Source organism: Phacochoerus africanus, chromosome 4 (assembly GCF_016906955.1).
Source record: "Phacochoerus africanus isolate WHEZ1 chromosome 4, ROS_Pafr_v1, whole genome shotgun sequence".
NCBI lineage: Eukaryota > Metazoa > Chordata > Mammalia > Artiodactyla > Suidae > Phacochoerus > Phacochoerus africanus.
This window is the reverse complement of record NC_062547.1, coordinates 71,300,322-71,371,073: the sequence shown is the minus strand read 5'-3', so window position 1 is coordinate 71,371,073 and position 70,752 is coordinate 71,300,322. Positions and strand designations below refer to the sequence as shown.

The 70,752-nt window shown below is 50.1% G+C and overlaps 2 protein-coding genes across 2 annotated transcripts; both read left to right on the top strand.

Annotated features, from left to right (window-relative positions):
- Window positions 1-6,848: 6,848 nt before the first annotated feature.
- LOC125125781 (cyclin-dependent kinases regulatory subunit 2-like) lies at window positions 6,849-7,088 on the top strand. Its single transcript, XM_047777279.1, has one exon. The coding sequence runs from the start codon at window positions 6,849-6,851 to the stop codon at window positions 7,086-7,088; it is 240 nt and encodes a 79-aa protein (XP_047633235.1).
- Window positions 7,089-17,317: 10,229 nt separating this feature from the next.
- Window positions 17,318-61,134, top strand: CERS4 (ceramide synthase 4). Its single transcript, XM_047777244.1, has 11 exons — window positions 17,318-17,598; window positions 51,323-51,496; window positions 54,741-54,858; window positions 55,755-55,873; window positions 55,975-56,032; window positions 56,424-56,474; window positions 56,799-56,891; window positions 57,121-57,249; window positions 57,604-57,710; window positions 59,905-60,061; window positions 60,639-61,134. Exons 2-11 carry the CDS (start codon window positions 51,324-51,326, stop codon window positions 60,813-60,815), a joined length of 1,182 nt encoding a protein of 393 aa, XP_047633200.1. The 5' UTR covers window positions 17,318-17,598; window position 51,323; the 3' UTR covers window positions 60,816-61,134.
- The last annotated feature ends 9,618 nt before the right edge of the window (window positions 61,135-70,752 follow it).

Genomic DNA, 70,752 nt, shown 5'->3' with positions numbered 1-70,752 from the left:
GGAATCTCCATATGCCGCAGGAACGGCCCAAGAAATGGCAAAAAGACAAAAAAAAAAAAAAAAGTTGTCTCCAGCCTAGATAAAATGTTTCTTATCAGGAATTTTTAAGTGCCATATACACAAATAAAGAAAATTAACTCTTAAATTTATATTTCTCACTTAAGAAGCGCCTCTACACTGGAATGGTCTATAGAGAGAATTACTGGCTGCAAACTCACCCTAAAACAAGGCTCTAATAAGAAAAATACCACTGCATGGACAAAAAGACAACATCAGAAGTAGACCACTATCCCAAGATTGTCACACCTGACTCATACGGTTATTTTACTTCTGATTTACCCTGGTGTGTTTCTCCTCTCCAAGGCTCTTATTGTTGATGTTACTAGGTGGGATCTCCTCACCTGGCCAGTTAATACCTGCTCTGACCCAGAACGTAAATATGTTTTTTTCTAATGTTACTCAAGCTCAATCAGCAACAAGTGAGACTTTAGCCAAGGGATATAACTTTGCCAGGCTATATTAATTTAAAGTTAAAGGCTCCTTTATGTTGGGAACATTTAAATCATCTAGGATAACCAGCCTAATAGGAAATTAGGCTGAATAGACAAAGCCAATATATAATGTCCTTTAAAGATAAGAAATGCAAAAAAAAAAAAAGGTGGGGAGTTCCCATCGTGGCGCAGTGGAAACCAATCTGACCAGGAACCATGAGGTTCCTGGTTCCATTCCTGGCCTCGCTCAGTGGGTTGACAATCCGACATGGCTGTGAGCTATGGTGTAGTTCGCAGATGCGGCTTGGATTCCGAGTTGCTACAGCTGTGGTGTAGACAGCAGCTGTAGCTCCAATTAGACCCCATAATTGGAGCTGGGCACCTCCATAAGCCAAGGGTGCAGCCCCAAAAAGACCAAAAAGATGAAAAGAGACTACTAAGCCAGCTGAACAGGGTGAAATCTCTTAAATGAAATTTTTGTTTATGACTTTACTAATACTGCTATCTTTTTTTTTTTTTTTTTGTCTTTTTAGGGCTGCACCTGAAGCATATGAAGGTTCCCAGGATAGGGGTCAAATCGGAGCTACAGCTGCTGGTCTACACCACAGCTACAGCAATTCAGGATCTGAGCCATGTCTGCGACCTACACCACAGCTCACGGCAACGCCAGCTCCTTAACCCACTGAGCGAGGCCAGGGATCAAACCTACAACCTCATGGTTCCTAGTCGGATTCATTTCCCCTGAGCCACTACAGGAACTCCTGTTTTTTTATTTTAAATGATTTTTATTTTTTTTCCATTATAGCTGGTGGTTTGCAGTGTTCTGTTAATTTTCTTCTGTACAGCAAGGTGACCCAGTCACACATACATATATACATTCTTTTTTCTCCCATTATCATGCTCCATCGTAAGTGACTAGATACAGTTCCCAGTGCTATACTGCAGGATCCCATTGCTTATCCATTCCAAAGGCAATAGTTTGCATCTATTAACCCCAAATTCCCAGTCCATCCCACTCCTTCTCCCTCCCCCTTGGCAACCACAAGTCTGTTCTCCAAGTCCATGCATTTCTTTTCTGTGGAAAGGTTCATTTGTGCTGTATATTAGATTCCAGATATAAGTGATATCCTATGGTATTTGTTGTTCTCTTTCTAACTTACTTCACTTAGTATGAGAGTCTCTAGTTCCATCCATGTTGTTGCAAATGGCATTATTTTGTTCTTTTTATGGCTGAAGAGTATTCCATTGTGTATATATACCACATCTTCTTAATCCATTCATCTGTCGATGGACATTTGGGTTGATTCGATGTCTTGGCTGTTGTGAACAATGCCGCAATGAACATACGGGTGCATGTGTCCTTTTCAAGGAAAGTTTTGTCTGGATATATGCCCAAGAGTAGGATTGCTGGGTCATATGTTCTATATTTAGTTTTCTGAGGTACCTCCCTACTGTTTTCCATAGTGGTTGTACCAATTTACATTCCCACCAGCAGTGTAGGATGCTTCCCTTTTCTCCACACCCTCTTCAGCATTCGTTATTTGTGGACTTTTTAATGATGGCCATTCTGACTGGTGCCAGGTGGTGTGTGCTCTATTCGAATTAAAGTTTCTTTTTTTTTTTTTTTTGATCTTTTTGCTATTTCTTTGGGCCGCTTCTGCGGCATATGGAGGTTCCCAGGCTAGGGGCTGAATCGGAGCTGCAGCCACCGGCCTACGCCAGAGCCACAGCAACTCGGGATCCGAGCCGCGTCTGCAACCTACACCACAGCTCACGGCAACGCCGGATCGTTAACCCACTGAGCAAGGGCAGGGACCGAACTCGCAACCTCATGGTTCCTAGTCGGATTCGTTAACCACTGCGCCACGACGGGAACTCCTCGAATTAAAGTTTCTATAAGTTAAAAACCCTCCCCCCCGGAATTCCCTCATGGCCTAGCAGTTAAAGATCTAGCATTGTCACTGCTGTGGCTTTGGTTATAGCTGTGGTATGGGTTCCAGCCCTGGTCTGGGAACTTCTACATGCCGCAGGCACAGCCTCAAAATTTTACAAAATAAAACTCCTCCCCCTTCCTTCCACCCCTCTACCATATTCAGGCCTTATTAGCTTTTTTTTTTTCTTTTTAGGGCTGCAACTGCGGCATAAGGAAATCCCCAGGCTAAGGGCTGAATCAGAGTCGTAAGCTGCTGGCCTACACCACAGCCACAGCAGGATCCGAATTGTATCTGAGACCTACACCACAGCTTCTGGAATGCCAAATCCTTAACCCACTGAGCAAGGCCAAGGATCAAACCCACATCCTCATAGATACTAGTCAGATTCTTAACCCACTGAGCCGCAATGGGAACTCCAGGCCTCATTAACTTTGCAGTGCTCAATTGCCCCTCCCTCTCCCCTCTCCCCAGCCTATCCTCCAGACAGCAGCCAGAGGAGCTCTAGGGCACTCTTATAAGACCCTGTCCCTGCCTGCTCTAAACCCTTCCATAGCTCCCTACTGCCCTCAAGATTCGATCCAAGACTTTATGTACTTTCTTGGCGTCAATCCTGCTTATTTTGCAGTCTCCTATCTAGCTACCCTCTCTGCATCTTGCACCATTAAATTAACCTGCAACTCAGAACATGCTGCTTCAAACCTCCAGGCTTTTGCACCTGCTGTCCTAACTGCTTGACTGCCCTGACACTCTTGTCCTTGGAGGTTCCGCTCCCATGCCCCTTCTGCAGAAGTCTCCCCCTCCCTCAAACCTTCCCTTCCCCCAGCTCAAATCTAGTCAACACACACAGTTTTGTAAAATACAAGACTGAGTACCATGCAACACTGAGGCAGGAGAGTTCGTGTTGTGGTGCAGTGGGTTACAGCCACAACATAGTATCCATGAGGATGAGGGTTCCATTCCTGGCCCTGATCAGTGGGTTAAGGATCTGGCCTTGCCACAAGCTGCAGGTAGGTTGCCGATGCAGCTCGGATCCAGTGTGGCTGTGGCTGTGGTGTAGGCCAGCAGCTGTACCTTTGATTTGACCCCTAGCCTGGGAACCTACATATACAGCATGTGAGGCTGTACGAAGAAAAAAAAATCCTGAGTCCGGGACCCCAAGCATCCAGAGCTTGAACCCTGCCCATCTTCTTTCTCCAGCAATCCCAGTCTCCTCCCGCAGCTCTGCCCATCCAGAACCCTGGGCTCCCTCCTCCCACTACCAATTTCTGGAGGATTTCCCCACCCCTGCTCTGTAGTGGTTGCGAAAAGGGAAGTGGCGGAGGTGGGGGCGGCTGCTGCGGGGAAGTTTTCAGGGAGGTAATTTTAGGTCATTTCCACCCTCAGATCACACCCCCACTACCCCTGCCTCCCAGCCCAAGGCCTTGCGGGAAATGACAACAAGCAGCTTCGTTCAGAGCCACTAGCTTTGCAGACACTGACTCACAGAGCAGAAACACATCACCCAGGATCCAGCCCCTGCTCAGCCACGCACAAGCTGTGTGACTTTGGGCCAGTGCCCTAACCTCTCTGTGTCTCAGTTTCCTCACTCGCAAAAGGATAAGAGTACCCACCTCACAGGGCTGTTGAGGGATCAAACGAGTTTGTTTAAAATAGTCTCTGGGGAGTTCTTTTGTGGCTCAGTAGGTTAAGGACCCGGTGTTATCACTGTAGCAGCTGGGGTCGCTGCTATGGCACAGGTGCAATCCCTGGCCCAGGAACTTCCGCTTGCCTCAGGAATGGCCAAAAAATAAAAAAATTAAAAAAAAATTAAAATAGGAGATCCCATCGTGTCTCAGCGGTTTATGAACCCGACTAGTACCCATGAGGACAAGGGTTCGATCCCTGGCGTTGTTCAGTGGCTTAAGAATCTGGCGTTGCTGTAAGCTGTGGTGTAGGTCGAAGATGTGGCTCAGATCCCACGTTGCTGTTGCTGTGGCTGTGGTGTAGGCCGGCAGCTGTAGCTGATTAGACCCCTTGCCTGGGAACCTCCATATGCTGCAGGTATGGCCCTAAAAAGACAAAAAAAAAATTTGGCACCTAACTGCCCCATGATGGTTTCTGGCTGATGTTATTTTTAATGGTAGAGAGTCGGAGGACAAGTTCTGCATTTGAGAAATGGTCAGTAAAAGCCATTTCCCCCTCCCCACTCTGCCTCTCTGTCCCCAGGCTACTTTGTCCCAGGAAAGTTTGGAGACCAAGTTCAGGGTCTGAATTGATCCTTCAACTGCTGACCTTCAGCCCCATCTGTCCAGCAAAATTGCTCCGTGGCCTCCCCTGCCTGGGTGCTGAGGGCTGCCCATCCCCTCTCCCCTTGCCCTCACCCACAGAGGCTGGCAGTCATGGGGCTTCCTGCTACCCCATGCCTCTCCCCCTGGGCCAACACCAGGGACACCGCACATCCAGCTCAGACAGACACACCTGATCTCCAGTGCCTGCCTCGCACATATATCCAGATGTCTCTTGTCCAATCCAGCCCCTTCATTCCAACCTGTTGTTACCCTGTGCCCCCACTCAGCAGGGCACAGAGAGGGACATCGTGCCGCATGCACAAAGCCTGCCCTGCAACCTCCCTCCCACCCCTTCTCCTTCTTTTCCTGGTCCCACCAGCCTCCAGACACCCTCAGAAAACAGGCCCCTTTCACTCAGTTAGCTCTATGCACTGCCCACGTGGAGCCCCGTGATTGCTAATCAGAGCGTGATGCTCTCCTATAAAAACCAATTGTGGCTCCAGGAAGTCTGAGCCATGGCCACCCAGGCCTGAGTGGATGGTCACCCTCCAGCTGCCCCCTCGGGGCACATTGGGCTTCTGTTTCAGTGGAACCCTCTCTTGCCCAGCCCACTGCCTCTCTGCCCACCTGCCCCTTCAGCTGAGGGACATCTAGTCCTTGGGAAGTTGACTCCGACCTCCTACCCACGTCCTGAACATCCTGTTCTCACCCATGCCTCCCCCCACCCCCATCACACTGACCTGGAATGACCAAGGTCATTCATTAGCTTCGGATCACGGGTCCCGAGAAAAGCCCCTCCAATTAACACGGGCACCAAAACCCCAGAGCAAGGAAATAATAAGGGTTGATGGGAAGGAACCGTAACTTTCCAAAACAGAGTCCAAATTATGACAAGGAATTCGTTCTCCTTTGCAGTGAACAAGATGTGGGTTACAGTGGAAACTACTGCTAATTACCTGAAACAAGTTCATTGGACTTTGGGGAAGGAGCATCCCCCCATGAATTTGTATTTAGTAATTCACATGTATGGAGTTCCCATCGTGGCTCAATGGTTAACGAATCCGACTAGGAACCATGAGGTTGCAGGTTCGATCCCTGGACTCACTCAGTGGGTTAAGGATCCCACGTTGCCATGAGCTGTGGTGTAGGTCACAGACTCGGCTCGGATCCCGCTGGCTCTGGCGTAGCCCTGGGGCTACAACTCTGATTTGACCCCTAGCCTGGGACCTTCCATGTGCTGTGGGAGCGGCCCAAGAAAATGGCAAAAAGACAAAAAAAAAAATTCACATGTAATATTTCAGTAGCATTCTGAAAAGAGTCATTGGAGTGGGGAGGGGGAGGACCAACACTCACACACAAGAAAATAAACAGAAGTTACTTGGAGGGTATTGTGAGTTGAACAGTGTGTTCCCCCGCCAAATGATAGGTTGAAATCCTAAACCCCAGTAGCTGGGTGTGTGACCTTATTTGGAAATAGGGTCTTTGCAGATGTAATCAAGGTAAGATGAGGTCATCCTGAAGTAGCGTGGGCCCTAAACCCAATGACCAGTGTCCTTCTAAGAGAAATTTGAAGGAATTCCCATTGTGGCTCAGCGGGTTAAGAACCCAGTTAGTATCCACAATGATGTGGGTTTGATCCTTGGCCTCACTCAGTGGGTTAAGGGTCCTGGGTTGCTGTGAGCTGTGGTGTAGATTGAAAATGTGCCTCAGATCCCACATTGCCATGGCTGTGCCATGGCTGGCAGCTGCAGCTCCAATTCAACCCCTGGCCTGGAAACCTCCATATGCCATGGGTGTGGCCCTAAAAAGCAAAAAAAGAGAGAGAAATTTGGGAGTTCCCACTGCGGCACAGTGGGTTTGGAGTCCACATACAGTGGCTTGGGTCACTGCTGAGGCATGTATTTGATGCATGACCTGGTATGGTGGGTTCGAGGATCCATTGTTGCCACAGCTGCATCTCAGCGTCAATCCCTGGCCCGGGGAACTTCCATGAGCCTCAGGTGCGGCCATAAAAATATATGAAATAAAAATTTTTTTAAAAGAGAAATTTGTGGTCTGAGTCTTCGCCTTGGTCCAACCTGGACACGTGGCCCTCTGTGCCCATTCTTCATGCCCTGTTCCTACGGTCCTGCTCTGCCTACCCGCCCAACCACAGGATGGCTCCTAAGCAGATCTATTACTTGGACAAATACTTCAATGAGCATTATGAGTATCAGCATGTCATGTTACCCAGAGAACTTTCCAAACAAATACCCCAAATCCATCTGATGTCTGAGGAGGAGTGGAGGAGGCTTGGTGTCCAGCAGGGTCTAGGCTGGGTTCATTACATGATTCATGAGCCAGAACCATACATTCTTCTCTTGAGACAAACTCTTCCAAAAGATCAACAAAAATGAAGTCTCTCTGGGGACCGTCAATTAAATCTTTGTCAAGCTTAATGTATATGTGCATATAAGGTATTCAGTGAATACTTGAAAAATATACGAGTTATTCATCCATACCTGTGCATGAGCTATATTCTTCACAGCAACCGAGCTCAGTTAAATGCAACTGCAAGCAGGTTGTCATAAGGTGTTTAAGATAAAATGTCTTCTAGTCAGTTTTTCTCTGTCTCTTTTTTTTTTTTTGTCTTTTTCTAGGGCCATACCCGTGGCATATGGAGGTTCCCAGGCTAGGGGGTCTAATCAGAGCTGTAACTGCCACCAGCCTACACCACAGTCACAGCAGTGCCAGATCCTTAACCCACTGAGCAAGGCCAGGGATCAAACTCACAAGCTCATGGTTCCTAGTCAGATTTGTTAACCACTGAGCCATAGACAGGAGCTGGTTTTTCCTCTTAATATAAGTGCCTGTTTGACTTGACTTGTTACTTTTGTTAAAGTTTTTATGTTGCATTTTTTTTAATGATTTTTGCTTTTTTTAGGGCTATACAGAGTTTCCCAGCTAGGGGTCTAATCGAAGCTGTAGCTGCTGGCCACAGCCACAGCCATGCCAGATCCGAGCAGCATCTGCAACCTACACCACAGCTCATGGCAACGCTGGATCCTTCATCCACTGAGCAGGCCAGGGACGGAACCCATAACCTCATGGTTCCTAGTCGGATTTATTTCTACTGCACTGCGACAGGAACTCTAATGATTTTTTTAAACACTAATTTTTATTTTTATTTTTTGGCTGCACCAGAGACATTCAGTAGTTTCCAGGCCAGGGATTGAACATGCACCCTCATGGGTACGTGGGGTTTGTTAGCATGGAACCACAATAGGAATTCCCTGTATGTTGCACTTTTGGGAAGAAAAAAAAAAAAATTGGGGCATAGAGAAGAAAATACACAGAGAAGTGAAGACAGGCAGAAACTGGAGACATGAAAATAGGAGTGCCAGAAACTGGGAAGAAGCAGGAAAGTTTCTTCCCTCAAGCCATTGCAGGTTGCATAGCCCTGCCAACACCTTGATTTTGGCCTTTGAACTTTCCGAAGTGTGAGAGAATACGCTTCTGCCCTTTAAACCACCCAGTTGTGATGCTTTGTTTCTGCAGCCCCAGGAAAACCGTATTCTGTATTCTGGTCTCCGAGTCTGATTCATTTGGTGTTTGCCTCCCCCTGGGAGCAGCCACTCCTGCCTTTTCCAATGGCCCCTCCCTCTGTGTTTAATTATTTTGGTCTGACCACCAAGTCTTTTTTTTTATCAATGACTTACCAGTGTTTTGGGTCCTCCTCCACAGTTCCTTCCATTGCAGGAAATCTCTACGAGGTCTCCAGATTTGTTGTATCATTTTGCAACCCACTTGCATTGTGTTCTCATTGACTCTGGAATGTTTACAACATCCCACAGCCAGGGAATGACTGATCTCTCCCTGCCTCCTCCTCCCAAAAAAAAAAAAAAGTCACATTCCACTGGTGCCACTTGGTTCTGGAAAAAAAAACAAAAACAAACCTGGAGATTTTGGTTGGGACTGATTTCTTAAATCACCAAACTGTTTAGTAGTAAACAATGTTTATGTTGTCACAACTCTTATTTATGTCTCTCCACACCTCAAAATTACCCTCCTTGCAGACATGACAGCTCTAGGAATCTTGTAAAACCGAATCTAAAAGATGGATAATGCAATGAGCACTCTTGGGACAATTGGGAAAACAAAGTTGGATCTCGATATCAATTCCTGATGCAACCAAGTTTTATATGGGAAAAGTAAAATCATAAAAGCACTAGGAAAAAAAACACATGGGGGCTTTTTTAAAACAGTAATTTGTGGAAAAAAGGAACCCTATTATACTGTTAGTGGGATTGTAAATTGGTGCAACCACTGTGGAAAACAGTATGGAGATTCCTCAGAAAACTAAAAATAGAACTACCGTTTAATCCAGCAATCCCACTCCTGGGCATCTACCCAGAGAAAACCATGACTCGAAAAGACACATGTACTTCAATGTGCATTGCAGCAATATTTGCAATAGCCAGGACGTGGAAACAACCTAAATGTCCATTGACAGAGGTGTGGATCAAGATGTGGTACAGAGTTCCTGTCGTGGCTCGGTGGTTAACGAATCTGACTAGGAACCATGAGGTTGTGGGTTCGATCCCTGGCCTTGCTCAGTGGGTTAAGGATCTGGCATTGCCGTGAGCTGTGGTGTAGGTCACAGACGAGGCTCAGATCTCAAGTGGCTGTGGCTGTGGCTGTGGCATAAGCTTACAGGTCTAAGCTTAGAGGTCTTATAGGTCTAAGCTCTGCTTAGACCCCTAGCCTGGGAACCTCCATGTGCCGAGGGATCAGCCCTAGAAAAAGCAAAAAGACCAAAAAAAAAAAAAAGATGTGGTACATATACACAATGGAATATTACTCAGCCATTAAAAGGAGTGAAATAATGGCATTTGCAGCAACATGGATGGACCTAGAAATTATCATGCTAAGTGAAGTCAGTGAGACAATGAGACACCAACGTGAAATGTTATCACTTACATGTGGAATCTGAAGAAAGGGCACAATGAACGTCTTTACAGAACAGATACCAACTCACAGACTTTGAAAAACTTATGGTTTCCAAGGAGAGAGTTTTGAGGGGTGGGGGGATGCTGGGAGCTTGGGATGGAAATGCTATATCATTGTACAACTATAAATGTAATAAATTCATTAAGTAATATAAAAAAATTTTTTTAAGTAATTTGTGGAGTTCCCTAGTGGTGCTGCAGCAGGTTAAGTGGCATTGTCACTGCTGTGGCTTGGGTTCGATCCCTGGCCAGAGAACTTCTGCATGCTATGCAGGCAGCCCAAAAGAAAAAAAAAAAAATTTTTTTCCAGGAAAAGAATATAGAGATCCACCTATTTAAAGCCTGAGAAGAGGGAGTTCCCGTTGTGGCTCAGTGGTTAACGAATCCAACTAGGAACAATGAGGTTGCGGGTTCTATCCCTGGCCTTGCTCAGTGGGTTAAGGATCTGGTCTTGCCTGAGCTGTGGTGTAGGTTGAAGACTCAGCTCAGATCTGGCATGGCTGTGGCTCTGGCATAGGCTGGCTGCTACAGCTCTGATTCGACCCCTAGCCTGGGAACCTCCATGTACCTCGGGTGTGGTCCTAGAAAAGACAAAAAAAAATAAAAAATAAAGGCTGAGAAGATGCTCAGCATCACCCAAAATAATGAAAATGCAAATTAGGGCTACAAGATTTTGTTTTGTTTTGTTTTTTAGGGCCACACCCTCGGTATATGGAAGTTCCCAGGCTAGGGGTTTAATCAGAGCTGTAGCTGCTGGCCACAGCCACAGCAACACCAGATCCGAGCGGCATCTGCGACCTATGCCACAGCTTATGGCAAAATCCAGGTTCTTAACCCACTCAGCGAGGCCCCAGAGGCCAGGGATCGAACCTAATACCTCACGGTTCCTAGTCGGATTCATGTCCACTGTTTAACAAAGGGAACTCCCCAGAGCTACAAGATTTTTAACCTCTCAGATCTGCAAAGTCTGATAGCACCAGTGTTGTTGAGGGTGGGGAACCTTTCGGCAACAACTATCAAACTTTTAGCCTCACACAGGCCCTGACTATCAATTCTGCTTCTAGGAATTTATGGTGATCTAATCACACTGGCTAGACATCATCTCTGCACCAAGTTACTCATGACACCTTTGCTTAGATTAGAAGCAAACTTCTTATCCATGGATAGGAAACTGGTCCCCTTAAAAGGAACACAGAGGTTCCCAGCTCTGTGGCTATATTAAAAACCCTTTACTTGGAGTTCCCATTGTGACTCAGTGGGTTAAGAACCTGACAGAGTGTCCCTAAGGATGCTGGTTTGATCCCTGGCCTTGCTCAGTGGGTTAAGGATCTGGCATTACTGCAAGCTGCAGCATTGGTGGCAGATGTGGCTCAGACCTTGCCTTGCTGTGGTGTAGGTCAGCAGCTGCAGCTCCAATTCAACCCCTACCCTGGGAATTTCCATATGCCGTGGGTGCAGCCCTAAAAGAGACAAAAAATAAAACTTTAAAAAAAAAACAAGGAAAGAAAAGCAGGCGTTCATTTACACACAAAGACTATTTTATTTCAGGAAGCTGAGCCAATAAGTTGAGCCTTGGTACAGAGCTGGGAGCCTGGGAGACAGACATGGTAGATGAAATTTTATTGTCATAGGAAAGCTTTGTGCAGTTTGTGGATGGTAGGTATTAACTGTTCTCCAAGGGAAAGCTTTTTTTTTTTTTCTTTTGTCTTTTTGCTATTTCTTGGGCCACTCCTAAGGCATATGGAGGTTCCCAGGCTAGGAGTTGAATCGGAGCTATAGCCACCAGCCTATGACAGAGCCACAGCAACGTGGGATCCGAGCCACGTCTGTGACCTACACCACAGCTCACGGCAACACCAGATCGTTAATCCACTGAGCAAGGCCAGGGATCGAACCCGCAACCTCATGGTTCCTAGTCGGATTTGTTAACCACTGCGCCACGACGGGAACTCCTGGAAGACATTTTAATCAGAGATTTCCATCTCCTATTTTTGAAATCTTTTAAAATAGGAGTCATGGAGTTTCCACCATGGCACCTTGGGTTAAGAATCTGACTGCAGCGGCTTGGTCACTGTGGAGGCTGGGATTTGATTAGCCTCCACAGTGGGTTAAAGGATCAGGTATTACCACAGCTGTGGCTTAGGTCACACTTGCTGTGGCTTGAATTCAGTCCCTAGCCTGGGAACTTCCAAATGCTGCAGGTGCAGCCCTAAGATTCAAAATAAAAATAAATAAAAATAAAATAGGACTCCCAAGTTCCTCCCAATAAAACTTAAGAGAGGGGATGGTGTCTTCGATCGGTGGTTATTGGCCTGGGGGCTCCTGTCTTGCTGTGTCATTGCTGCAAATTCACCTCCCCTCCCAGCGGGATGACCAACCATCACATTTTGCTTGGGACCCTCCCAGTGTGAGCCCTGGAAGTCCCGTGTACCAGGCACCAGATGGTGGGTTGCAGTACCTCGGCGTCCAGGGGTTTTATTTGCTGAATTGCACAGACCATGCGGGCGTGCAGGTGAGGATGAACAGAAATGGTAAGCTTCCCAGATGCTCTTGGGGTAGTGGGGTGCCAGGCAGGAGTTAATAACCAGGGCTTCCTGTGAGCGGGAAGGTAGAGGTGGGCAGCGATGGTGGGCATGCAACAGGTGCGGGGGCTCTTTTACTTGTCTAACCCCCCAGGGGACAGAGACAGTGGGGGAAGGAGAGACTCAGCCCTGGGGAATGTGTGACTGGGAGTGTAAGTGAAGGAATGGTGAGAGTCCTCTGTGTCCCCACCCACCCAGCAAAGGGAAAGAACGCTGATGGAGAATAACAGGTCAGGAGGAGCTGGGTTTCAAGACAACTCCTCCCCATGGCTGTGTGTTCTAGGGCAGCTTCCTGCACCCCTCTGGGCTTGAGTCACCATCTGTGAAATGGGAATTTTCAGTGCACTTGCATCACAGACAGGGCTGCATATGTTCATCTCTGTAAATCTCTCAGCACAGCGCTTGGCACCAACCTGGTCCAGCAGCTCAAACCGGTTAGCTGGCTAGCGCCGCCCCCCCCCAACCCCCGCAACTCAGAGAGCAGGGATGAGCCAGACTGGGGGCAGAGGGAAGCCCTGGGGCTCTGAGCACCTATTTGGGCAGGGGAGGACACAAGCATAGAACCAGGAGGAGGGCTCTGGGGTGGGAAGGGGGGAGGGAGGAAGCAGCAGGATTAGAGAGGAGGTGGATGCGGTTCTGGGGGAAAGAGTAGGAGATCCAGCATCTGCTGGACTGGGGAAGCTAAAGCTGCACTCTGTCCACGTTCAGATGTACACACACACACACACACACACACACACACATCCCCACAGACAGACACATAAAGAAACACAGGGAGGAGTCCCTGCTTGTGTAGTGGGTTAAGGATCAGGCATTGTCATTGCTGTGATGCCGGTTCAATTGCTGGCCCGCGAACCTCTGCACAGAGAAACACAGAAAGACTCAGATGGACAGAGAGACAGACACATCCAGCCAGCCTTCTTTCTAAGCCTTTCTCAGACAGACTCCATTTTTCACCTTGCCTCGCTCTACCCTCTCTGCCCTTAATGAACATTTATGAAGCACCCACTGTGTGTCCAGCACTGTTCTAAGTGGCACAGAATGATATGACTAAAGAACCAAGAGGGTGCGGGAAGGGGCCATATGGACAAGCAGGAAGAGTATTCCAGCAGAGAGCGCAGCCAGGGCAAAGGCCTCTCCTCCCCCGATTCCCCCCATCCCATCCCCTCCCCCAGCCCTAACTCAGGCCATTTGGATAGGGAGGGCAACATAGGGAGAGTGGTCCCTCTAGGATGCCCTGGCCCCAGCTGGCCTGGTTAGCTTCCATTCCACAGAATAGGATACTATGGGGCTCAGAGAGGCTGTGTCACACACCTAAGGACACACAGCACAATGTGGGCTCAGGAGTTCCTGATGTGCCTCAGTGGGTTAAAAACTCAACTAGTATCCATGAGGATTTGGGTTCGATCCCTGGTCTCCCTCAGTGGGTTAAAGGATCTGGCATTGCCCCAAGGTGTGGTGTAGGTCAGATCCTGAGTTGCTGTGGTAAAGGCCCGCAGCTGCAGCTCCAATTCAACCCCTAGTCTGGGAACCTCCATATGCCACAGATGCAGCTGTAAAAAGAAAAAAACAAAACAGTATAGCATCTTCCAATCTCTCTGACTGTCCTCCATCCCTCTTATGAGGACCCTTGTAATGACAACTGAACAATTCCCCCATCTCCAGATCCTTAATTTTTGTTTTTTTTGTTTGTTTGTTTTTTAGGGCCACACTTGTGGCATATGGAAGTTCCCAGGCCAGGGGTCGAATCGGAGCTGCAGGTGCCAGCCTACACCACAGCTGCAGCAATGCTGGCTCCTTAACCAGCTGAGTGAGGCCAGGGATTGAACTCAAATTCTCATGGATACTGGTAGTGTTCTTAACCCATTGAGCCACAACAGGAACTCCTCCTTAGTTAGATGCAAAGATCACATAGTCATAGGTTCCAGGGGTTAGAATGTGTGGACATCATTATTCTGCCTGGTACAGGGCCCACTGTCCAGGTTGCAGGGTCCAGCCGCCAGGCCTGGCCATGATGACCTCAGGGCCTAGAAAAGGTCAATATGCTTGGAACCATCCATCTGACTAGGGGAGCAGGAGGGACAAAGCAGCCCTCAGCTTATTACCTGGATCAGGGCTTATCAGCACCCCCAATCCCACCTTCCCATCTGGCACACAAAGGGTGTGAAGGCATGGAGGTGGGGAGGGGGCAAGGAGCTTCCCCTGCCTCCCTAGGGCTCCCCTTCCCACTGCCCAGACACCCTACATTGGACTCACCAGCTGAGAAATGGCTCCATCTCCCCATTCCCACCAACTAGGCCTCTTCTCATTCCCTAAACCCTGGCAATTTTACCTCTGAATCTTTCTGGAGTTCCTTCACTCCTATCTGCCAACCCAGATGAGACCCCAGCCGCTCCAACTTCTATCTCACTATGTTAACATTTTATTTATTTTTATGGCCACAGCTGCAGCATATGTAAGTTCCCAGGTTAGGGGTCAAATCAGAGCTGCAGCTGCCAGCCCACACCACAGCCATGGCAACACCAGATCTGAGCCGAATCTGACCTACATTTCAGCTTTGCAATGCCGGCTCCTTAACCAGCTGACTCAGGGCAAGGATCAAACCCACATCCTCACAGAGACAACATCAGGTCCTTAACCCAGTGAGCCACAAGGGAACACCTGCCATCTTATTTTAAATCTGATTGCCTTTAAATTTAAATCTGATTGTGCCTCTCCCCAGGAAGCCCAGGAGGACCTCTAGTGACTGGTCCTGCCCTACTATCCTCTCCTCACTTAACTTTGGACACTAACTTAGCTGGATCCCTCATACACTCATTTCTCAGGGTACATTTGTCATCTCCTCCAGGAAGCCTGCCCTGAATACTCAATGCTCACAGCTGGGATGGAGTGGGAGGACAGAAGAAAGGCATGGAGCATCCAAAAAGCAGCTCAACTGCAGAAGGTCCAGCCTGCATCTCTTCCTGCCAGACTGAGCCCTTTTCAGCCTCCCCACCTTTGCCCAAGTAGTACCTTCCACTTGAAATTTCCCCCTGACCCCCACCCACCCAAATCTTTTTTTTTTTCCTGCCCCTCAACATATGGAGTTCCCAGGCCAAGGATCAGATCCCAGCTGCAATTGCAACCTACACCACAACTTCAGCAACACCGGATCCTTAACATACTGTGCCCAGCCAGGGATCGAACCTGCACCCCAGTTCTCCAGCAACACTACCAATCCCATTGCGCCACAGTGGGAACTCCCCAAATCTTTTTTTGAGGGCCTCCTCTTTATATCTCCAGGGATCTGCTGCATTTCTATGGGGTTTGGATGGCCCCATTCCACCAAGTCTCCATGTCACTTTTTTTTTTTTTTTTGACTGTGCTTAATGCATGCAGAATTTCCCAGGCTAAGGATAGAACCCAAGCCACAGCCATGACAACACCAGATTTTTTTTTTTGTCTTTTTGCTATTTCTTTGGGCCACTCCCGCAGCATATGGAGGTTCCCAGGCTAGCCACCAGCCTACGCCAGAGCCACAGCAATGCGGGATCCGAGCCACGTCTGCAACCTACACCACAGCTCACGGCAACGCGGATCATCAACCCACTGAGCAAGGGCAGGGACCGAACCCGCAACCTCATGGTTCCTAGTCGGATTCGTTAACCACTGCGCCACGACGGGAACTCCAACACCAGATTCTTAACCCTCTGAGCCACCAATGAACTCCTCTGATGTCACTATTAATGCAAATGGCTGCCATGTTCTGAGCACCCCCAGAAAAGAGGCTTTATCTCCCGGTTTCCCCCAGTGCAAAGGAGCTCTTGGTCAGGGCGGGGGAGGGATAAAAGGGTGAATGTGGATGTTGGGGCAGGAGGGGGGGATTCTGAGGAGGGAACTGAGCTGAGGGAAAAGGATGCACATATTTGAAAAGAGGAAGTTTCCATGTGGTGCATCAAGGTTAAGGATGCTGCTTGCAGCAGCTGGGTGCAAGCTGCACCTGTGATTCAGGTTATAGATCCTGGCCCAGGAATTTCGACATACTGCAGGTGCGGGGCAGGAGATAGAGGGAGAAAGAATAGTCTCTCAGAGGGAAGAGTGAGTGCAAAGACTGGGAAGCTGGATTGAGAAGCACACACTTGCAACAGAGGGCTCTTCCACTGTCTCAGTTTCTGTGTGTGGAAATCAAATCTCAGAGAAATAAGGCAACTTGACTAGACCCCCACCACCAAGAGAGCGCGGACTTCTCCCACCTTACCCTGGCTCTGCTTAAGGGAGACTTATTGTCCAAAGGTGAAGCCAATTGCCAAGACAAGGTGGGGTTGGCCAGTGGCTCTGGAACCCACTTCCCTTCAACTGGTGACAGCTGGACCATGAATCCCTCAGGTGCTGCTCAGGTGCTTACAGCTGACCTCTGCCTGATCCCAAATTGTCCTCCATGCGTGGCTCACCCAAGGTCCCTGTCCCTGCACGATGGGATCACTTTCTGTTCACCTTACAAGAGGGGGCCTGGGGCTTCGCCACCACCCACTGCCGGCCTATCTCCTCGCCTTATCTTCCCAGCTCTGCCGCCTGACCCCTGCACCCCAACGAACCGCAGCCTTTGCCCAGCCGCCCTCCACACCTCGCAACCCCTAGGGTGGTTCCTTGGGTTCCCAACTCAGCGGTTGGTCCCCTCGAGCGTCTCAGTCTGTGAACCACGAGCTGGACCAGATTGGCCTGTGAGCTGGGACGGGTCGCCAGACTCGGGGCACCCGAGGAGGCCTCTGAGGCCTGGGGCGGAGTCCGGGCCTCCCCCACAACGTCCAGTGGTGCTCTCGGGCGGATCAGGGCGCCCGCTTGGTATTTTGGCAGATGCGCGGATGAATTAGAGCCGGGCGGTGAGAGGAGACCCAGGAGGGAGCCGAGGAGGATATGCAGCGAACGGAAGAAAAGCGGGGCCCCGACTGAGCGCGCAGCGGAAGGTGCTAGGCTCAAAGGCAGGAGATAAAGCTAGCACAGGGAAGAAACCTGCGTTGGATACCGGGCAAGCGCGCCACGGGGCGGGGAGGGGCGGGGTTGGAGGCGGGGCCTGGCAGCGCGGGGCGGGGGTCGGGTAAGAGGCCTAGTCTCACCGAGGGGACAGAGCGCCGCTAGGACCCTGTGCCCAGCAGGGCTCAGCCCGGCCCCGCCCAGGCCCCGCCCCGCGCTCTCCCCCAAGCCTTCTTCACCAGCCCCCCGCCGAGGCGGTGCCGGGAGCAGAGTCCGGTTCCCTCGTGCAGACTGCGCGCGTCTCCTTTTCCTCTGCATCTGCGCCAGGCGTGCTGTCCGTCGCCGAGCCTCCGGTCCCCGGTGTGCCTGGCCACCCACGCCCCTAGGTAAGCTAGCCCCCCGCTCCCGGAACGCAGCCCGGAACGCCGCGGAGGGCTCGGGCCCCGCCTCCACGGCCATGGCGCCCGCGGCGGCCCCCAGACGCAGCCGTTGTCCCCCATCACTTCGCCCGGGACGGCCTCTCGGGGCTTCCCATCTGGTCCCAGGCCCGGGCCGCCTTCCCGAGAGAACCCCGCTCCCCTGAGAACGCGGCCGCGAAACGGGCGGGAGTGAGGACGAACCTAGAACGGTGACGCGGGGGAATCCGGATGTGTGAACGCCAACGCGACAGGAGGTGTCGGTCCGTCACCCGCGAATCTGTATCTACAGGGTGCCACCGATGTGCCAGGGCTGGGGATGCAGCCAGGGCCCTGGCCTCAGAGCCCGCCGCTTGGCCGCGTAGATGGCTAAAAACCGCGTAAACAGTCACAGATAATTTCAGTCGGTACTGAGTGCTGGGAAGACAACACATCTGGGAGATGGGTTTAGGGTCAGGGAGGGACTTTCGGAGAAGGTGTCATCCGAGCCTGAGTGGACCACCCAGCGAGGGGTTTTTAGGCCCAGAAAAGAGCAAGAAGATTCCGAGGCAAGGCCCAGACTGGTGTGTTTGCAGAACGGAAAAGAGGACAGCGTGGCTGAAGTGTGGTGAGCCGGGATCCGAGGTGGGAAGACGTTGGCCGAGGCCTGGAAGATGGCGAGGAGTGTGTGGATTACATTCTCAAGTCTGTAGGGACCACAGAGGCTTAGAACAAATTGAGTAACCGGGTCCAATGTGTTAAGAAGATTCAGCAGCTGCTATGGGCAAGAGAGATGGGAAGAAACCTGGGAGGAGGCTTCTGGTTTGGATGGACAGTAAAATGGAAAGTAGGTGAATTGGGGTTCATTTTGGCAAAAGAACACCCCTCTGCGCCTTCCTGGTCTGCTCAAAAGTGGGGCGTGAAGGAGAGTGCATGGGAATTTCTGGTGTGGGCAGCTGGAAGTGTGGAGAGAAAGGGAAACTGAGGCAGAAACAGGTCTAGGGGTGTGAGGCTGTTGTGGCTGAATCTGACTTGCAAAACCTGTGAGATGGAAAGTTCCCGAAGATGCACTAGGAACCCAGGCCAGGTCTCAGGTGACTGAGTGCAGGGGCCATGTTGGCCCTTTTGGGGAAACCTGGGTCTATTATATGGGGCCACCCGACATAGGAACTCTGGAGTGGAGGGGTGCCTTGGAAACTCCCAGAGGCCCCAGCCTCAACTCTAGCCCCTTCCAGAAGCAGCTGCTGTGAATAAACTCGGCAGTAATGGGAGTGCCTGGAGCCTCACTTAGCATGCCTGGGTCCCTGCAGGCCCAGCCAGTTTGCAGGCAGAAAGGGTCAAGTCTTCCTTGGCTGCCCTCCCAGCTTCAGCTGGGAGCCTTGGTCATTGAATTAGCCTTGGGACCCCAGAGGAAGTTTTCTGAACTTCAGTTTGCCTGTCTGTAAAATGGGCCAGTAGTACCTGTATCTGAGAGTGTCGTTCTGTTCAAAGGAAGCCTTGGCTAGGAAGTAGGAAAGGGCTTGGCCAGGCCTAGCCAGCAGCCTTATGCCTCGGAGGATGGGGCGTGGGGGCTGCAGCACTGGTGGGAGTTCAGGGCCCTGGGAGCTTTCATTTCCTGCTCTGAGAAATGGGGGGAAGGCCCAAGTGCTCCTGTCTTCAGAACCCACAGCTATCTGCAGATTGAGTGAGTCAGGCATGTAAAGTGTTGGGTTGGCCCAGTGCCTGGCATGGTGCTCCCTGGGCACTGGAGCCGCTGAGCTGACTGTAGTTGGTTGGGGGGAGTGGGCCAGGGTTCACTTCTCCCATCACCTCCAGGGACACCCACAGGAAAGCGGGCTCCAGGGTGCATGCTCCTCTCTTACCTGAGCACTGCAAGCTGTCCCCTTTCCAGTTCTCTGGAAGCTGCCTCTGACCTTGTCTGGCCAGTTTGAATTTGGTGCTCTCAGGCTAGTGACTTTACCTTCTGGTTCAGTTTCTTCATCACCCCAGAGGTGAGCACAATGCCCAGCTGGTGATACGAACCTTGTAAAGCAGAGTGGATCCCGGGGGGCGGGGGGGAAGCGGGGAGCCCAGAGAAATGACCTGACTTGGCCTAAGGAGGGGTCAGGGAAGGCTTCTTGTAGGAGGTGACCATTGGTCAGTTTACTCAGGATTATGAAGAATTCATGGGGAGTTCCCTGGTGGCCTAGCAGTTAGGAATTTGGTGTTGTCGCTGCTGCAGCTTGAGTTCCATCCCTGACCTGGGATCATTTGTATGCCTTGGGTGCAGCCAAAAAAAAAAGCTCAGGGTCAGAGAGACCAGTGAACAAAGATATGGTGGGGAGACACCATGGGGAATATGGGAGAAGCCGAGGGCAGGAGCATGGAGGTGACTGCACTGGTCCAGACCATGATGAGGCTGGACCAGTTGGAGGTGTGGCTCGGTGATGTGTGGATGGATCCTGAATAGATTTGAAGTTGGGCATGGGAGAGCAGGTTCAGATTGCAAGTCGGCAATCTGTTTCCCAGGATCTGGATGCCTCTAGACACCCAGGTGGAGGCAGGTGGGAGGTAAGCTTTGGCAAAGCAAGCCTGCAGTTTGGGTGACATCCCTGCCCTGGGGGAATGGGTGGAAGGAAAGAAATCAGGAGTGGGTGGCAAGCCAGAAGCCAAGGGAGCAAGGGTTTCACCATGGAAGAAGAGGTCAATCTCAGCAATGTCTCTGAATCCCCTGTGTGAATAAGTCCTCCCAGTGGCAGGGGTCTTACTCCTTTATTTGGCACCCCTTCTCCCTCTCAACCTAACCCCTGTCCCAGGCCATTAGAAATAGAGAGTAAGAAATCTTGCTTCCTTTTTGGAGTTCCCGTTGTGGCTCAGTGGTTGATGAATCTGACTAGGAACACTGAGGTTGCAGGTTCGATCCCTGGCCTTGCTCAGTGGGTTAAGGATCCAGCGTTTCTGGGAGCTTTGGTGTAGGTTGCAGACACGGCTCAGATCCAGTTTACTCAGGATTATGAAGAATTCATGGGCTCTGAAGAATTGCTGTGGCTCTGGCGTAGGCCGGTGGCTACAGCTCCAATTGGACCCCTAGCCTGGGAACCTCCATATGCCGCAGGAGTGGCCCAAGAAATGGCAAAAAGACAAAAGAAAAAAGAAATCTTACTCCCTTTTTGCCACCCTTGGTTTGGCCCCTAGGACCCAGCCTGGCTCTGACCAGATTGGCATAGAGGAGGCCTTTCTCCTCCGTCAACCTGACCTTTATACCTTTGTTAATATGATCCCATCACACTAGTTCTCCACAGTGAACCAGCAGGAGCTCGCCTTTCTCCCCACTTCACCTGGGCTCCCCAAACCATATTTTGCTTTAGGACCCCATGACTGTATCTGAGGAGGGGTCAAGCCTCTGCCAGTCACCCCTTGGCAATCCCCCTCTACCCTATGCTCAGCCCCAGCAACCTTCCATCCTGTCATTTATTCATTCAGCATGTACTTATGAAGAACCTGTGTGGGGAGGCACTGGGGACAAGCAGTGAACAAAATGAAGCTTCTCTGCTGCCCCCCCCCTCATGAAGCTGATGTTTTAGGAGGAGGGCTGGGGGGAGAGGGGAGAGGGAAGGCACCCAAAGGATGAAAAGGAGCCAGCCAGGTGGACACCTGGAGGAAGAGCATTTCAGGCAGAGGGACCATGTGCAAAGGTCCTGAGGCAGGACCCAGCCTGGCCTGTTGGAGCTGTAGCACGGAGGCCAGTGTGGCTGGAGCAGGATGAGCCGGGGGAGAAGGGAAGAGACTGAGGGTTCTCCGGGCCCCTCAGTCCAACAACAACAGACCCTGGGTGGGCCCTTGCTTGAGGGGTGCAAGGTTGTCGGGCCCCATGGCTGTGTGTGTTGAGGGTGGTTTGCTTTGGTACTTTGTCTTTTGTGTGGAATGATCAGTGTGCCCTAGGGCAGAGGAAGCTGCAGCAGGAAGGAAGAGAAGGCCAGTGCTTTCCTGGTGGGCAAGGCTTCTCCCTTCCTCCAGCATGTGTTGGGGATTCAGCTGACCTGCAAGGCTCGCTGGAGGGAGTGGAGGGAGGAAGCCAGGGAGAGGGCGCTAATGAGGCAGAGAGGAGGGTCAGCAGGGAGGAGGAGGCAGGGCACAGAGCTGAATGCTGGGGCAAGATATCCTCAGGGAGGTGACAGGAGCCCTAAGGGGCACAAGGCCTGGCTGAGCCTTGAGGACAGGCAGCAAAAACCAGAGCAGGTGTTTGCTGGTTGGTTGGTTGGTTTTGGCCATGCCCACAGCATGCAGAAGTTCCCAGGCTAGGGACTGAACCCGAGCCACAGCAGTGACAATGCCACTTCCTTACTTAACACAGTGTGCCACCAGGAAACTCCAAAGCAAAGCTGTTTTTGTTTTGTTTGTTTGTTTGTTTGTTTGTTTTTGCTTTTTAGGGCCACATGTGTGGCATATGGAAATTCCCAGGCTAGGATTGGAATCAGAGCTACAGCTGCAGGCCTACACCACAGCCACAGCAACTCAGGATCCCAGCCATGTCTGTGACCTACACCACAGCTTGCAGCAGCACTGGATCCTTGACTCACTGAGTGAGGCCAGGGATCGAACCCACATCCTCATGGATAATAGGATGAGCCACAACAGGAACTCCAAGGCAGGTGTATTTTGAGGATGGCTCCTCCACCAGCCTGCTGTCTCTCTTTCCAGAGGTAGGAGGAAGGACTCAGCAGCCCTCCTTATAACCCTGTGGACAAGGACCCGGTCACCTGGGCCTGCTCGCCCTCCCCACCCCCACTACCCCCACCACCGGCCCAGGCATGCACCACACCCCTCCAGTTTCAGAGGCTTCACAGAGGGGATTTGGACACTCAGATGCCCAGCCTACATCCCTGGTTTTGCAGAGCTGGAACCGTGTGACCAGTACTGTCCCTGCCCCTCCTCCAAATCCAGGATGGGCATGCCTAAGGGTGGCTCCCTTTGGCTCTGGCACAGCTATGACCATGAGCCTGGCAGGCATAATGGGGCCACACAGCTGGAGCAGGGCTAAGCTGTTGGGAGCTGGCAGGAGGCAAGGACAGTGGCAAGAGAGGAGAGCAGGCAGGCCAAGCTGTGGAATGTCTGCCTCTGGGTCTCACGTCTCCACTCGATCTGTTGGTTAGCGCAGGTCTAAATATAAGGCTGTCACCTCCCCTCTCTCACCTCACCCCCTTTCCCCCTCTGCTCTAGCCCCATGGGCCTCATCTGTGCCTTGAATCTACCAGGCATGGGCCTGCCTCAAGGCCTTTGCACAAGCTGTTCCCACTGCTTAGACCATTCTGTCCCCATGCCCACCTCCCTCACCTCTTTTGCTCAAACATTACCTCAGAGAGGTCTTCCTGTTGAAAACTGCAGCCCCCACCGCCCTATTCCTGACCTCTTTTCCTTGCCATATATATTATTTTTTGGCCTCATCCGTGTCATGTGGAAGTTCCCAGGCCAGGGATCAAACCTGCAGCGACCCAAGCCACAGCAGTGACAATGCTGGATCCCTACCCCCCTTAGCCACCAGAGATCTCCTCCTTGCCTTTTTTTTTCTCTCCACTACCTGATAAAATGGAACATTTTAATAAAATACTTGGTATTTGCCGCCTCCCATCCCCTACCCTGTCTAGTACCTCAGCTCCACGGCAAGCAGAATCCCAATCTAGTCTATTCTTTGCTGGGATCCCCATGTGTAGCCCCACACCTGGCACACATGGGCGCCAAATAAATGTTTGTGGGAGTTCCTGTCATGGTGCAGCAGAAACAAATCTGACTAGGAACCATGAGAGGTTGCGGATTCAATCCCTGGCCTTGCTCAGTGGGTTAAGGATCCAGTGTTGCTGTGAGCTGTGGTGTAGGTCGCAGACCTGGCTTGGATCCGTAGTTGCTGGAGCTGTGGTGTAGACCAGCAACTGTAGCTCCGATTTGACCCCTAGCCTGGGAACCTCCATGTGCTGCAGGTGCAGCCCTAAAGAGACAAAAAAAAAATGTTTGTGATGTGACGACAGACATCTCACATACTTCTGGCTGTGGTCTGGGAGGCTTGGCTTGGAAGGGGAGGGTATACGGGTGGCAGGCTCTGGAGATAGGCTTAGATTGGAAAGATGCCCAGCCCTCAACTTCCTACCCCGTGCCTCAGTTTCCCCAACAGTGAAACGCAGACAACAGAAACACCCAGCCCTGGACACCAGCTGCAGCTTCCCCTAGGCTTGACTGGTGACTGGAAGGGGTTGGGGGCAAGTCACACCCCGAGGCAGAACACTCAGGACTTTCTCATGTATTCTGGAATTTTCCAGAAATTCTGACGTGTGGAGAGCAGGAGATTTACTTTATTTCTGGTGGTCGGAGTCTCTCTTAAAGATCATTCCCGCCCCGCCCCCCCATAGATTTTGAATCTTTTGCTTTAGAATAAGAAGAAAACACTTTTTGTGGCCCATCCTTCAAGGCAAATGTGGTGACCCTTTAGGGTGGTGTGTTATTGAGACTATCTTTTTTTTTTTTTTTTTGGCCTTTTCTAGGGCCTCACCTGCGGCATATGGAGGTTCCCAGGCTAGGGGTCCAATTGGAGCTACACCTGCCAGCCTACACCACAGCCATAGCAATGTGGGATCTGAGCCACATCTTCGACCTACACCACAGCTCCGGGCAACGCCGGATCCTTAACCCACTGAGCAAGGCCAGGGATCAAACCCAAAACCTCATGATCCCTAGTCGGATTTGTTAACCACTGCGCCACGACGGGAAATCCTGAATGGCTAATTTTTATCCATCAAGTCCAAGTTCCCCTCCACTGCTTAGTGTCAGGTTTTCTTATGGACTGAAGGTCATAAGGCAATTCTTTTTTTTTTTCTTTTCTGGGGTTTTTTTTTTTTTGGTGATTTTTTTTCTTCTTCTTCTTCTTTTTTTTGGTGATTTTTTTTTCTTCTTCTTTTTTTTTTACCACCCATACCTGAGGCATGTGGTAGTTCCCTGGCCAGGGATCAAATCTGAGCTGCAGCTGCGGCCTATACCACAGTATAAGGCAATTCTTGGAGGCAGCATCAGGCTGTACTCAGATACCTGCCTCCCTCCTTTAATGTAGTTCTTTTCACTGGCAAAGAAGTGATTCTAGGGTGTTCCCATTGTGGCTCAGCAGGTTAAGAATCTGACTAGTATCCACGAGGATGCAGGTTTGGTCCCTGGCCTTACTCAGTGGGTTAAGGATCCAGCCTTGCTGTGAGCTTCAGTGTAGGTCAAAGTTGCAGCTTGGATTTGGTGCGACTGTGGCATAGGCTGGCAGCTATAGCTCCAATTCGGCCCCTAACCTGGGAACTTCCATATTGCTGCAGGTGCAGCCATAAAAATTTTTTTTTAATTAAAAAATTGTTGAGTTCCTGTTGTAGCTCAGTGGAAACGAATAGGACTAGGAGCCATGAGGTTGTGGGTTCGATCTCTGGCCTGGCTCAGTGGGCTAAGGATCCAGCATTGCTGTGAGCTGTGGTGTAGGTCGCAGATGTGGCTCAGATCCTGCGTGGCTGTGACTGTGGTGTAGGCCGGCGGCTGTAGCTCCCATTCCACCCCTAGCTTGGGGACCTCCATATGCCATGGATGTGGCCCTAAAAAAGCAAAAAAAAAAAAAAAAAAGTTCAAAAAGAAGCAATTCCGAATTTTGAAATTGCACCTTTTTTACACAACCAGATTCATCCGACTCCGCATACATGTTGTGGTTTATGGAAGAGGATGCGTTTATTTGATCTAAGAGCCTGTAGGAAGAGCCCAGGGAGGAAGGGCGTTTCCTCGCGAGCCTGAGTTTTGGGTTCTGGGTTTGGTGCAGTTGGCTCCAAGGGTTAAGGATTTTCAGAACCTTTTCCAGAGGGTACAGCCTGAGTTGTCTCTAAAATTAGGAAGATGCTTATGGTGACTTTGGGAAGCCAAAAGGGCAGGAGATGCTCACCTATTTCAACCCCCTGAGATTTTTGGAATTGGGTGAAAATGTCATACCTTTAGACCTTCAGAAGTCCAAAAATTACACGAGTCATTTGCATACAAGCCTTGCTCAAACTGCCTAGAAACTGGTCACAGGATATTTAGAAACCATTGCAGTGTACACATTTGTAGCCACTCGCTTTTACTCAGAGCAGGTTTTTTGTTTGTTTTTTTCGTGGTGCCTGCGTCATATGGAAGTTCCTCGGACCAGGGCTTGAACCTGAGCCTGAGCCACAGCAGTGACAGCGCCGGATCCTTAACCACTGAGCCACCAGGGAATTCCCAGAGTAATTCTTTTCTGAGAAACAAGCTAGATCTCTCTCTCTCTGATTACTGAAATATTCTGTAATCACCCCACCCCCCGTAAATGTTAGCGGTATTCGGTTTGTTTTTTTGCCCAGGCATTCGTTCTCCATCACCTTACTCATGCTGTTGTAACTAGGCTCCTCTGAGGAGGTAATATTTGAGCTGAGGCCTGAGTTGGAGCAGGTGGTGGAAACCCACAGGAGTGGCCTTCCCCCAACCCCCAGAGCCTCCTCTTCTTTAGGGAGATAGACATATCCCTGGGCAGTTACAGCACAGAATAATCTGGACCAGATAGAGGAACCACTGACCCAGCCCTCTGACCCAGCAGTTCTGGAAGGCTTCCTGGAAGTAGCGACGGGCAAGCTGTTTACTGGAAGAGTCGGAGGAGGGTAAATAGTGTGATTCAGGTGGAGGGAACTGTCCAGGCAACGGCTATTGCATTAAGCATCCAGGTATTGCATTATAGCCGTGTTTTCTGAGAGTTGAACAGACCCTGGGCATCTGGCCATGGACCCCAGCATGAGAACTGTGGGGTCTGTTGGCTGTGGGAGGTCAGCAGGGTGGGGGAGGGGGTAAAGCCAGATCCCAAAGGATGAATGCCAGGCACAGAGGGAAGGGTCCCCCCCAGGTAGTGGGAGGGCTCTCTGGCGGAGGGAAGGACAGGCTTGTAGAGTGAGCCACTGTGGGGCTGCTGAGAGAGGGGTGGGTGGGGAAGAGGCATCTTCGGAGAGGAAGTGCTTGGCCTCTATAGTTACACAAACACTCCAGTCCTTAAAGGGCCCACGACCAGAATCCCCCTGGGGTTTTAGAACTCCACCCACCCAGAGAATGAGGCTTCTTGTACATCTTCTCTGTGGCTCCCCCCTTTGACCTGCGCAGGCAGGCAGGCACTAGGCTATTGACTCATCTACCCAAGGGGCTGCTCCCCTGAGGCCACCCAGCAGGTAGATCTGCCCAGATGAGCTGAAGTTCATGGTTTGCCTCTCTCTCAGCCCTCTGGCTGGGTATCTGCCTCAGCTCCTCTGGGATCTGGACAGGTCTGTGGGCCTATGTTCAGGTGCATGTCAAGTAAGGGGGGGGGGTTTGCTGGGGCTCCTGTGTCTTAAAGCCATGCCCTCTCCCCATCCCCACTGTGACCCCTCTTCTCAAAGGCTGTCTCACACCCAGAATTGGCCCCCAAAGAAGTTCCTCTTGTCCTCTCCCACTCGTCAAATTCCTGCCCAAGCTGGTAGTTACCAGATCAGGCTGCCTGCCCCAACATACTCTACCCTCCTAAAGACACCCCTATCCAGCTGTGCCTCCCCCACCCCCACTCCCATCACCTCCCAGACACCAGACACTGGTGACCTCTTGGGGTAGCACTTCGCTCATCCGTGCAACCCCCAGGTTAAGCCCATGTGCTGGAATTAGTCACGGGAGAATCACCCCCTTCTGGGGAGATGGAGGCCCAAGGCTCCCATTGCTGGTGCTGTGTCTTTAAGGCCCAGGTGACAAGCACTTGCCAGCTTCCCCTCAAACAAGGAAGGCTCAGAGCTGGGCTGACAGGCTTGCCAGAGTTCAGTACTGGCCAGGACTGGGTGTCATCCTGTTTTCATGGTGTTTGTTTTATAACCGCTGTCTGCACGTGATGCTGATGTTGGCTTTCTTGCTCTTTTTTTTTTTTTCCTTTTCTATTATAGTTTATTACAAGATATTGAATATAATTCCCTGAGCTCTGCAGTAGGACCTTGTTTATGTCTATTTTATAAGTAGTAGTTTATATATCCTCATTTTATTTTATTTATTTTTTTGTCTTTTGTCTTTTTTGTTGTTGTTGTTGCTATTTCTTGGGCCCCTCCCACGGCATATGGAGGTTCCCAGGCTAGGGGTTGAATCGGAGCTGTAGCCACCGGCCTACGCCAGAGCCACAGCAACGCGGGATCCGAGCCGTGTCTGCAACCTACACCACAGCTCACGGCAACGCCGGATCGTTAACCCACTGAGCAAGGGCAGGGACCGAACCCGCAACCTCATGGTTCCTAGTCGGATTCATTAACCACAGAGCCACGACGGGAACTCCCCCTATATCCTCATTTTAAACTCCTACTTCATCCCTCCTCTCCTTTAGCAAGTATAAGTTTGTTTTCTAGGTCTTTGAGTCTGTTTCTGTTTTGTCAATAAGTCTGTTAGGAATTCCTGGGTGGCTCCACAAGTTAAGGATCCGGAGTTGTCACTGCTGCGGCTTGGATCGCTGCCATGGCGTGGGTTTGATCCCTGGCCCAGGAACTTCCACATGCTGTGGGTGCCACTAAAAAGAAGAAACATTAAAATTTTTTTTAAGTTCATTTTTCTCCTTTTTTAGATTCTGCATATAAATGATATCATCTTAATTTTTGTCTTTCTGTGTCTGACTTCACTTGGTATGATAATCCATCCATGTTGCAGCAAATAGCATTATTTCCTTGTTTTGATGGCTGAGTAGTATTCTGCTGTATATATGTACATCTTCTTTATCCATTCCTCTGTCAGTGGACATTTAGATTGCTTCCATGTCTTGGCTATTGTGAATAGTGCTGCTATGAACATTGGGGTGTATGTATCGTTTCGAATTAGTGGTTTTTTTTTTTTTCTTCTGAATACATGCCCAAGAGTGGGATTGCTGGATCACATGGTAACTCTACTTTTAGTTTTTGAAGGACCCGCCATACTGTTCTCCATAGTGGCTGCACCAATTTATATTCCTACCGACAGTGAAGGAGGGTTCCCTTCTCTCCACACCCTCTCCAACGCCAGCTTTCTCTGTGGCAGAAGGAGATGTGGATGGAAGGAGGCAGATGGCCAGAGTGATTGAGGATGAGAGACGGGGCCTCAGCAGTAGGAACTGAGTGGACAAGGGACTTGCTTGATTGTTACCAGGGAGATGGATGCAATTGAAGGACTTGGAGTAGCTGAGTGTCCAGGGTGGTGGCTAGGGGGGAGGCGAGGAGGGATCCAGGATGACACCTAGATTCCTGTCCCCAAAAACTTGGTGCATGCTGGGATCTTGGCCAAGGAGTACACTTGGGGTGGAGGGTGACTTGAGTGTGACCTGTCTGGGCAAGAGATGGCCAGGCGATCTTGGATTAGCAGGTTTGGCATTGGAGGAGAAACAATTGCAAGAATCTGGAAAACCAAAGCCCAGGCACGCTGATTGTAACCTCTGGGTGGGTAAGGTTTCCCAGGGAGCAAAGCTGGTGCGAGAGGGTGCAGTACTGGCACCATTCAGGGCCAAGGGTGAGGCAAACCAGCGTGGATTCCATTGGCCAGGCTGCCACAGTCCCTGGAAGGAGGGATAGACAAGGGGGAAGATACACCACCGGGAGGTCAGGAATCCCCGGAAGGGGAATTGACCACTGGTATTGGCCTGGACCAGGGGGTGGTCGCCAGTGACCCAAGCAGAGTCCAAAGTAGTAAAGTGGAGATGGGATGAAGCACAGGCATTAAGGCAGCAGGTCCTGCTTTTTTTTTTTTTCCTTTTGGTCTTTTTAGGGCCGTATCCGCAGCATATGGAGGTTCCCAAGCTAGGGGTTTAATCGGAGCTGTAGCTACTGGCCTATGCCACAGGCACAGCAATGTGGGATCTGAGCCTCATCTGTGACCTACACCACAGCTCATAGCAATGCCAGATCCTTACCCCACTGAGCAAGGCTGGGAATTGAACCTGCATCCTCATGGACGCTAGTCAGATTCGTTTGCACTGAGCCATGGCGGGAACTCCAAGTCCTGCTTTCCAAGAATCCTGAGGCTGCCGCTGCTGGGCTGAGGTTCTAAGAGCCCACGTCCTTCTAGAACACTGGGGTGGTGGAGAGCGGAGTTCACATCCAGCCTGGCCCTTTACCAGTATGACCCTGGGTAGACAAGTCAGTTCCCCTGTACAATTCGGATGGTAACTGTATCTTCCTCAGCATGTGGCTAATGTTTCTACTGGAGGGTGGCAAGGTACATCGGATGGTTGTTGGCACAGGGCCTGCTCCCAAACAAGTGTCGTGGGCAACACCTGGAAAGGTACCCACACCGGTATGTTGGGCAATCCCCACTGTGGGTGAGGACAAGGCCTGCTGTCCCAGAAAGCTATCTGACTTTTGCCCCTGCTCGGCCCTATCTGAACCAGCCTCCGTGTATGCTGTCACCAGGGGGCGGCAGAGGGGCCTGGCAGCCAGCTGGTGGGAGAAGAGGGAAGGTGTTAGACCAGTTTGGGTGGAGATGGGAAGCCATCATAGTACAACCTGGAGCCCACAATGTCCTCCACCCTCGAAGATGCGAAGTGGCATCACCTTGGAGGCGGACCTTGATTGGGAATTGGTTTCTTCCTTTTTTTTTTTTTTTTTTTTTTTGTCTGTGGCTTGTAGCGGCTTGATGTGGGATCTCAGTCTCCAGACCAGGGATTGAACCTGGGCCACAGAAGTGAATGTGCTAAATCCTAATCATTAGTCCAACAGGGAACTCCCCTGGGAATTGGTTTCTTAAATGGTGAACTACGAATGGGGGGCTCTTTGTCGGCCAGAAGGGCCCCCTCTGAGCCCTATTTCCTCTTGTCCACCACCCCTTCGGTGGAAACTTTTTCTTTTTTTCTTGTATGAATATAATTTTCTATTTGAAAAGTCACCCTTGGAGTTCCCACTGTGGCACAACAAGATTGGTGGTGTCTCTGGAGCGCTAGGACGCAAGTTTAATCCCAGGCCCAGCACAGTGGGTTAAGGATCCGGCATTGCCACAGCTGTGGCTTAGGTCACAAAAGCAGCTTCAATCTGGAATTGCTGTGGCTGTGGTGTAGCCTCAGCCGCAGCCTCTATTTGACCTCTAGCCTGGGAACTTACATATGCTGCAGGTGTGGACTTAAAAAACAAAAATTTAGGAGTTCCCATTGTGGCACCTCAGAAACAAATCTGACGAGGAACCAAGAGGTTTCGGGTTTGATCCCTGGCCTTGCTCAGTGGGTTAAGGATCTGGCATTGCCATGAGCTGTGATGTAAGTCACGGACATGGCTTGGATCTGGCGTAAGCTGGAAACTGTAGCTCTGATTAGACCCCTAGCCTAGGAACCTTGATATGCCAAGGGTACAGCCCTTAAAAAAAAAAAAATTAAGTCATCTTGAAATACACTTGCAAAAATCAGTGAATCATGAAACAAACTGATCAGGAGTTCCCGTCATGGCTCAGTGGTTAAGGAATCCAACTAGGAACCATGAGGTTGCAGGTTCGATCCCTGGCCTTGCTCAGTGGGTTAAGGATCCAGCATTGCTATGAGCTGTGGTGTAGGTTGCAGACGCAGCTCGGATCTGGCATTGCTGTGGCTCTGGTGTAGGCTGGCGGCTACAGCTCCAATTAGACCCCTAGCCTGGGAACCTCCATATGCCAGGGGTGCAGTACTAGAAACAAACAAACAAACAAACAAAACCAAACCCAAACAAGCTGATCAGTTTCCCCTCCCCCACCCTCCTGATAGAATAATTCTCCTGAGGACTGTATCCTTAGAGCAATCCAAATGTAAGTATGTTGGATCTTTTGATATTGTCCCAAGGTCACTGAGACTGTACATTTTTTTAAAATTGTGGTAAAATATACATTACATGGACATTTTAACATTTTAACCAATTTTTTTTGGCCACTCCTGTGGCATACAGAAGTTCCCAGCCCAAGGATTGAACCTGCATTACAGTAGTGACCTGAGTTGAAGCATTGACAATGTCAGATCCTTAACCCACTGAGCTATCAGGGAACTCCCAGATGCATGTTTCTATTCAAGCTTTATTTTTTTCCTTCTCTATTTTTCCATTTGGCATTTACTATTATCTAGCTCTAAATTGGTTTGCTCTTTCTCCTACCATCTCCAATCAGCTATCAAGCTCACAGTGAAAAAAATAATTTTTTTGTTTTTTCTTTGGATAAATAATGCCACCTTCTTCTTTTTTTCCTTAATTCATTTTGAGTTTATTTTTGTGTATGGTGTTAGAGAATGTTCTTTTTTTTTGTCTTTTGTCTTTTATCTTTTGTCTTTTTAGGGCTGCACTAACAGCATATGGAGGTTCCCAGGCTTGGGGTCTAATTGGAGCTACAGCTGTGGGCCTACACCACAGCCATGGCCACACAGGATCCAAGCCACATCTGCGACCTACGCCACAGCTCATGGCAATGCCAGATCAAACCCTCAACCTCACGGTTCCTAGTCTGATTTGTCTCCACTGCACCATGATGGGAACTCCTGTTCTTTTTTTTCTAATGAATTAACTTTATTACATTTATAGGTGTACAATAATCATCACAACCAAATTTTACAGATTTTCCATCCCAAATCCTCAGTACATCCCCCCACCCCCCAAACCTGTCTCATTTGGAAACCATAAGTTTTTCAAAGTCTGAGTCAGTATGTGTTCTGTAAAGGAGTTCATTGTGTCCTTTTTTTAGATTCCACATGTAAGTGATAGCATTTGATGTTGGTGTCTCCTTGTCTGACTAACTTCACTTAGCATGATAATTTCTAGGTTCATTCATGTTGCTGCGAATGCCATTATTTCGTTCCTTTTAATGGCTGAGTAATATTCCATTGTGTATATGTACCACATCTTCTTGATCCATTCCTCTGTCGATGGACATTTAGGTTGTTTCCATGTCTTGGCTATTGTATATAGTGCTGCAATGAATGCTGGAGTACATGTGTCTTTTCGAGTCATGGTTTTCTCTGGATAGCTCAGGAGTGGGATTGCTGGATCAAATGGTAGTTCTATGTTTAGTTTTCCGAGGAATTGCCATACATTTTCCACAGTGGTTGCACCAATTTACATTCCCACCAACAGTGTAATAGGGTTTCTTTTTCTCCATACTCTCTCATTTGCAGACTTTTTGATGATGGCCATTCTGGCCGGTGTGAGGTGGTACCTCATAGTAGTTTTGATTTGCCATTTCTCTAATAATTAGTGATGTTGAACATCTTTTCGTGTGTTTTTTGGCCATCTGTATGTCTTCTTTGGAGAAGTGTCTATTCAGATAGTCTGCCCATTTTTTGATGGAATTGTTTGGGGGTTTTTTGGTATTGAGCTGTAGGAGGTGTTTATAAATTTTGGAGATTAATTCCTTGTCAGTCAATTCATTTACAAATATTTTCTCCCATTCTGTGGATTGTCTTTTCATTTTGTTTAGGGTTTCCTTTGCTGTGCAGAAACTGTTTGTTTGTTTGTATTTTGTCTTTTTTAGGGCCGCATCCATGGCATATGGAGGTTCCAGGCTAAGGGTCTAATTGGAGCTGTAGCCGCCAGCCTACGCCAGAGCCACAGCAACGCAGGATCCGAGCCGCATCTGTGACCTGCACCACAGCTCATGGCAACGCCGGATCCTTAACCCACTGAGCAATGCCTGGGAAGGCTAGGGATAGAACCTGCCTTCGCCACAATGGAAACTCCAAAACTTTTAAGTCATATTTATTTATTTTTGTTTTTACTGTCATTACTCTAAGAGGTGGATCTGAGAAGATGCTGCTGTAGGAGAGTTTATGTCGGAGAGTGTTTGGCCTATGTTTTCCTATGTAAGAGTTTTATAGTGTCTGGTATTATATCTAGGTCTTTAATACATTTGGAGTTTATTTTTGTGTATGGTGTTAGGGAGTGTTCTAATTTCATTCTTTTCCATGTGGCTGTCCAATTTTCCCAGCACCACTTATTGAACAAGCTGTCCTTTCTCCATTGTATATTCTTGTCTCCTTTGTCATAGATTAGTTGACTGTAGGTGCGTGGGTTTAATTCTGGGCTTTCTATCCTGTTCCACTGATCTGTATTTCTGTCTTTATGCCAATACCATATGGTTTTGATGACTATAGCTTTGTAGTACAGTCTGAAGTCAGGGAACCTGATTCCTCCAGCTCCTTTTTTCTTTTTCAGGATATCTTTGGCTATTCTGGGTCTTTTGTGCTTCCAATAATGCCTTCTTTAAAAAAAAACAAACAAAAAAACCACCATGGGTATTGCATTTTATTTATTTTTAAGGTAAAGTTAATGTATAACATTATATAATTTTCAATGTGCAACATACTGATTCACAATTTTAAAGGTTATGCTGCATTTAGTTATTATAAAATATTGGCTCTATTCCCTGTGCTGTAGCATATATCCTTGTAGCTTACTTTATATATAGTAGTTTGTACCTCTTAATTCCCTACCCCTATCTTGCCCATCTCCCTTACCTCTCCCCATTAGTTTGTTCTCTACATCCTTGAGTCAGTTTCTTTTGGGTTATAGTCACTAGCTTGTTTTGGTTTTTTAGGTTCATGTATAAGTGATATCATATAATATTTGTCTCCATCTGACTTCATTCACTAAGCATAATACCTCCAAGTCCATTTTTGTTGTTGCAGATGGCAGGATTTCATTCTTTTTTTTTGGGGGGGGGGGTGTCTTTTTTTGCTTGCACTCGCAGCATATGGAAGTTCCCAGGCTAGGGGTTTAACAGAGCTACAACTGCCAGCCTACACCACAGCCACAGCAATGCCAGGTCCTGACCCACTGAGCAAGGCCAGGATTGAACTTGCAACCTCATGGTTCCTATTGGTTTCGTTTCTGCTGTGCCACGATGAGAACTCCAAGATTTCATTCTTTATGTCAGAGTCCACAGTGAATTTTATTTCAACTACTGTAAATTTTCAGTTTTAGATTCTCCAATTGGTGCATTTGTATAATTTCTGCTTCTCTCCTAAGCTTTCTTATTTGTTCATTCAGTAGGAGGTAGCTTTTCTTCACATCCTTGTGTATACTTATACTAGCTATTTCAAAGACCTTATCTGCTCCTTCCAACATCTGGGTCACCTCAAGGTCAGTCCCCATTAATTTCCTTCTTTCTTGAGTATGGATTCTGTTTTCCTGTCTCTTTACATGTCAAGTAATTTCGGATTGTATTCTAGATATTGTGGAAGATATGTTGTACATACTCTGGATTCTGTTGTGTTCCTCTGAAGAATATTGATTCTTTTTTTTTTTTTTTCATTATTTTTCCACAGGCAATTAAAGTGTCTAGACTCAAGTTCCAAAGTCACTTTCCCCTGTGGTGGGTAGCAGATGAAATCTTACTTCCGTTTAGTTATTAGCTGGGCTGATTGAAGTCTGCCCTGCACATGGTTCAAGGGTTAGCAAGAGACTTGCACAGCAATTTGGGGTAGAATTTGGACCTTCCTCTTTTTTTCTTTTTCTTTTGGCTTTTTCCTTTCCTGCATTTTCTGTCCCATTGTCTCATTGTTGAACTATTGTGGTTTCTTGGATCTCCGTCTTCTCATTTTTTGTTGTTGTTGTTGTTGTTGTTGTTGTTGCTATTTCTTGGGCCGCTCCCACGGCATATGGAGGTTCCCAGGCTAGGGGTTGAATCGGAGCTGTAGCCACCGGCCTACGCCAGAGCCACAGCAACGCAGGATCCAAGCCGCGTCTGCAACCTATACCACAGCTCACGGCAACGCCGGATCGTTAACCCACTGAGCAAGGCCAGGGACCGAACCCGCAATCTCATGGTTCCTAGTCGGATTCGTTAACCACTGCGCCACGACGGGAACTCCCGTCTTCTCATTTCTTGAGCCAGTTTCTTTCTTTCTTTTTTTTTTTAATAGTTTCTTTTTATTTTTTTAATTTTAAAAAAAAATTACAGTTGATTTACAATGTTCTGTCAATTTCTGCTGTACAGCAAAGTGACCCAGTCATATATGTATGAGTATATAAAAGAATATGTATACATCCTTTCTCTCATATTATCTTCTGGCATGTTCTATCACAAGTGATTGGATATAGTTCCCTGTGCTGTACAGTAGGACCTCATCGCTTATCCGTTGAGCCAGTTTCTATCCATTAGTAAATAACAGTGAAAAAAGGGAAACTCACCCTGTGCTGGTCCCTTATTGCAAGTATAGACTTCCCTCCAACTTCTGCCTATATTCAGGCACTCTCCAGAGCAGTACTGCCCAGTAGAATTTTCTGCAATGATGGAGACATTCCATTTCTTTTTTATTTATTTTATTTTATTTTGGTCTTTTTGCCATTTCTTGGGCCGCTCCCATGGCATATGGAGTTTCCCAGGCTAGGGGTCGAATCAGAGCTGTAGCCACCAGCCTACACCAGAGCCACAGCAAGGCGGGATCCGAGCCGTGTCTGCAACCTACACCACAGCTTACAGCAATGCTGGATCCTTAACCCACTGAGCAAGGGCAGGGATCAAACCTGCAACCTCATGGTTCCTAGTCGGATTCGTTAACCACTGAGCCATGACGGGAACTCCAGACATTCCATTTCTACTCTGCCCAATATGGTAGCCACAAGCCACATATGGCTATTGAGTATAGAAATGTTGCTGGTCTATTCTGTGATAATCTATGTCGGAAGAGACTTTGAAGGAGAATGGATATGTGTATGTGTAACTGAATCCCTTTGTTGTGCCGCAGAAATTATCACAACATTGTAAATCAATTACACTTATAGAATTTTTAAAAAATGAAAAAAAGGAAGTGTTGCTGGTGCAACTGAGGAACTGAATTGTAAATTTTATTTTATTTGTTTTATTTTTTTTGTCTTTTTAAGGCTGCCCCTGAGGCATATGGAAGTTCCGAGTTTAGGGATCAAATCAGAGCTGCAGCTGCTGGTCTACACCACAGCCACAGCCACGAGGGATCCGAGCTGCACCTATGAGCTACACCACAGCTCACGTCAACACCAGATCCTTAACCCACTGAGCGAGGCCAGGGATCGAACCCGAAACCTCATGGTTCCTAGTCGGATTCGTTAACCACTGCGCCATGACGGGAACTCCTGACTTGTTTTGTTTTAATGGCTGCACTTGAGGATCAGGGAGTGAACCCAAGCCTCTGCAGTCAGAGTCTTAACCCACTGGGCCACAGCAGGAATTCTTCAGGTAGTTTTTTAATGTGTAGTCCAGAGTTTATCGTTGTTATCTCTGAGAGGGCTGGCCTGATGTTACCAAAGGCAGAACTCTTCTGGTGGTTTTCCGTTGCATAAATTACGAGTCAGGCCATTAGTGTCTCTGCATTTGGCTTTCATTTTTTCAATTTGGTGATCTTCCCACGTCCATGAGCATAGCTTTTCTTCCTCCCCACCCCACCCCACCCCATCCCAATTTGGTAATTATTTTAATTAAAGAAAATTTTTTTTCATTTTTGGCTTACCTACATCATGTACAAGTTCCCGGGCCAGGAACTGAATTTGAGCTGGAGCTGTGACCTATGCCAGAGCTTCGGTAAAGCCAGATTGCTAACCCACTGAAGTGGGCCAGGGATTGAACTGGCAGCTCCACAAAGACAAGCCAGATCATTAACCCACTGCACCACAGCAGGAACTCCTAATTAAAGAAATTTTTGGAGTTCCCGTTGTGGCTCAGTGGATTAAGGACCTAACATAGTCTCCATGAGGATGTGGATTGGATCCCTGGCCTCAGTGGGTTAAGGATCCAGCGTTGCTGTGAGCTGTGGTGTAGGTCGCAGACGCAGCTCAGATCTTGCGTGGCTGTGGCTGTGGTGTAGGGCGGCAGCTGTAGCTCCAATTAGACCCCTAGCCTGGGAACCTCCATATGCTGTGGCTACGCCCTAAAAAGACCAAAAAAAAAAAACAAAAAACACGCACCTGAATCACACACTGTTCCATGCATGGTTTTTGCATGTTGGTTCAACTCACTGCAGTCATGTGTTTTTGTTTTTAATTGTAATAGCCCAGGTGAGCTCCTCTCACACACCCTTCTGTATGCTTATCTCTCCTGCACAAATATCAGATCCTGCTGCCCCCCTGCCCTCGTCTGCCGCTGGGGCTGCTCCTTTTCCCTCCCAGCCCCCAGAGACCTGATCCCCTCTCCCCCCTCAGTCCTTCTGGAAACTTCCCTGACTGGGTGGTGCTGGGGACCCCAGCCATCTCTCCTGGGTCTGACCCTCACTGTGGAGGGGAGGTGAAATGACTCAGCTCCCTAAGCTCTGTGGGGCCAGCCAGCACTGAACAAAAGCTGAGAAGAGAGGCCCAGGTGGGGGTGGGGACGGGCCAGGGAGGGGACCTCTGCTAGGTGAGGGTGGGAAGGGTAGAGAAGGCCTCTTAAGTAGGGAATTTAATCTGACTCAGGTCTTAAAAGACGAGTATGAACTGGCCCAGTGAAGGAGGTGAGCGCCTTTCAGGAAAAAGGCACGTCTGGCAGTTCCCACTGTGGCTCAACAGAATCGGAGGCGTCTTGGGAGAGCTAGGATGGCAAGTTCCATCCCTGGCCCAGTACAGTGGGTTAAGGATCTGGTGTTGCCCCAGCTGCAGCTTAGGTCACAACTGCGGCTCGGATCTGATCTCTGGCTTGGGAACTCCATATGCCATGGGGGTGGCCAAAAAAGAAAAAAAAAAGACACTGTCGATCCACCACCTGTGCAAAGGCCTGGAGGCTGGACCACTGGGAGGCACTCTTGGGAATTCTAGCACCTGGGCGTGAAATAGTGCAAGGGCTATAGCAGGGAGGGAGCAAATTCCCGAAGGCATGTGTGCCCCCAGCCAGCTCCCAGGCAGCTGCAGAGCAACCCTCATGGCCCCACTGTTGGTTGCTTTATTGGGGGGCAGAGGGGAGGATGCATTGCCAAGAGGTGGTCCTGAGAAGGTGTGGCTAGGGGAGTGGGAGGGGCAGTGGGTTGGAAGGCAGGCTGTGTTGAGGTGGGGTGGCCAGTGGGCTGGGGATTCTAGGGGACGTGACCTGGCTCACCCCAGGCCCTGAGCCTGCTGGCGTGTGTAGATGTTACGAAAGCAAAGTTAAGGAGTTCCCATTGTGGCACAGTGGAAACGAATCTGACTGGGAACCATGAGGTTATGGGTTCGATCCCTGGCTTTGCTCAGCGGATTAAGGATCCGGCATTGCCATGAGCTGTGGTATCTGGCGTGGCTGTGGCTGTGGTGTAGGCCGGCAGCTGTACCTTCGATTAGACCCCTAGCCTGGGAACCTCCATATGCCTCAAGTGTGGCCCTAAAAGGCAAATAAAGAAAGAAAGAAAAGAAAGCAAGCAAAGTTAAGAAATTATGTGTAAGCTCCTGGTACCCTGTAAAGGCTCTAGGGCAACTTAACGGGAAAGAGGGGTATAGGATCTGTTCCCTGGGAATGCGTGATAGGAAGAGACAGGCCTGGGGAGGTCTGCACAGGGTCCTCTGGGTCCTGAGTCTGCTGGTAGGTAGAGCAACCCCCTCCCTACCCTGGGGAGCTTCCAGCCCTGGTTGGCTTCCTTCTTGTCTGGGTGACCTGCATTCAGCCACTTCTTGATTTGAGCCTCAGTTTTCCCAGTCCTGAAACAAGAAGGCAGTGGACCTGCTTTATGGGGATCAAACTAATCTTGACTGTTAGAGCAAGTGGTTTCTTTTTCTAGAAAATTTGACCACCTGGGAGTTTCCTTGTGGCACAGCAGGGTAAGTCACTGCAGCAACTCAGGTTGCTGCATGGCACAGGTTCAATCCCTGGCCCGGGAACTTCCATGCCATGGGCACAGCCCCGCCCCCCCCAAAAAAAAGAGAAACAGAAACAGAAAACAAGAAGGTTTGACCACCTGAGCTAAAGTCCTCCAGTCTACCCACCTGTCCAAGTGTTTGTTCTGCCCATTCCACTTCTTCATCTACTTCACAAACCTTTAGGTGGCACCCAATGTCGTGGCAGGCCCTATCTAAGGACACAGCTGTGACTAAACATTCTTACTGTCATGAGGCTTTTGCCTTGGAATGAGGCAGACAAATAAATAAGAAAACAGGAGTTCCCCTTGTGGCTCAGTGGGTTAAGAACCTGTCTAGAATCCATGAGGATGTGGGTTTGATCCCTGGTCTCACTCACTGGGTTAAGGATCGGGTGTTGCTGTGAGCTACAGCATTGGTCACAGATGCAACTTGGACCCCAAGTTGCTATGGCTGTGGCGGAGGCTGGCAGCTGCAGCTCTGATTCTACCCATAGCCTGGGAACTTAGGTATGCTGCAAGTGCGGCCCTAAAAAGCAAAAACACAAAACAGATTGGATAAGGAGATGGAATAACATGGTGGCTTGTTTGGTAGTTACCTGAGAAGACTTTGCTGAGGAGGTAAAGAGCAATCTAAGATGTGAATGATAAGATGGAGGTAGACAAAGATTAAGTATGGTAAGAGCACATGCAAAGGCCCTAGGGCAGGAATGAGCTTGGTGGGTTGGAAATCCACCAGACAGCCATTGCAGTGAGTTGAGCTAGTGGGAGAAGGAGGGGTATATACAGTAAATTGAGCTAGTCAGGGGGAGGGAGTTGTATCAACAGGGCCAGATTGTGGAGGGCAGGAGCGAGGCAGATCCTTAGCTTGGGGTTGTTAAAGGGATCAGCATGGTGGTGTCTCCTGGACCAGCTGCCTCTCCAGTCATTAGAACCCTGAGAGGACCCTGCTTTGAGAGTCCAGGGTGGAAGAGCCAGGGCCCAGTGCTGGGGCAGCTGTGGTTATCTACAAATAACCCCTGCTTAGCACATCATGTGTTCCCTGCCTGAGCCTCCAGCTGAAGGAGTCAGGTGACCCCGGGCAGCAGGCCAAGCTGCGGGGGCCTGGTGAGTGTGTATGTGTGTGTCTGTTCTTCCCCGGGTGCCCCAGACATCTGGAGTTGGAAATGATTTCCTTTTTTCCACAGGCCAGGCAAGCCCTGGGTTTCCAGTTAGATTTAAATAAAACAGAACAAACCTTTGCGCAGAGCCCTGCTCTGCTGGGTGGTGCTGGGGTGTTTGGGGGGGGGGCGTTCAGGGGAGCAGCAGAGAACCTCTGCTCATCCTCCCCCTCCCTGTGTCAGCACAAAGCCCTCATCTCTCTCTCTCCCCTACTCTGGGGTATTTTTAGTCACTAAGAAGGATTATCAGAGTCTGGCTCCCAGGTGGCAGGGCCAGGGCTGAGAGTGGGGCCAAAGAGCCTTCAGGAAGCAGCCATGCTGGGAGATTGGGGGTGGGGGGGGTGGGGTGGGGGTGAGGATGAAGGCTCAGGCTGGTTAGGCTGGACCAGCCACCCACTTGGTGATTCTCCAAATGACCCCTGGGCAGCTCTGGCTGAGCCAACCAACCTGAGCTCATGCAGTACAGCTTCAAGGGAAGGAAGGCGGCAGGGGGGTGGTGGTGGGGGGACGGGACAGACAGAAGGTGGGAGAGGATGGAAGAACCACCTAGACCCTGGGCAAGTGCACCAGCATCCCCCTTTCCAGGCTGCTCCCCCTCCCCTCCTCCCTCCTCTTCTCCACTGCTGGAAATAACAGTAACTATGGGAGTTCCTGTCGTGGCTCAGTGCAAACAAATCTGACTAGGAAACATGAGGATGCGGGTTTGATCCCTGGCCTTGCTCAGTGGGGTAAGGATCCGGCATTGCCATGAGCTGCAGTGTAGGTCGAAGATGCAGCTTAGATCTGGCATTGCTGTGGCTGTGGCATAGGCCGCCAGCTACAGCTCTGATTAGACCCCTAGCCTGGGAACCTCCGTATGCCATGGGTGTGGCCCTAAAAAGACACACACACACATAAAACCCCAACAAAACAGTAACTGTGGTTTACTTAGTGCCGACTCCACTCCTAAGTATCCTTGGCAGACACTCCAGGCAGAGAGGGGCTATTGTTAGTCCCATTTTACAGATAAGGAAACTGAAACTTGAGCAGTGATGTCAATAACAGGTAAATTACAGGAATCAAATCCATTTCCATACCAGCTCAGAGTGTTTACAAACTGCGCAGCATCCTAAGCCCCCATAACAGCTCAGTACAGTGGAAGATCTGGCTTTACCCATTTTTTGGATGGGGCAGCTGAACCCCAGGGAGGCAGCATGTCACAGGGAATGAACGGAGGAGCTGGGGTCCAAGAGAGAAAAAATAAAAATTGTCTCAGGCAGGAGTGGAAGAGAAGTTTGGGCCCTGCTGGCTATGGATGACTGGTTACAGCCACACCTGAGCCCCTTCTGTGTGCCAGACCTTGCCCAAATGCTCCACATGCAGCCTCACTGGCCTGCTTGACCATAATGCAAGGAGGGCACCTGTCCCACCAACAGGTGAGTGCAGAAATCGAGGCACCCAGGGCTGTGAGCACAGGAGCTGGGACTCCAGCCAGAGTCTGCTGGGTTCTAGACCCTTTGCTTTTCAAACCTCAGTGTGTCTCTTTCTCTCTCTCTCTTTTTTTTTTTTTTGTCTTTTTAAGCCATGCCTGCAGCATATGAAGGTTCCCAGGCTAGGGAGAACCTAGCCTATGCCACAGCTGCAGCAACATCAGATCCAAGCCACATCTGTGACCTACACCACAGCTCATGGCAACACTGGATCCTTAACCCACTGAGCAAGGCCAGGGATCGAACCTGCATCCTCATGCATACTAGTCAGATTCATTTCCACTGAGCCACGACGGGAACTCCCTGATGTCTCTTTTTTATCAAGAGGGTGAAGAGGAACAGACAGACACAGGTTAGAGAAAAGATACGGCATCTGGGGCTGAGGGCCTCTCTAGTCAGGGTGTGTCAGTCTGCAGCTCCTCTGGAGAGTTTTCAGGTTTGGAAAGTACATTTCTGTTCCCCCCTCTGACTTGGGGTCTGGAAAATTACCCCTTCTGATTTAGGGGCCAGAAAAACCTAATGCCTGCTTCAGCTGAGGGGACTGGGGTTTGAGGCCCATCATGCTTCCTTCCTTCTCTCCACCGCTGCCCAAAAGACTGCCTGGCCAGCTTCTACTGTCACAGTGAATGAGGCAGGGCTGGCAGAGGATGTGCTACCTGGATCTGAGGTGGGGGCAATCAGGTGGTGGCTCCAGGAGGAAGTGGCAACTGAACTGGGTTTTGAAGGATGCATAGGAGTTTGCCAGGCAAACAAGGAAGGTAGTAAGCCTTGTGAGAGCTAAGACCTTGCTAGCTTTCCTCACCATTTTGTGTCCTCAGCACCCAGTATGGAGCAATAAATATTAGCTTGGCATTCTAAGCAGAGAAGAGCATTTGTAAAGGCTGGTGTATGTGAAATCATACAGTGTGGTGGGAGCAGAGATTATCGAGTGAACAGTGGGCTTTGAGGCTGGGGATGTGGATAGAAGCCTGGGATTACAAGATGCCATCACTCTTGTGTGTTCTCTCATGTGTCCCCAAAACTCATGGCAACATTCAAGCACCACAGGTGCAATAACCCCCATCTCAGCACTCTTGGGTGGGGGAAAAACATGGGTTCAGGGCCTGGACTCCTGGGTTCCCGCTCCAGCTCTAGCTGGATGGGGGCCTTCTTAGGACACCCGGCCCACTTACATCTGCAGTGGAGGGGTCTTCAGATTGGGGTGAGGGCCCCTAGGAGAAGGCTGTAGACAGCCGTGCATTGGGTGTGGCTTTGATGGGTGCGGCTCTGGCTAGAAGGCCGTGTGGGAATGGGGCCAGGAACTCCAGGCTGAGCATGTGCCCTTGTGCCCCAGGGAGTGCACAGGATCAAGCCAATTTTGCCCCTGAATGAAGTTGGTTTCTTTTCCTAGAGAGCTCAACCCCACGCCCCCCTCACCCCCTAGGTAGAAGTCTCCTGCACCCTTCTGTCCATCTGTCTGTTCTGTATGGACCTCCTGAGCCTTGTGGGTCTAAAGTAGCCACTGTCTCACACCTGTCTTTTTTTTTTTTTTTTTTTTTCGGTCTTTTGTCTTTTTAGGGCCACACCCACAGCATATGGAGGTTCGCAGGCTAGGGCTCTAATTGGAGCTACAGCTGCTGGCCTACGCCAGAGCCACAGCAACGTGGGATCAGAGCCACGTCTGGGACCTACACCACAGCTCACGGCAACGCTGGATCCTTAACCCACTGAGCGAGTCCAGGGATCAAACCTGCAACGTCATGGTTCCTAGTCAGATTCGTTTCCACTGCGCCACGACGGGAACTCCGTCACAATGGAGAGGTGCAAGTTTGTTTTATTCAGGGTTTTATGAAGGACTATGGCCCTGGAGGTAGCCACTCAGTAGCATTGAGTAAACTTCTCCAAAAGGATAGAGGAGTGTGTGTGTGTGTGTGTGTGTAAAATTTCAATTGAGTAGGGAGTTCCCTTTGTGGCCATGAGCTGTGGTGTAGGTCACAGACGTGGCTCAGATCCTGCGGTGCTGTGGCTGTGGTGTAGGCCAGCAGCTCTGATTTGACCCCTAGCCTGGAAACTTCCATATGCCTCGGGTGTGGCCCTAAAAAGAAAAAAAAAAAAATTTGAATTGAGTTTAGGAATTTTTTGGCTAGGAACTACATGTGGTTCCTTACTGCTTATGATAAAGAACAGATATCTCAAGTTAATGATTTGGGGCTTTTGTGTGTATGGGAAGATGCAAGAATCTGAGGTCATTGAAATTCTTCCTGCTGTGCGTCTTAACTATCCAGGGGCCCTTTTATCCAAAGCATAGAATGCCTCATCCTGTTTTTTCCATCCTGAGTTCCCCTCAGGGCACGCCATCTGTGGGCCACAATTTAACTCTGTATAACTGCCTGGTGATTGATGCTCTTTGTTCCTTTTTTAAAAATCTCTTCACACCCTTGCTGTTGCCTTTTCATGTCTCTGCCGTACTAGTGTCTGGGGGTGGCAGCCATGGCTGGTCACTTCTCTGATGCCTGTACCTAGACGCCCATGGTCTGTGGGCTGTTCCTTCATCGACACTCCACCACCCCCCCCCCCCCGACCTGGGGGATTCCCTCCATCCCTGTGGATTGATTGATTGATTGATTGATTTTTGTCTTTTTAGGGCCGCACCCGCGGTATATGGAGATTCCCAGGCTAGGGGTCCAATCGGAGCTATAGCCGCCAGCCTACGCATCTGCCACCTACACCACAGCTCACAGCAACGTCAGATCCTTAACCTACTAAGCAAAGCCAGATATTGAACCCGCAACGTCATGGTTCCTTCCACTGAGCCACAATGGGAACTCCCCATCCCTCTGGATTTAAACATCAGCCATGCGATGGCTGACATGTCCACTCACACCATCCCCATCTCACCCAACCCTGAACCCAACCCCTGGCTCCAGATATCCTCACTGTCCTGGTTTACCCAGTTTCTCAGATTCTGAGAATTTTTCTTTTCTGTACGTGATTTGTGATACTGTGATTGATAACAAGAAATATATATTTGGTCTTCCTCTGCTCTTGGCACAGAGCTTTCAAAACCCTGGGAACTTCTGGAGTTCCCACTGTGGCGAAACAGAATTGGCATGTCTCTAAAGCACCAGGATACAGGTTCCATCCCCGGCCTGGTACAGTGGGTTAAAGAATCTGGCATTGCTGCAGCTGTGGCACAGGTCACAACTGTGGCTCTGATCTGATCCTTGGCCCAGGAACTCCATATGCCATGGGGTGGCCAAGAAGAACCCTGAGAATTTCCTAAGTGAGGAGAGGAATAAAGGTACCTTTTGTCATATTGATAAGGTGACTTTTGGGAAACCCCCAGGTCACCTATAGATGGGACTGGTTGCCACCTGATTAGGGAGCAGGACTAATTAAGTCCCTCTAACCTCCGGTGGCTGACTATGTAATGAAGCCTCCATAAAAGCCCAAAAGGACAGGGTTCAGAAAGCTTCTGGGTTGGTGAACGCATGGAGATTTGAGGAGAGTGGCGCCTCTGGAGAGGGCACAGGAGCTCCGTGCCCCTTCCCCATGCCTTGCCCTGTGACCCTTTCCATTAGGCATTTCCTGAGTTATGTCTTTCTATAATAAACCAGGAATCTAGTGAGTAAACTGTTGTGTTCGGTGAGCTGCGGGTGCAAATTAATCAAAGGGCTTGTGGGAACCTCTGTCTTTGGCCAGATGGTCAAAAAGCACAGGTGAAAACCTGGTCTTGTGCTTGGCATCTGAAGCGGGGTGGGTACAGTCTTGTGGAGCTCAGCCCTCAACCTGTGTCTCTCCAGGTAGAGAGTGTCAGCATTGAGTTGAATTGTAACACCCAGCTGGTGTCGTAGAATTACATGGTGTTGTGGGGGTGGGGGGGTCCACCCGTCAGAATTGAAATCAGATCATAGACTTTTAAAAAAACTTTATTTTGGAGTTCCTGTTATGGCTCAGTGGGTTCCAAACCCAACTAGTATCCATGAAGATACAGGTTTGATCCCTGGCCTCGCTCAGTGGGTTAAGTAAGGATCCCTCATTGCTGTGAGCTGTGGTGTAGGTTGCAGACACAGTTTGGATGTTGTGTGGCTGTGGCTGTAGCGTAGGCCGGCAGCTGCAGCTCCAATTCAACCCCTAGCCTGGGAACTTCCATGTGCTGCAGGTGTGGCCCTGAAAAAGCAAAAAACCGTAATTTTATTTTATTCAAGTACAGTCGATGCACAGTGTTGTGTTAATTTCTGCTGTACAGCAAAGTGATTAAGTTATAATATACTTAATCATACATACATACCCATATTTTTGGCCATGCTTATAGCATGCAGAAGTTCTGAGGCCAGGGTTCAAACCCTTGGCACAGCAGTGACAATGCCAGATCCTTAACCCACTGAGCCACCAGGGAAGGCCTGTATATACATTCTTTTTCGTATTCTTTTCCATTATGGATGATCACAGAATATTGAATAGTTTCCTGTGCTGTACAGCAGGACCTTGTTCTTTATCCTTTTTCTGTATCCTAGTTTGCATCTGCTAACCCCAAATGCCCACTCCATCCCTACCCTCCCCACCCTTCCCCCTTGGCAACCACAAGTCTGTATCTGTGAGTCTGTCTTATATGAATTCATTTGTGTCATATTTTAGCAGAATTGTAGGCTTTTGGGGGAGGGGCTTTTTTTTTTTTTTTTTTTTTTTTGCTTATGGAGATCCTGGGCCAGGAATCAGATTTGAGCTGCAGTTGTGACCTGCAGATCCTTAACCCACTGTGCCGGGCCAGGGATCGAACCCACATCCTCATGAATACTAGTTGGATTGTTACTGCTGAGCCACAATGGGAACTCTTTGTAGACTTTTTTTTTTTTTGTCTTTTGTCTTTTGTTGTTGTTGTTGCTATTTCTTGGGCCGCTCCCGCGGCATATGGAGGTTCCCAAGCTAGGGGTCGAATCGGAGCTGTAGCCTCCGGCCTACGCCAGAGCCACAGCAAAGCTGGATCTGAGCCGCGTCTGCAACCTACACCACAGCTCATGGCAACGCCGGATTGTTAACCCACTGAGCAGGGGCAGGGACCGAACCCACAACCTCATGGTTCCTAGTCGGATTCGTTAACCACTGCGCTACGACAGGAACTCCTCTTTGTAGACTTTTTAAAGGCAAACATTTTCATCTGCCCAAAGGACCTATAACAGAGGCACAACTTAGTGAATTTTCTCAGTGAGAATGGCACATCGATCAGGAGACAGAACCTTCCAGCCCCTGGCAACTCCTGGACCCTCAATCACTGCCTGCCCCTAAGAGCAGTCACTTTTCTTTCTTTCTTTCCTTCTTTCTTTCTTTCCTTCTTTCTTTCTTTTTTCTTTCTTCCTTCCTGTCTGTCTGTCTGCCCGTCCGTCCATCCTTCCTTCCTTTCTTTCTTTCCGTCTGTCTGTCTGTCCGTCTGTCCTCCCTCCCTCCCTCCCTCCCTCCTTTCTTTCTTTCTTTCTTTTCTTTCTTTCTTCTGACTGCATCCACAGCATATGGAAGTTCCCAGGCCAGGGATCAAATCTGAGCCTCAGCTGCAACCCAAGCTGCTGCAAAGGCAATGCCCTTAACCCACTGTGCCACAGTGGGAACTCCTCCAGCAGTCATTCTTTTGATGTATCAGTGTTGGGAGGGTGGTGCAGAATATTGCCCCCTTGAAGATGTCCACATCCTAGAGTTCCACTGCAATATGATTGGCTGCGTCTCTGCAGTGCCAGGATGCAGATTTGATCCCCAGCCTGGCACAGTGGGTTAAAGAATCAGGTTTTAACACAGCTGCGGTGTAGATTGTAAATTCATCTCAGATCTGATCCTTGGCCTGGGAACTCCATATGCTACCCCGCAGCCCCCCCCAAAAAAAATGTCTACCTCCTAATCCTGAACCTGGGACTAAGCTACCTCACGTGGCAAAGGGAAACTGAGAACTGAGGTTGCAGAGGAGATTAAGTTTGTTCATCAGCTGACTTTGAAATGAGGGGATGGTCCTGGCTTATCTGGGTGGGCCTCTATCCTGACCTCCAAAGCCATTTCCTGCACAGCCACCCACACCCCACAAATTGTCATCTTGCCTAGAACAAAACCAAGGGTCACAGAACCCCCAGACTCATAGGCCAAAGTGTAAAATGGTACAGCTGCCCCAGAGAGCAGTTTGGCAGTTGCTTATGAAGGAAAACATGCAGTAGGACCCAGCCATTCCATTTCTCGGGTCAGACTGAGGAGACAGGAAACTTCTGTCCACCCAACATTCAGACATGAATGTTTTTAACAGCTTTGCTCATAACTAACCAACACTGAGTACATCCACAAGGCCCCTGAACAAGCAGATGGTAACCAATTGCAATATATTCATTCAGTACCAATGATTCAGGAATAAAAAAGAAGCTAGTGATGTTGCAACAGCAAGGATGAATCTCGAAAGTATTACTCAAGTGAAAGAAGCCAGACACAAAGACGAGGTGTGTGATTCCACATGTGCAAAATTCTGCAAGAGTCAAAAGTAATCCAAGCTGAAATTCCCTAGGGGCTCAGCGGGTTAAGGATCTGGGGTTGTCACTGCTGTGGCAAGGGTTCGATCCCCGGCCTAGGAAATTCTGCATGCCACAGGCACACACACACAAAAGGTAATACATTATGGAAAAAAAAATTGGAGCAGAGGTTACCTTAGGATGATGGAGATGGATATTGACTGGGAAGGAGCTGGAGAGAGAACCTTCTGAGGGGACGGGAATGTTTGTGGCCAGAGGTCGGTTTACACAGGTGTGTGTGTTTGTCAGAACTCAACCACTGTACACAGAACATGAATGCATTTCGTTCTAGAAAATTTTACCTTGAGTAAGGAAAAAAAAATACAAAAAACCTAAAATCTCTGTAAGTCAATATTGGACTCTAGTTAATGATCTGCATGCTGAAATATTTGGGGGTGATGTGACTTGATGCCTGCTGCTCATTGTGAAATGCACCCAGAAGAGGGACTGGTGTGTGGACTGAGGGATGGATGATTTGATGAAGCAGTAGAGCAAAGTGTGAATGATAGAGTTTGGTGGTAGATATGTAGACATTCGCCATAAATTCTTTCAACCTTTCTGTAAGTTTGGAATTTTTCATCATAAAATGTGAGAGGAAATCACCCAAATTCTTCCCCAAGTCCCAGAAGCACCTGTATGACCTGCCCCGTCCCCTCCCCGCCCTCACCTCCTCCCTCTTTCCCCCTTGCTTTTTCTGCTTCAGCCACACAGGAATCCTTACAGATCCTCCAACACTCAGTTTTGCTCAGTTCTGCCTCAGGGTCTTTGCACCTGCTGCTTCTCTCTCTGAAAAGTCCTTCCCAGCTCCCTTCCCTCCACCACGACCCTCTTCTTCACAAATCCAGGCCCTTCTCACCTCTAGGTCTCAGCTCAGATGGTGTCTCCTTCCTTTTTTTTTTTTGCTTTTTAGGGCCACATCTGTGGCATATGGACGTTCCCAGGCTAGGGGTCTAATTGGAGCTATAGCTGCTGGCCACAGCCACGCCAGATCTGAGCCATGTCTGTGACCTACACCACAGCTCACGGCAATGCCAGATCCTTAACCCAACTGAGTGAGGCCAGGGATTGAATCTGCAACCTCATGGTTCCCAGTCAGATTCGTTTCTGCTGTGCCATGACGGGAACTCTGAGACTTTCCTTGATAAATCATGCCACCCTGTTTATTTTTTACCAGGCCTCATCACACTGTGTTATCTCATTTATTTATGAATCTATTTACAGCCAATAGGCTGTCTCCCCTGCTGGGCTGTGAGTTTTGTGGGGACAGGAATGTGTGCTTTGTTCCCTGCCGTGTCCCCAACACCCAGCCCCAGGCTGGCAGGTACAAGCCATTCAGAGAACATCTTGTTGATGGATGTCAGACAGGAAGATGGATGGATGGGTAGGTGGATGGATGGGTGGATGGATGGATGGACGGACAGACAACTAGATAGAGAGGTAATTGGATGGATGGTGGATGGATGGACTGAAGGACGAGTAGACAGCTGGATGGGTAGATTACAGGTGGGCAGGTAGGTGGCTGGCTGGGTGAACAGACAAATAGGTGGAGAGATGGGTGGATGAGTGGGTGGATGAACAGATAGATGGATGGGTGGATGGGTAGACAGGTGGATAGATAGATGTACAGGTGAGCAGGCAGATGGCTGGATAGATGAACAGACAAACAGGTGAATGGACAGATGGATGAGTAGATGAACAATGGGTGGGTGGGTGGACAGACAGGTAGATAGGTGGGTAGATGGATTACAGATGGGTGGAGGAATGGATGGGAAGATAGACAAGTGGGTGGATGGGTGGATGGATGGGTGAGCGGATAGATGGGTAGATGTACAAATAGGCAGGCAGATGACTGGATGGGTGAATAGATGAACAGGTAAATGGATGGGTGGATGAGTTGATGGACAATGGGTGGGTGGGCAGATATACAGATAGGTAGATGAATGGATGGATGGGAAGATGGACAGGTAGCTGGCTGGTTGGCTTTGTAGATGAACAAATGGATAGATAGTTGGGAATGGATGGATGGGTAGATGGCTGGATGGATAGATGTACAGATGGGCAGGCAAATGGATGGCTGGATGAACAAACAAGTGGATGGATGAATGGATGAGTAGATGGACAACAGGTGGGTGGATGCACAGATGAACAAATGAAAGAACAAACTTTCCAAGTAGGGACCAGTGTCGGGGTTTGGGCACTTGTCTTAAATCTTGGGAAAGGGAGAATATTTGGGCTCCTCAAGGAGGCTGGGCCCCACAGTGGCTCCCTGGCAGCTCTTGGTGGAAAGCTTCACTCCATTATCTGGCAACAACCTCAGTCACGTGGTAGGCTCTTGGGAGAGGGAGCAAGACAGCTGACACCACAAGGGGAGTCCATGTGTAGAAGGACATCCAGAGAGGGAACTGTGGTTTTGCTTAAATCCTTTATCTTTGGACTGTATCAGAGGCACCTTCCCACAACAGTAAAAACCATCCCAGACATTTGAGAACTCAAGTTCATGACCCCAATCAGCCATTCCATTGACTTCTGGCCACCTTTCTCATGTCTATAAAGTACAGAATAATAACTACTGTCATGAGTTATATTTAAGGGCCCGTAGGCACTGGCCTAAGCACACTGTGTGCCTCATCAGGCTGGGCTGAGAGGTGGGTATCACTGTCCCTGTTTTACGGATGAATTTGAGGTCTAGAGAAGTCAGGCCATTTGCCTGAGGACACACAGCCCAAGTCTGTCCTTACTACTGGCTGTAATAAACTCCAGGTTGCCAAGTGCTTTGGGGATAGGGGCAGGTTGCTGGGCCCTCCCTCTGCCCCCCCACTTGTTCTGCGTGCCAAGCTCTCCATTAACTGGACCCTGTGTCCATAGGATGTGGTCCAGCCTGAACGAGTGGCTATGGCAAGAAAGGTTCTGGCTACCACCCAACAACTCGTGGGCTGAACTGGAGGACCGGGATGGCCTGGTCTTCGCCCACCCCCAGGACATGCTCATGGCCTTGCCCCTGGCTCTGGCCCTGGTGGCTGTGCGCTATGTCTTCGAGAGGTGAGTGTCCCCTGTGCCCCAGCCGGTTGCCGCCCCTCATCAGCCTTGTGCCAGCCCCATCTGCGTGCTTTACCCTCGTGTGTTCCTTCTCCCATCCCACCTCCCAGTGGAGCCTGGCTTTGAGTCAAAGTGCTTTTCTGGCTCCATCCTGCCCCTAGCTGTCACCATCCACACGCTGATGGTCTCTGGTGTTTGGGAACATCGGCTCTCAGTGTGTGGGCATCTTCAGAAAATGAGTGGGGGCCCTGGAGGGGGTGTGCCTGCATTGCTGACCTGGGGTGGGTCCGCCGAGGTCCCTCAGCCAGGTAGTAAGTGAAGAAACTCCTGCCCACTCCCCTCTCCCTCTGTCCTGTCTGGGCACCCTCCCCCCGCCCGCCACCCCCTCTCCTCGCTCCTTCCAACCTTCCCTTCTGCTCTCCTTTGTAGCCAAAGGAAAGGGCATAGGCACTCCAGCCGCCCTCCTGGGGACCCCCTCCACTCACCCCCAGCCTCCTGCAGCCTTGCACCCGGCTGGACCTGGTTGCCAGACCCTATGGATTTTCAGTCATTTCTCATGGGACCCAGACGCTGCTGGTGATTCCGGAAAGATGATACCGCAATCCGGGTTCTTGTTCACGGCAGTCAAAGAATGAACGCCGTGAACACACAGGCAGCAAGCAAGCAGAGTCTATTAAAGGAAAGCAAATAGTTCCCAGGGCTGCCGGAAGTGGGGAGAAGAGCCCCCCTTCTCTATTGCCCTAGAGGGGTTTTTATTCCTTAAAGATGGGGGGGGGGGGGTACCAGCGTGGGATCCAGAAAGATGTGGTTTTCTCCCACTGGCCTTGCTCAGTTACCTATGTCAATCTTTGTCCAATAGGGTTTTAGGGGTGGAAATGTCCTGTAAATCTCACAGTTTCTTTGTCCTTTTCTTCCCGTAATCTGAGTCACAGGGGATTAGGGATTAGTGTCCATCTGAGCAGGTACACTCCCTACAGTAAACAAGGCCTGTGGGGATGTTACGCCCTGGAGCCCTTAAGACACAAATGTTCATCAGCAGCCATAGCAAAGAATGCATCGAAGTCCACGCTCCTACACTGACTACCTGAGTTAATATTCTGCCTCACCCGGGACTGGAATTCCTCCTCTCTCCCTGGCTGTCCATCTCCTGGGTCCCTTCCCTCTGTCCCAGGTGGTCCCAACTTTTCCTGCTTGACCAACCCTGTGGCCAGAGCTCCCAGGATGCCCTGCCAGGCCTTTTGCTGCTAGACTCCCCACTGCCCTCCCCCCGGGGTCTGCATCCCACCACCCCCACCCCAGCTCCCCCATCTGCCTGAGGGCCCCTCCCTTCCTCTACATCTCACTTGGAATTTCAGGTCCCCCGCCTTCTTTGTGACTCTATGGCCTTGGCACTCACTCCCCTGCAGTTCCTTCAAGGCTGGGTTCCTCCTCTCCCCCCCAGAGCCCTCCGGCCCCCACTTGGGAACCCTTCCTCTCTCCTGCCCTGACCACAGGGACATGGGAGCATTCTGCAACTTACTTTGTCTCTCCCGCTCATGAGGAGCTTCCTGGGGTCTGGGATCCCTGGACATGGACTGGACTTAGGGAACCCAGGGAAAGTCCACTGACGTTGTATTTGAGCTCCTGCTCTGTGTCAGCCTTTGCTCTAAGCAGTTTGGGGTGTCCTAACTCAGCCCTCACCGCCATCTCGTGAGGTGGTACTGTCATTGTTCCAATTTTACTGGAGAGGAAAGAAAGGCACAGAGAGGTCAAGTGACCTGCCAGAGGTCACACAGCGGGCTGGTCAGCTAGGTAGGATTGAGGCTTCATCTAAGGAATTCTGAAAAGCCCAACCCAGCCAGGCCTTGAATGGTGGGTCTGTTTTCCTGCAGATTTATCCCACGGCTCCAGCTGAGGTGGGAGTGTTAACTCCTTCCAAAGGTGTCCCTTGCCTTTCTAAAGGGCAGCAGTAAGGTTGGAAGTAGCTTTTTGTAGCTTTTTTTTTGTCCGTGGCTTGCAGTGGCTTGATGTCGGATCTCAGTTCCCCAGACCAGAGACTGAACCCTGGCTGCAGTGGTGAAAGCACTGAATCCTAACCACTAGACCACCAGGGAACACCTGGAAGTAGCTTTTCTGGAGTCAAACCAAGTTAGAGGTTTTCCCCATTAAGAGAAAGTGATTCCTGGGAGTTCCCTGATGGCCTAGCGGTTAAGGATCTCATGTTGTCACTGCTGCTGCGGAACAGGTTCCATCCCTGGCCCTGGAACTTCCACAAATCACAAGTGTGGCAAAAAAAAAGAAAGGGGGGGGGGGGAGATGGAGTTCCCATATGGCTCAGCTGTAATGAACCCAACTAATATCCTTGAGGACTTGGGTTTGATTCCTGGCATGAGCTGAAGTATAGGTTACAGACACAGCTTGGATCTGGCATTGCTGTGACTGTGCCATAGGCCAGCAGCTAGGGGTCCAGCTCTGATTGGACCCCTAGCCTGGGAACCTCCATATGCTGCAGGTGTGGCCCTAAAAAGCTGGAAAAAAAAAAAAAGAGAGAGAGAGAGAAAGTCAGCCAGTCACTCACTGTGTCACCTTGGGCATGTTTCTGACCTCTCTGAGCTTTGGATTGCCCATCATGACAATGGGGACAATAACAATAGGGTTGAGTGAACCAGCACGTGAGATGGATTTGGACACATGCTTGGTAGATCCTAAGTGTTCAATAAATGTCACTAGCGTCCCATTCCCACCCCCAAGCCACTCCTGCCACCCAACATTCTGGAATCAGTTACTTCCTGGGCAGCTCTGAGCCTCAGTTTCCCCAAATGAAAGCCGCTATTGGGATGGTGGACATCCAATTCAGTCCTGACCTCTGGTCTTGGGGGCCCCCTTGTGGACAATGTGGTAATTGATCAGGGTCAGGGCCCCCGGCTCTTCTAAATGTCCGTGTTGGCCAGAGGGTGGGTGGCCTGAGAGGGAGCAGACCTTCTGCCCGTGGGGAGCCCCGAGCCTGGTGGGGAACAGTCCAATACCCAGGCCACCATGAGCTAGGCAGTGAGGGGACTCTCACCCCTGGTTTGGGATTGAGTGAAGGGTACCACAAAAGCTGACCTTCATCCCCTGTCCTTTAGATCCATCCATCCAGATGCTTTTCTTAGCTTGGGCTCAGTCCAACAGCCAGGCTCCTCCCTCCAGGATCCCAAAATGTGACCTGGCCCCACTGAGCCTCAATTTCCCCACCTGGATTGACAGGCTCTGTCTCCCCCGCACCCAGATTCGTCGGTGTGCCCTTGAGCCGGCTGCTGGGCGTGCGGAACCAGAGGAAGCAGCCAGCGAAGCCCAACGCCACTCTGGAGAAACACTTCCTTAGTGGAGGGTGGAAACCCACGGAGGTGAGATCCCCTGGCCCCCTCTCCCATCCCCATCGGCCTGCTTGGCTGCCCCTAGGGCTGGTAGGTGGCACCCTGGTTAGGGACAGGGAAATCCCAGAGCACCCTCAGTGCCCCCATCCCCCCTACCCCACTAAATCCCCCATCAGCAGGCCCTGCTGCTCAATGGGCGGATCCTGGGACTGGAAGGGGTCGGGGGTAGGTTTCTTTCCTGTGCTGGGGAGGAGGCCTAACTGTTCTGGGCCTTCCCCCATCCAGAGGCAGTCCTGTGACCCTCTCTCTATTCCCATTCGGGGTGTAACTGGGCTGCCTCCTGGAGGGAGGCAGGGGCCCAGTAGGCTCCATCCCCTGGGCAGGGTGGGGCAAGGAGTTGGCAGCAGCTCTTGTAATCCTGCGATCCCCCTCATCCGTCTCCCTCTGCAGCTCAGGGTGGGAGGCAAGGTCTCCACCATCTGCCCTGGTGGAGGTGAGATCTGATGTTCCGGAGTGGGGGCAAGAAAACCTCTGTGGGAGGTTGCCCCCACCCCCAGTCCCTTTAATCCCAGTCCACATCAGTCTCCTGCCTGTCTGTGAGCAGGGCTGGGTTATTTTGGGGGGGGGGGGTTGTGGTGGCATGAAGAAATTCCCAGGCCGGGGATCAAACCCGCACCACAGCAGTAGCAATACTGAATCCCCAACCTGCTGAACCACCAGGGAACTCCCAGAACTGGGTTTTTCTAAGGCCTGTTTTGGGGGTCCCCACCCCATGAAACACACTACTCCCCCATCTCCATAGGTACACAACTGCACAGGCAAGGTCTGAGGCCCCAGGGGAGGGGGGAGCAGAGCTGGGTCCTGCCTGTCCTGGGACAGGGGCGGGAAGCCACCTCTGACCCTGGCGCCATCATCCCCTTCCCCAGCCCCAGATGAGCCTCCTGGCCACTCAGTGTGGCCTTACACTGCGGCAGACGCAACGCTGGTTTCAGAGGCGCCGGAACCAGGAACGGCCCTGCCTGACCAAGAAGTTCTGTGAGGCCAGGTAAGGGTTGGGGTGGGCCTGGGGTATGTGCGTGTGTGTGTAGGGGGGCGGGGTGTCTGCTCCTTTAGCAACTGCTTCATGGTCGTCCTCTCTGCCTGCAGCTGGAGGTTCACCTTCTATCTGTGTGCCTTCATTGGTGGAGTCTCAGTCCTGTACAATGTGAGTCTACCTGACTGTTCACCTGCCTGTCTACCTGTCCCACAAGCACCTACTATGTGCTGGGCCTGGACTGGAGTCGGGAGGGGGTGTGGGAGGTTGGGCTGAGGGAGAAACACATGCAAAAACACAAGAGAGGGTGAAGAGAACGTGGCCAGGTCTCAGTGAATGTCCATTCAATGGGTGCCTATTGAGGACCTACTGTGTGTCAGGGCTGGCAATTCTAAATAAGTCCCTGGTCTACACGGAGAGCAGAGCTATAACCAGGCAGAGAACAGATGGCTGAGTGCGAGCAGCACATCAAGGACCAGGGAGCCCCAAGGAGGCCCCAGACCTGGGGTGGGGGGGCTGGGTTCTAACCTTTGGGCAGCCTCAGACTTCCACATCTTTCCAGGAGTCATGGCTGTGGGCACCGGTAATGTGCTGGGAAAGTTACCCACAGCAGGTGAGTGGCAGGGGTGTTTGGAGGCTGGTGGGAGGACTAGGGTGGTCAGAGTTTCTGTGGAGAAACCAAAGCTGGACATCACAGCATAATTCCCCTCCAAGCCCTACTCCCTAGTTTTACCTCCCCTGGGGAATGGAGAGGGTCCCAGGAGTCAGGAGCTGCCACAAAACCACTGTCTTTGATTATCTCTAGGGATGGGGAGCTCATCCCTTCCTCACTCATTGGGATTCATGTGTCATGGGCTTGAGCAAATGGAAAGGGCCCTGCCCCACACCCCATGGGAGCCTCCACTCCCCACAGCTAACCTTGCATGCCCTGCCATAGCCCCTGAAGCCAGCCCTGTACCACTGGTACCTCCTGGAGCTGAGTTTCTACATCTCCCTGCTGATGACGCTGCCCTTTGACATCAAGCGCAAGGTGAGGCCAGGCCAAGAGTCTGGCGGAGAAAGTGGTGCCTTAGAGTGGTGTGACCCAGTCCCAGGTGGGGAGCGGTGGCCTCACCCCACACCATGAGACACTTGGTGCCTCAGCAGGAGGTGTGCAGTCCACAAGCCCAGCAACTCCCTGGGAGGGCCTGCTTCTAGTCCTGCTGGGTGGGACCTCTCTAACTACCCCGCCTCATCCCAGCTGTGACCATCTCCTGCAGGATTTCAAGGAGCAAGTGGCGCATCACGTCGTGACCATCACTCTGATCATGTTCTCCTATAGCACGAACCTACTGCGCATTGGCTCTCTGGTGCTGCTACTGCACGACTCCTCCGACTACCTGTTGGAGGTGGGCCAGCCCGGGTCGCTCCCTCCCAGCCGCCCGCTCCCTCTCACCTCCACCTCCTCCAGCTGCCCCCTGAGTTGAGGCCCCACCCCCTTTCAGTCTTGCTGGGAGGTGAGGCCACACCGCTGTCAGCCTTCCTGGGAGGCGAAGCTTCTCATACACACCTCACGCTTTACCTTTCTAGGCAATTTTGGGTATAAGATCCCACTCCAACTTACCTGGCCGAGCCCCGTGGCACCTTTCCCCTGGTGGGGGGGGAGGAGGCCCCGCCCTTCCCACCTGGTCCCTCCCCCCCACCCCGCCCCACCGCCCAGCCCCTACCCACCTGCGTCCATTGCTCTCTGCTGCCCTCTCCAGGCCTGTAAGTTGTTCAACTATACCCACTGGCGGCGTGTGTGCGATGCTCTCTTCATCATCTTCTCCTTGGTCTTCTTCTACACTCGCCTTGTGCTCTTCCCCACCCAGTGAGTCAGCCCTCCTGTTAGGGAGGCGGGAGGGTGCGACTGAGATCCTTGCCTCACCCTCGGTTCCCCAATCCAGGAAGCTGGGGTTGATGGCTGGGAGACTCCCGGGAGGAGGCAGGGAAGGGTATTCCTGGCACGGGAGCACAACACACCCAAAGGCCCAGAGGTGGGAGAAACAGAAGACTGGGCTTAGGAGTTCCCGTCGTGGCTCAGTGGTTGATGAACCAACTAGGAACCATGAAGTTGTGGGTTCAATCCCTGGCCTTTCTCAGTCTGTTAAGGATCCGGCGTTGCTGTGAGCTGTGGTGTAGGTTGCAGACTCGGCTCGGATTCTGCGTTGCTGTGGCTCTGGCGTAGGCCGGCGGCTACAGCTCCGACTAGACCCCTAGCCTGAGAACCTCCATGTGCCGCGGGAGCATCCCTAGAAAAGGCAAAAAGACAAAAAAAAAAAAAAAAGACTGGGCTTAGTCATCATTTCACCATGAACGTGGACTGGGAGACGGGATGGGACCCCAGCTCATCTAAAGTCTTTGCCCGGTAATGTGCCGAGCCTCTCCCACCAAGCAGAGGGAACAACGCGAAGGTTCCTGCTGGCAAGGACCTGACACTGGTGGATGGGGAAATATAATATATAAGGCAAACAAGCAGGCTCTAGAATATGTCGGGCAGTGATTGTGCTAAAGAGAAAACCTTGGGGGGAGTTCCCGTCGTGGCGCAGTGGTTAATGAATCCGACTAGGAACCATGAGGTTGCGGGTTCGGTCCCTGCCCTTGCTCAGTGGGTTAACGATCCGGCGTTGCCGTGAGCTGTGGTGTAGGTTGCAGACGCGGCTCGGATCCCGCGTTGCTGTGGCTCTGGCGTAGGCCGGTGGCTACAGCTCCGATTCAACCCCTAGCCTGGGAACCTCCATATGCCGTGGGAGTGGCCCAAGAAATAGCAACAACAACAACAAAAGAAAAAAAAAGAGAGAGAAAACCTTGGGAAGGTTGAATAGTTGGAATAAGGATGGTCAGAGAAGGCCTCACTGACAGCCTTGGTACCATGAGCCTGGAGGGAGGTGAGAGAGAAAACTCCTGATCATAGGGGAAGAGTGGTCCGGGGGAAGGAAGGCAAGTGCAAAGGTCCTGAGGCAGGACCACGTCCAGCATGTTGGAGGAACAGAGAAGGCCTGTGTGGCAGGGTCAGAGTGAGCAAGAGGGAGAGACGGAAAAGATGAGGGCAGAGAGATGATGAGACAGAGTTTGCAGGGCTTTATGGGCCTCTGGGAGAAGTTGGACTTTTATCCCAAGCCAGGTGGAGGCCCTGGAAGGTTGAGCAGAGGAGGGGTGGATCTCAGCACTCACATTCTCCCTCTGGTGGCTTCCAAGGGAATAGCTGGTGAGAGGTTGAAGCAGGAGCTGGAGGCCCAGGGCAGAAGCGACAGCACTGGTCCAGGTGGGCAGTGATGGGGCTCAACCAGAGCACGTGAGAGAAGTGGGTGGATGCCCTGAGAGTCGCGAGATGGGAATGGGCTCAGAGTTGCTGCTTGAAGATCAGGAGCTCAGCTCTGGCTGGGCTGGGTTTGAGGGGCCTGCAAACACCCCGCCTCCCCATGGAGAAGTGGACAAAGCAGTGGGCACCAGCCTGGTTCTGGAGAGAGACGTCAATGTCCAGTGTTGGCAGCCACGAGACCGGATGGGGTCACTGGGGACCGGGTGTGGCCAGAGAGGCCCAGTCCTGAGGCCCCCAGAAGTTTGCATGGGAGCCTGCAGAGGAGACCGAGAGGGAGCAGCCATGACGTGGGAGGATGACAGCGTGGGGTCCCTGAGGTCATTCGAGGAAAGAGCCAGCTGGGTGCCTGCTGCCTGAGCGAGGCAGGTGGGTCACTGCTGACCCTACAGCTGATCTGCATGAAGGGGGCGGGGCAGGGGGGCTAGAGGTGTCTGAGGAGAAAGTGTGAAAGGATCACCCAGGAAGAAACGGAGCCACTAAGCAGCCCCTGGGGGTTCACAGTCCTGTTCTATGAATTTACTAGAACCGGGTGATGGAGGTAGTGAAATGCCCAGCCGAAGAGCACAGGTATCAATTGGGTAACAGGAGGGGGGGGCATAGAAGTTTCTGGAGCAGGGAAAGTCATGCAAGGTAGAGATTCTGAGGGCTGGGGGCTACAGCAGCCAGCGAACCCCTGCCCCTCCCTCCTGCCCACCCACTGCAGGATCCTCTATACCACATACTACGAGTCCATTGCCCAGTCGGGCCCCTTCTTCGGCTACTACTTCTTCAATGCCCTTCTGATGCTGCTGCAGCTGCTGCACGTGTTCTGGTCTTGCCTCATCCTTCGCATGATCTACCACTTCATGAAGAAAGGCCAGGTATGGAGTTCCTGTTGCGGCTCAGCAGGTGAAGAACCCGACTAGGGAGTTCCCGTCATGGCACAGCAGAAATGAATCCGACCAGGCACCATGAGGTTGCGGGTTCGATCCCTGGCCTCGCTCAGTGGGTTAAGGATCCGGCGTTGCTGTGAGCTGTGGTATAGGTTGCAGAGGTGGCTTGTGTCTGGCGTGGCTGTGGCTGTGGCTGACAGCTGTGGGCTCCGATTAGACCCCGAGCCTGGGAACCTCACCTGACTAGTATCCATGAGGATGCAGGTCCCGTCGCCGGCCTTGCTCAGTGGGTTAAGGATCTGGCATTGCCATGAGCTGTGGTGTAGGTTGCAGAGGCGGCTGGGATCCTGCATTGGTGTGGCTGCAGTCTAGGCTGGCAGCTACAGCTCTGATTGGACTGCTAGCCTGGAAACTTCCATCTGCCACAGGTGCAGCCCTAAATAAAAGGGGTTAAAAAAAAGATAAGGCCAGGTAGGGCCCGGGCCGGGCGAGGGTTGGCTGGTGTGTGCCTCTCCGGAGCCCCCCAGTGCAGCCCCCCACCTCCCCCCTCCTCCCTGTTCCCCAGATGGAGAAGGACATTCGCAGTGACGTGGAGGAGTCCGACTCCAGTGATGGAGAGGTGGCCCAGGAGTGCCTGCCACTGAAGAATGGGGCAGCTCACCAGCCCGGAGCAGCCCCCACTGATGGCCCACGGATCCGGGCCACAGGGCAGTTGGCCAAGGGGCCCCCAGCAGCCACGTAGCTGGCCGAGGACTGGCCACCAGGGGCTGCCCCAGCTCCTGGCAGTTTGGCCTGGTGGGGCTGCTGGACCAGCGGCCCTGGGGCCAACTCTGGAGACAGGGAGGGCCCTGCTCCTCAGGGTATCGGGGAGAGGGCTGATGATCTGTCTCCACTCTCTTCCTTCTGCCCACCCTCCCTCTTTCCCTCAGGCAACTGGACAGCTGGGGGCAGCGGGCAGCCACAGGATGCTGCAGCCTGCCAGAGCCACCTCCAGGCTGCAGCCGGGGGACCGTGAAGAGCCCCAGGCTCAAAGGGGTACAATAAAACTTGAATGGAGCCACTTTCTCTGCCCGAGCGCTTGTGTCCCTGTCACAGCTCCTCACTCATCCCCAGAAGCCCCAAGGTGGCCAAGACTGACATACCTCACCGACAGGACACACTACCACCCGAAGACACATGCCCACCCAGGGGACCCAGACAGCAAGCAGCGCAAGGAGAACCACCTCAGTCAAGTTCCCAATTCCCAGCCAAGGCCTTCGCCAAGCCACCTCCTTCCACCCCAAGACAGCCCTCGACCACCCACTCCCAGACCCTGAGCAGAGATAAGACCAGGTGGAGTCCTTTGCTCAAGGTCACGCAGGTCCGGGCAGAGGGGAGTCACAGCTGTCCCTGAAGCCCCTGGTCAAGGCTGGCAGAACCCCATTCGCATGGTCCCCAGGGCTTCCCTGGAGGGAGGGAAATAGGAACTGGGGGTAACTTCCTGCAAGCTTCTCAAGGGTCTGCCTGAGCCAGTTTACTCTCTCCTCAGGAGCTACGCACGAGGGTGCCCCGCCCCCCCCCCCCCCCCCAGAAATCACCACCACAAGGTCCCCTGCAGGGCCAGAAAGTGCAAGAAAGTTCAAGGGAACCCCAGAGACAGAGAAGGGGGGCGGACGGATCTCACCTTCTGTGGTTCTCAGCAAAGAGGAGAGGACAGGAGTTCCCACTGTGGCTCAGCAGGTTAAGAAGCCATGAGGATGCAGGTTCGATCCCTGGCCTCACTCAGTGGGTTAAGGGTCTGGCGTTGCCATGAGGTGTGGTGTAGATCACAGATGCAGCTCCGGTTCAACGTTGCTATGGCTGTGGTGGAGGCCAGCTCCAGCTCAAGGTCAACCTCTAGGCTGGGAATGTCCATATGCTGCGGGTGTGGCCCTTAAAAAAAAAAAAAAGAGGACAGGTGTGGGGAGAGATGACAGGGAGGAGAAAGCTCCCTGCTCTGTCTCCACTCAGAGATGAGGATGGAGGGGAAGGACAGCAAAGCAAAGAGACTCAAGAGGCAGGTGTTGGGGACGCCAGAAATGGGAGCTAGAAAGATGAGGGGAGAACAAATGGAAGAGCTGCGGATGACACGGGAAGAAACACACAGGAAAAGAGAAGAAACAAAATAATGCCATTTGCCGCAACATGGATGGACCCAGAGATGATCAGACCAAGTGAAGCAAGTTAGAGAAGGAACAAATACCATATGAGAGCCCTTATATGTGGAATCTAACAAAAAATGATACAAAAGAACTTATTCACAAAACAAAAACAGACTCAGATTTTGAAACCAAACGTAAGGTTTCCAAAGGGGAAAAGGCGGTGGGGGGGGGGGATAAATTAGGAGTTTAGGATTAACATACACAGCACTGTATATAAAATAGGTGGGTAACAAGGATCTACTGTACAGCGCAGGGAAATCTACTCAAAACTGTAATAACCTGGAGTTGTCATGGCGCAGTGGAAATGAATCGACTAGGAACCATGAGGTTGCGGGTTCGATCCCTGGCCTCACTCAGTGAGTCAGGGATCCAGCAATGCCGTGAGCTGTGGTGTAGGCTGGCAGCTACAGCTCCAATTCAACCCCTAGCCTGGGAACTTCCATAGGCCATGGATACGGCCCTAAGAGAAAAAAAAAAGCAACACAAAATGGTGTATTGCCTAGATTGTTCAGGCATGAACATCTATCGAGTAGGATTATTTCTTTAATACACAGAAACACAAAATTCAGAAGGGGGATAAGTTTCCTTTGATCTTGAGAGGCAGGAGGATGGGATTCAGATAAACAAATTACTGTCACTGTTCTAGCTTTTGACATTGGGAGATGTAGTGACAGATACTATATTATTAATAAATACAGCTTAAAAGCGATATGCAGGAGTTTCCTGGTGGCCTAGCAGTTAAGGACTTTCTATTGTCACAACTGTGGCTCAGGTTACTGCTGTGGCTTGGGGTCGATCCCTGGCACGGGAACTTCCAGATGCCACAGGCAAGGGATAGGCAAAAAGATAACCAGCAGAAGGGGAGAAAATATTTGCCAACCATGTATCTGAAAAGGGCCTAGTACCCATAATATATAAAGAACACTTACAACTCGACAACAACAACAAAAATTTAAAGATGGGCAAAGGACTTAAATTGACCTTCCTCCAAAGATAGATAAAAAGACAATAAGCACATGAAAAAGTATTCGACATCATTAGTCCCAGGGAAATGTAAATCAAAACCACAGGATACCACTGTACACCCATAACCATGAAAGCAGAAAAACAAAAACCAGTGTTGGTGAGGATGTGGAAAAATGGGAACGACTCTCGTCATTGTTGGTGGGAACTTCCACACACTGCAGGTGCAGCCAAAAAGAGAGAGAGAGAAGGCAGAAACAAATCAGTGGCATAGAAGAGACAGCCCAGATAGAGGCCCACATAAATACAGTCAGCTGAACTTTTGACAACGGAGCAAAGTCAATACAGTGCAGCAAAGAGAGCCTTTCAAAAAATGGTGCTGGAGGAGTTCCCGTCGTGGCGCAGTGGTTAACGAATCCGACTAGGAACCAGGAGGTTGCGGGTTCGGTCCCTGCCCCTGCTCAGTGGGTTAACGATCCGGCGTTGCCGTGAGCTGTGGTGTAGGTTGCAGACGCGGCTCGGATCCCGCGTTGCTGTGGCTCTGGCGTAGGCCGGTGGCTACAGCTCCGATTCAACCCCTAGCCTGGGAACCTCCATATGCCGTGGGAGCGGCCCAAGAAATAGCAACAACAACAACAAAAGACAAAACAAAAAACAAAAAACAAATAAATGGTGCTGGAATGACCAGACTCCACAAGCAAAAAGATGAATCCAGACACAGACGATACACCCTCTACAAATCAACTCAGAATGGATCACAGTCCTACCTAAATGTAAAATGCATAATGTTATTGGCGTTCCCATTGTGGTTCAGCAGGTGAAGGACCTGAGGTTGTCTCCATGAGGATGCGGATTCGATCCCCAGCCTTGCTCAGTGGGTTAAGGACCCAGTGTTTCTGCAGGCTGTGGAGTAGTTCACAGATGTGGCTTGGATCTAGAGTTGCTGTAGCTGCGTCCCTGCTTCAGGGTTTTTTTGTTTTTAGGGCCCACCTGCGGCATATGGAGGTTCCCAGGCTAGGGGTCAAATTGGAGCTACAGCTACCAGTCTATACCACAACTCATGGCAACACCAGATTCCTAACCCACTGAGCTAGGCCAGGGATTGAACCTGTATCCTCATGGATGCTAGTCAAATTTATTTCTGCTGTGCCATGACGGGAACTCTGGTGATTTTTTTTTTTTCGCTTTTTAGGGCCACAGTCATGGCATATGGAGGTTCCCAGGTTAGGGGTCAAATTGGAGCTACAGCTGCCGGCCTACATCACAGCTCACAGCAACACCAGATTCTTAACCCAACTGAGCAAGGCCAGGGGTCAAACCCACAACCTCATGGCTCCTAGTCAGATTTGTTTCTGCTGCACCACGACAGGAACTCTGGGTGATGATTTTTTGACATAATAACAAAGGCACAATCCATTCAAGAAAGAATTGATAAACTGGATTTTTTTTTTTTTTTTTTTAAGGGCCGCACCAGCAGCAAACAGAAGTTCCCAGGCTAGGGGTTGAATCAGAGATATACAGCTGCCAGCCTACCATTGCCACAGCAATGTGAGATCCAAGCTGCAACTGAGACCTACTCCACAGCTCACAGCAATGCTGGATCCCGATCCACTGAGCGAAGCCAGGAATCGAACACATACCCTCATGAATCCTAGTCAGGTTCTTAACCCACTGAGCCACCACAGGAATTCCAAGCTGGACTTTATTGAAATTACAATTTTTTTTTTTTTGTCTTTTTGCCATTTCTTGGGCCGCTCCCACGGCATATGGAGGTTCCCAGGCTAGGGGTCAAATCCAAGCTGTAGCCACTGGCCTACACCAGAGCCACAGCAACTTGGGATCCAAGCCGCATCTGCAACCTACACCACAGCTCATGGCAACGCTAGATCCTTAACCCACTGAGCAAGGCCAGGGATCAAACCCGCAACCTGATGGTTCTTAGTTGGATTCGTTAACCACTGCGCCACGATGGGAACTCCCAAAATTAAAATTTTTGACTCTGTGAGAAACACTATTAAGAGAAGATGGCACAAACTGGAGAAAATAATTGCAAAAACATGTAAAGAACTGTTATCTAAAATCCACCAAAAAACTCAAAACCACAGTAAGGAAACAAAACAACCCAATTAGAAAATGGCCCAAAGAGCTTACCAGACACCTCGATAAAGACGATATACAACAGACATGAATCCAACTAGGAACCATGAGGTTTCAGGTTCAATCCCTGGCCTTGCTCAGTGGGTTAAGGATCTGGCATTGCTGTGACTGTGGCAAAGGACACGGCTGTAGCTTCGATTTGACCCCTAGCCTGGGAACCTCCACATGCCTTGGGAGCGGCCCTAAAAAAAAGACAAAAGACAAAAAAAAAAAAAAAGAAGAAGAAGAAGAAGAAGAAGATACACAGATGGCAAATAAGCACAGGAAAATACATACGGCATCAAAGGAAAAAGTGTAGGAGTCCCAGCTGTGGTGCAACGGGATCAGCAGCATCTTGGGAACACTGGGACACAGGTTCGATTCCCAGCCCAACACAGTGGGTAAGGGAATCCGATGTTGCTGCAGCTGCAGCTTAGGTTGCACCTGGGACTTGGATCGGAGCCCTGGCCCAGGAATTCCATATGCCGCGGGTCAGCCAAAAAAAAAAAATAAAAGAAAGAAAAAAGGCAAATTAAAACTACAATAATGCAGTAACGTGGATGGACCCAGAGGCTATCATACTAAGTGAAGGAACTCAGAAAAAGAAAACTATCATATGTTACTGCTTATATGTGGAATCTGAAAAAACGATACAAATGAATCCATTTACAAAACAGAAATATACTCACAGACATAGAAGACAAACTTTTAGTTACCAAAGGGGAAAGGGGCAAATTAGGAAGTTGGAATTAACATATACATATTACTATATATAAAACAGGTATCCAACAAAAGGCTTACTATATAGCACAGGGAACTAGATGCAATATCTTGTAATAACTTATAATGGAAGAGAACTGGAAATAGAATATACATATGACATATATATAACTGTCAAAGTGCTATACACTTGAAATTAACACAATATTGTAAATCAGGTATATTTCAATCAATCAATTAATAAACAATAATGAAATTCCAGTCATCAGACAAATAAGTGCTAGGGATGAAATATACATGATAAATATAATTAACACTGTTGTATGCTATACATGCAAGTTGTTGAAAGAGTAAATCCTTAGTTCTTATTCCAAGGAAAAAAAAAACCTTCCCTATTTCTTTAATTTTGTATCTATATGTGATAAGTGCTGTTCACTAAACTTACTGTGATTTAAGTCTCACCACGCTATACAACTTAAGCTTCTACACTGCTGTATGTCAACTACATCTCAACAAAACTGGAAGGAAAAAAAATGAGATATTGCTACACACCTGCTAGAACACCCAAACTCCAGAACACTGATAACACCAGATGCTGGAGGACATGGAGCAACAGGAACCCTCATTCACTGCTGGTGGGAATGCAACCCTTTGGAAGGTAGTTTTGAGGTTTCCTACAAGACTACACTGTTGGCATTCCTGTTATGGCTCAGCAGTAATGAACCCAGCTTAGCACCCATGAGGATTTGGGTTTGATCCCTGGCCTTGCTCAGTGGGTTAAGGATCTGGCATTGCCTCGAGCTGCAGTGTAGGTCACAGATATGGCTCAGGTCTGGTGTTGCTGCGGCTGTGGTGGAGGCCGGCAGCTGCAGCTCTGATTTGATCCCTAGCCTGGGAACTTTCATATGCCTCAGGGGTGGACATAAAAACAAAACAAAACAAAACAAAAAACTATTGGTGGGAATGTAAATTGGTGCAGCCACTATGAAGAACAGTATGGAGAAAACTAAAAATAGAGTGACTCTGGAGTTCCTGTCGTGGCACAGTGGTTAACGAATCCGACTAGGAACCATGAGGTTGCGGGTTCGATCCCTGCCCTTGCTCAGTGGGTTAAGGATCCAGCATTGCCATGAGCTGTGGTGTAGGTTGCAGACGCAGCTCGGATCCCGCATTGCTGTGGCTCTGGTGTAGGCCAGTGGCTACAGCTCCAATTTGACCCCTAGCCTGGGAACCTCCATATGCCGTGCAAAAAGACAAAAAAAAAAAAAAAATAGAGCGACTCTATTATCCTGCAGTCCTACTCCTGGGTAGATTGTCAGAGAAAATTCTAATTGAAAAGACACATGCATCATGACCGTCACTGCAGCACTATTTACAAGAGCCAAGACATGGAAGCAACCTAAATGTCCATCAACAGAAGCGTGGAAAAAGATGTGGTGCATATATACGATGGAATATTACACAGTCATAAGTGAGAATGAAAAAATGACCTTTGCAGCAGCTTGGATGGACCTAGAGATTATCACACTAAGTGAAGTAATACAGATACAGAAAGACAAATATTGTATGATACGGCTTATATGCAGGATCTTAAAATGAGACAAATGAACTTATTTACAAAACAGACCCACAGAAATAAAAAAAAATAAATTTATGGTTACCAAAGGAGAAAGGAGATACAGAAGAAATAAATTAGGAGGTTGAGATCAACATACACACATTACTATATACATATAAAATAGATAACCAATAAGGACCTTCTGTATAGCACAGGGAACTACACTTGGTGTTTTATAATAACCTATATGGCAAATGAATCTGAGAAAGAATAGATATATGTACATGTATAACTAAATCAGTTTGCTGTACACAAAAACCCAACACAATATGGTGAATCAACTATACTTCAATTTTTTAAATGTCTCAGCATTTCTTAAATTTGAAAAAAAAAATGGAGTTCCCACTGCAGCTCACCAAAATGAACCCAGCTAGTAACCATAAGGATACAGGTTCGATCACTGACCCTGCTCAGTGGGTTAAGGATGTGGAGTTGCTAGGGGCTGGGGTGTAGGCTGGCAGCTTCAGCTCTGATTCAACCCCTAGCCTGGGAATGTCTATATGCCATGGGTGCAGCCCTAAAAAGAAAAAGAAAAAAGTCAATCATAGGCTTCAAAAAAGGAGGAAAAAAAAAGAATTTTTTCTTGCAGAATGCAAAATAGCTCAGGAGTATCTCCCACAGAGCAGCACAAAGAGACGGCTTCTCTCTCATAGGTCCTATTTCTTTCAAACACATGGAATATAGATTCCCCACAGACCAACATCTGTCTAAAGTAGTAAGGGAAGAAAAGAATGAAGAAACTGAAAGAGAGGCCTTATTTGAGAGAAAGGACGGAAAGAGGGAAGGCTGGAACAGTCTCAGAACTGAAGAAACTCATGAGCACCCAGATTGAAAGAGCCCGCTGTGAAGCAAAGCAAGCGAATTTCCTAAGTCCCACACTGAGTCCCACACTGAGACTTAGTGGAATGAAGTTCCAAGCTATTAAGGACAAAGCCACCAGAGGAATAATGCAGATTTCCTACAGGAGAGCAGCAGTTGGAGAGCAGAATTTTTAATCAGGACAACGGATTCCTGACAACAGAGGCTCACAGGAAGTTCCCGTCGTGGCTCAGTGGTTAACGAACCTGACTGTATCCGTGAGGTCGCGGGTTCGATCCCTGGTCTTGCTCAGTGGAGAAAGGATCTGGTGTTGCCATGGGTTATGGCGTAGGTTGAAGACACAACTCGGATGTGGCATTGCTATGGCGTGGCATGGGCTGGCATCTGTAGTTCCGATTTGACCCCTAGCCTGGGAAACTCCATATGGGGCCCTAAAAAGACAAAAAAGACCAGAAAGTATATATATATGAGAACCAAAAATTCCATTCCCATCTAAGCTACTGTCTGAGAGTAAGGATGCCATAATGACATTTTCAGACAAACACGATCCCTCTGTGAAAGAGCTACTGACATGTGAATGGGGGGGTGGTGCCACTTTCAAGACCTAGTCTTAAGTTTCTGACTATGCCCAAAGTATGTTCTCCCCTTAAAAAGGTTTCACACTCCTTTAGCCCTCTCCACTGGCCAGTACCCAGGCATCAGCTCCCAGAGCCCTGGCTTTAGACACACAGGCTCTGTGCAACTTTACTTCTTTTTGTTTTACTCTTTATTTTGAAATAATTTCAGATACAGAAAAGTTGGAAGGATAATATAAAAAATTCTGACATACTCTTCAATTTTCCTCTAAGGTCAACATCTCACCACATCTCCACCATCTGCATCATCCCCATCATCTCCACATCTCCATCTCCACCACCTTCACCCTCTCCATTTTCATCATCCCCATCATCTCCACCATCTCTGTCATCCCCATCAGCTCCATCACCTCCACCATCTCTATCATCCCCATCATCTCCATCTCCATCATCTCCACCATCTCTATCATCTCCATCTCCTCCATTGTCTCTTCTTCCTCCTGATCTCTCCCCCCACTGCACTCATACATATACACATAGACATGGACTATTCTCTTTGATTAAAAATGTTTTTATGGCTGCACCCACAGCACATGGACGTTCCCAGGATAGGGATGGATTCCGAGCCTTGACTGAGACCTGAGCTGCACCTGTGACCTGAGCTGAAGCTTCGGCAACACCGGATCCTTTCCCAAGGCAACGGGCAGAGACTCAAACTCGCACCTCTGCAGTGACTCCAGCTGCTGCAGTCAGATTTGTAACCCACTGTGCCATAGCAGGAACTCCACCTGTACCTTTTTCTAAGAGAATAACTTTCAGGCGTGACGCCCATTAACCCTTAAACACTCAGCCTGTGTTTCCTGAAAACAGGGACATTTCCTTACGTAACCAGAAGAGTTATCAAAAGCAGGAAAATGAAGTTCCCATTGTGGCTCAGTGGTCAACGAATCCGACTGGGAACCATGAGGTTGTGGGTTCAATCCCCGGCCTTGCTCAGTGGGTTGACGATCCAGCGTTGCCATGAGCTATGGTGTAGGTCAAAGATGCAGCTCGGATCCCAAGTTGTTGTGGCTCTGGTGTAGGCCAGCGGCTACAGCTCCAATTAGACCCCAAGCCTGGGAACCTCCATGTGCCATGGGAGCGGCCCTAGAAAAGGCAAAAAGACAAAAAAAGAAGAAAAAAAGAAAAGCAGGAAAGTTAGCACTGATACAAGACTATTATCCAATCTACAGACCATCAGAGTTTTCCAACTGTCCCACTCATACGCCATACAGGATGCAACCCAAGGTCAGAGAGTGCATTTAGTTATCACTTGTCTCATCAAGAGTCTCTTTGGAGTTCCCGTCGTGGCACAGCGGAAACGAATCCCACTAAGAACCATGAGGTTGCGGGTTCTATCCCTGGCCTCACTCAGTGGGTTAAAGATCTGGCGTTGCCGTGAGCTGTGGCATAGGTCACAGACGCAGCTTGGATCTGGTGTTGCTGTGGCTCTGGCGAGGGCGGCAACAACAGCTCCAATTAGACCCCTAGCCTGGGAACCTCCATGTGCCACGTGTGCGGCCCTAGAAAGACAAAAGACAAAGAAAAAAAAAAAAGTGTCTCTTCGATTTCATTTAATCTGGAAGAATTTCTCAGGCCCTATGTCTTGCATGACTTTACGTCCTGATC

Bases quoted from the DNA above. Each gene is read 5' to 3' on its own strand.
- CERS4 (XM_047777244.1), top strand. From the start codon at position 51,324: ATGTGGTCCAGCCTGAACGAGTGGCTATGGCAAGAAAGGTTCTGGCTA. The intron at 55,874-55,974 runs GTAAGGGTTGGG...CTCTGCCTGCAG, and splicing joins AAGAAGTTCTGTGAGGCCAG to CTGGAGGTTCACCTTCTATC. The intron at 57,711-59,904 runs GTGAGTCAGCCC...CACCCACTGCAG, and splicing joins CTTGTGCTCTTCCCCACCCA to GATCCTCTATACCACATACT.
- LOC125125781 (XM_047777279.1), top strand. From the start codon at position 6,849: ATGGCTCCTAAGCAGATCTATTACTTGGACAAATACTTCAATGAGCAT.